The 72,089-nt window shown below is 34.1% G+C and overlaps 1 protein-coding gene and 3 long non-coding RNA genes across 4 annotated transcripts in view; 3 read left to right on the top strand and 1 right to left on the bottom strand.

The window, feature by feature from the left end:
* The window catches only part of LOC128279446 (uncharacterized), a 925-nt gene extending 732 nt beyond the window's left edge, over positions 1 to 193 (top strand). Inside the window, exon 2 of the long non-coding RNA XR_008269633.1 lies at positions 1 to 193. This exon is cut by the window's left edge and continues 197 nt beyond it. This is a non-coding gene — a long non-coding RNA (uncharacterized LOC128279446).
* A 40,043-nt stretch (positions 194 to 40,236) lies between these two features.
* On the top strand, positions 40,237 to 42,467 carry LOC128279474 (uncharacterized). Its single transcript, XR_008269661.1, has 3 exons — positions 40,237 to 40,467; positions 41,384 to 41,425; positions 42,304 to 42,467. It is a non-coding gene; the product is annotated as an uncharacterized LOC128279474 (long non-coding RNA).
* A 3,522-nt stretch (positions 42,468 to 45,989) lies between these two features.
* LOC128279473 (uncharacterized) lies at positions 45,990 to 48,219 on the top strand. Its single transcript, XR_008269660.1, has 3 exons — positions 45,990 to 46,190; positions 47,107 to 47,148; positions 48,037 to 48,219. It is a non-coding gene; the product is annotated as an uncharacterized LOC128279473 (long non-coding RNA).
* Positions 48,220 to 52,765: 4,546 nt separating this feature from the next.
* Positions 52,766 to 55,001, bottom strand: LOC108468805 (probable polygalacturonase). The gene is made up of 6 exons (XM_017769661.2): positions 54,853 to 55,001; positions 54,346 to 54,684; positions 54,042 to 54,162; positions 53,776 to 53,950; positions 53,623 to 53,693; positions 52,766 to 53,504 (listed from the first exon to the last, which is right to left on the bottom strand). Exons 1-6 carry the CDS (start codon positions 54,877 to 54,879, stop codon positions 52,837 to 52,839), a joined length of 1,401 nt encoding a protein of 466 aa, XP_017625150.1. The 5' UTR covers positions 54,880 to 55,001; the 3' UTR covers positions 52,766 to 52,836.
* Positions 55,002 to 72,089: the final 17,088 nt, after the last annotated feature.

Genomic DNA, 72,089 nt, shown 5'->3' with positions numbered 1-72,089 from the left:
CATTTTCAACATCCATAAAGCAAAACGGTTAAGACGATTTCCACAAAGAATGGACTTTATTATGAAGCGCAATATACACAATGCTTCTTCCCAGAAGCTTAACTACCAATGTATGAGCCATGTTGTTAATTAGGATCTAGTTTACCCATTCAAAGAAACTAATCGATGGAATACCATTAATTGAAGAACGCACGACGTATGTTTCAAATAACTCGAATTCCCCTTCATAAAAAAAAAAAAAACATTCGAAGTTGTTGTCTGCCCTTTGGCAAGGCCAGTCCCTATTAAACGATCCTTCCATGACAAAGGTTTCTTTGTAATCGGAGCTAAATCCATTGCCACATCCAGATCTCCCTCTGTCTCCCTGATACGAACCTTATTTGTCGAACGTGTTGCAGGTTCTCCTTCGTCGCTACTCTCGCGTTCCACAGAATTTATCATAAAATTATATATTTTAATTATTGAAAACATTATATTAAAAATAATATAAATTATGAGTAAAGTTAGGGAGGTAATAAAAAATTAATTTTAAATTAAATGTTATAACCATAATTAAGTTAAAATGTAAAAAATAAAAATATGATATAAATTAAATAAAAATTCAACTTCCTGTTTTTATAAATAAAAATTTCTACTTCCTAAAAAATTTAAAACAAATTATATTAAGACCAAATTCAAACATTCAACTTCTTCAAAACAATAAAAATAAATTTTAATTAAAAAATAAAACTAATAATATTGCAAAAACATGGTCAGGTTCTTAATCTTTGATATTATTCAATTTATTATTTTCATCATCATCTTCCATCAAGGGAGATTCTTTTATGTCAACTTGTTTAATTTTTAATTCAATTAACTGCATTTTAATTTCAGTTCTTTTATTCAACTTCATAAGAACAAAATATTGTTGGTATTAAATAATAAAATTATTATTAAATATCAAATAATAATAAAATAATGAAATTCAAACAATGAAAGTAGAACTTTTTATGATGAAATAAAACCTACCAAATAATACTAAAAGCTAATTTTTTACTGGTGATTCTCTAAATGATATTTGAATATAAATGTCTTACTAATGTATATATTTATAATGTTAAATCTTAGCTTTTTAAGGTAAAATTCATTAATAAAATGAATAACAAAACAAATATATTCAATAATTGTGAGACTTCTAAATTTTAAGTCGATAGGTTTGTCCCATACACCTAAACTTATATCTCATAAAATTACTAGAAGCAGAAGCATAACGATCCGAATCTAAAATAGGACGAAAAGAGTGGGGAGGAATATCCCATGTTTGATGATCAGCATAGAACAAGGCTACCTAAGCAAGCTCATGAACTGCCTTATTAGCAGTCCATTGTGTTCCACTGGAAGGACAAATGCTGAAAATGTCCACGCAACAAAATACAAACATGAAGAACTAGACCAAACTCAGAAAGGTTTAAACTAGATGAATTGAGTGCCATAATAACATCATTACAATCTGATTCAATAACCACATTACTAATACCCTTTTTCCTTAAGCCACTAGAGAGTGTTGCGGATAGCAAGAAGCTCAACCATGTGCAGTTCATAGGTAACTGGAAACAAACCGGAAACACCTTGTACAAAGTTCTTTGCATAATCTCGTAGAATGGAAGCAAACAAGGAAGCTCATTGCGGTGCAGGCACTGCTGCATCGACATTATATTTGAGCAAAGTTCGCCCTTGTCGAATCAAATTTACAATCGAAGGCTGAACTGCACCAACGGGCTGCTACACTCTACCAAACGCATCTCGAGTTGTTGCCTAATCTTGCAAAAATTGGTCTGCTACCAAGATAATTGTGTAATGCAAGGTCGTGACTCCTTTCCAGAGGAGATTGCGGTGAAACCATAGGCTCTAAGCTGCTGTCAACGCTCGCCGCAAAATCGAAGAATTAGACAGGTTCAGAATAGAAGAAAAGAAAGTATCAATAGTCCCAACATCTACAGCAAGTCCGAAAATAGCTCCAAACATCGAAAGCAATCAAACACTGCATTAATACATGTTCAAAGCTCTTGATCGCGCCACACCTAATGCACATTGATTCTATTGGTTAGCCTTTCTCGACCAGCCATTCCTTACATGGAAGAAAACGACGCAGACACTGCCACCAAAAATCTTTCACTTTAGGAGGGACATTCAATTTCAATAAAGCAAATCATGGGCAATCCACTCCCAAGTTCATGGTAGGCGACATACAATTTAAAGCCAGGACATATCTTGTAACACCCTATATCTGATCTAATTTACCGGACCCAAATATATGATGCCACCAAACATAAATACTTAACAAAATTTTTCATTAGGCGAAATCTAATTGAACATACTTTTTATTAGTTTATAATCTTTCTAAGTCAAAAGATCTTAAAAGCAACATGTACTAAATACAATATTTTTTTTAAAAAAAATAGTTTAATATATTACAACTTAAAACTTTGTTAAATTCACTTAATAATCATGGTGTAGAATATTGTTCGCTTAATATCCAAAATAACCCTTTGTATGCATAATATCACCCTGCCATCCTGGCGCATTGCTAGCTTGGTCCCTCCTGGCACACTGGTTCTATTCTAGAATCTTGCATAAAAAATAGACGTCTGTAAATTCAACAGAATTTAGTGATTCCCAACCATTATTACCTTTAGATGGTATTGTTGAATTCCTCAACTTAGGAATTTATGGACTTCCTTTCAGACTTTGGAGGATATGTCTCTCGTTCCTAGTGGATAACTAGACGCCAACCTCTAACTTGACCACCTTATACGCACTCCACTATATTGGCGGATCATAGGCTTCCCACATTATAGCGACTCCTATTTCTCAATCGCCTAGAGATAGAGGTTGGATACATTTCTCGGAATGATAGGCATATAAACTCTACTCTCGACGGGTTCTTATACCAGCTCTAGCGATTGTCATATTGCCAGTTACATCGTACCTTTAAGTCGATCTAGACGACGAACTTGGTTCGATGAAGGAAATATCTTAGATTACCCAATAGAACTCAGATGACTTTGATACAAAATTTGAAAACTTCTAGATTTGGCAGACACTTACGCCATCCATAGTTACATATATGCCAAGCTCCCTTTTTAAACTAGTGAATTACTATAACAGATTCATTGTTGAGTATACCACCTAGAACTCTTTTAAGAAATACCTCAAAGGCATACCCAAATCTCGCCACAAAGGCAAACTAACATCTCACCACTTAAGCGTACCGGAATTCGTCCGATAGGCTTTCCAAACATTTTGCCACATAGGCTTTTCAAGTACCCTGCCACAAAGGCTTTACAATAACTCGCCACAAAGGTTTCCCAAATAGATCGCCACAAAGGCTTTACAGGGGACTTGCCACAGAGGCTTCCCAAATAAATTACCACAAAGGCTTTATAGGAGACTCGCCATAAAAGCTTTCCAAATAAATCGCCACAAAGGCTTTACAGGTGACTCGCCACAGAAGCTTCACATAAACTTTTGTGTTTGACGATATGAATTTGCCTAAACTCAACATCACCTGAGGTTTGCCCTTGTAGACAATTGCGACTCATCTGCCATTTCCAGAATATGCCATTGCCATGTTCTTTTCACATAATTGTCACACTGGATTTTTCTCGTGTTTGTTGTCCCGATAGACCTCGTGTTTATAGTCCCAACAGACTACATTTCGCCATACTGGCCTTCGTGTTTACTTTCCCGGTAGATGTCATCAAAACACCACCATAGGGTCCATTATTGTATCACATAGTTTTCTGACACTCCACCCAAACCCTCTTATCACCAACCATACTTTGTTGTGCATCACTCGAATAACTTAATGGACACATCTACATAGATTTCATTTGTACTCTTAACATAATCTTACTTCCCAACACATTATTTTCCATACATGCTTACCACATATTGTCATTTTCATATAGCACATCATACACGTTAGTACATACATGCAAATGCTTTACAGATAACACCCAAACATGCATACATACTACGACTCCTCAAGAAGATATGCTTATCTATATGTACGGTAATCAGAAAAAGAATCATGATAACATAACACGTAGGAGACGAGTCTAGAGACTCACCTTTATCTCGATCTAAAGCTTCTATTTCGATCGTCCATCCTAAATTAGCAGCATCAAATGCTTAAAAGGTCATAAAATTTCCATTAGAATCTCCATTACAAATAGTTTACTATCGTTCAGCCACATGCGACCCCCAAGCAGGGCTTTCCGCTCATACTCTATTATTTTTACACCCTTTAACATCATTACTCTTCAATAGTCGTAACATACAAAGCTATAAGACTTATTAGAATGTTGAATCATCCACTAGATACATGAATCTTAGCTTTAACTTAATGAAGAAGAAGAGAACATTTTGGTTAGAAAAGACTCTAACGTAGAGTAGAAATAAAATCCATCCAAAATGTCTTCCCTCTTCACTAGATATAAACTCCCCATCCCCTTACTATGGATATTGACAAGTGACAATGCTTACCTAACCCAATCTCCTGGTTTTCCCAAAAAAATCTAGGGAAAGGTAAAGAAAATTCGGTGAAGATCTTCATTACTGTTCGACCAGTCATGGGAAGGTTCAAATCAAATCCAACCAACTCCTAACTAATCTCGTCACGAGAACCAACTTGGATAGTGCTCAAGTGTAACACCCCTAATCCGTTTTTGTTGTCGGGTTAAGGTTACAAAGTATTACGACACATATCAAAACAATTAACATCATTAAACCATAAATTTATTAATTTAAATAACAACATTCAAGTCAAAATTTCATTCATAGCATAATTACATTTATGAACCTTAAATCGAGCTTACGATGCCTTAGAAATAGTTTGGTAACAATTAGGGGCTAATCTGAAATAAAAAAGAAAATTTGAAAGTTTTAGACACAGGGGTCACACGGCCGTGTGATAGAGCCCAGGTCGTGTGGCTTACGAACATGACTGTGTGCCCAAACCGTGTAACGAACTGCCCCTGTGTAACTCAGGGTCACACGATTTTGTCATCAGGCCGTGTAACTCTCTATGATCATGTGAACTATCCTGTTCCTGAAAATCAAGATGACACATGGCTATGTGGACTGACCATGTGTGGCACACGATCGTGTGACAGCCCGTGTCCTAGGTCGTGTGCACCTAAAAAGACTTTTAAAACAAGCCAAATAATTAACCATTTCTTAGTAACCAAGCCAAACCTGTAACACCTTATAACTGACCCAGTCGTTGAGCTCGAATATTAGGATGCCACACCACTGCCTCATGTCATACACAACAAATAAAAGCTTATTCTAAAAGAAATTTCTTTCATATTATCATTCGTATAGGTTTTAAGTCACTCTTACTCTTTAGTTATCATCGTTACATGCTAATCATACATCAAATAGTCTTATACTAATAATTAAACATGCATAAGGTCCATTTAACAAAATTTCTAAACTGGCTACGTAGGTATTAATATTAGAACATGGGTATCGATATTTTCGTTACACGGTATCAACACCGTATGGAAAATTGATACCAAATCAACATTTTTTTCATCTGAATGTAAAATATAAGAAAATATCGGTACAATTGAAATAGTATTGGTAAAATTACCCTGAGTATCAATACTCGTGATAGGGTATCGATACCAATTTACAATTCTGACTTCCTGCACATTTCAAAATCACAGAGGTATCATTTTGTCAACAAATATTGATACCCCTGCTTCAGTCCAAAAAAATAGAACATAAATAAGCATAAGGATCACTCTGACTTGTATCAATTCATCATGCTACTATCACCTTATCAAATAAATGTCAAAATGACCATAATAATATTTTCAACATCAAAAATCAGTCCGAGTAGTAATCAACATAACACAATTTAAATATCAAAATCCTAAGAGAAAATAAGCTATGGAATGTCCAAAACATCATAGAAAAAACTAGCACAAGGTCTACTACTGCCTTATTCCCAAAACATAACTGAATAAATAATAAACACCTAAGAAAAGCGAAATGGACTTGCTTGGATCACCCTTTGGAACCACACCGCTCACACCGATACAAAATAATCTACAATGGTTTAAGAAGGGAATGGGTGAGCCTAACAAGCTCAGTGAACGCCTAGAACAACTACTGTGCAAACATGTCATCAAGCATTAGTGGAACACATACATAACATAATTAGAATAATCTCAACTTATTTTCATATTTCACTTACTCATGCACGATTAATAGTTTATACATTAAGTCATCGTATACATTTTCATGCATACATCATAATACATACAAACATATTTTATAGATAATTTAGCACTTGAGCTATGAAACGTAAAAGTGGGCACTATTACCACTCATCGGATACACAGGTCTCCAACACACTACATAGACTCATAGAGTCAAACATGTCCCAAAACTGAAGCATAAAGCTAACACTCTCCAACATACCAAACATGTCCTGTTGAATGGAGCTTAGCTCGCATTCCCTTATCTCTCCAAACATGTCCTAGGATTTCAACGCCCAAATCACATAGACATATAGGTGAGTACTCACAATCCTATGGTATGCCAATTATATCCAATGGTCTCAAGAATTACAAAGCCAAATATTTATGTTTAAACACATATATTACTTATCGATTTCCATTTGCTATTACAACACATTTGCATCAATATTATCACTGTCATTTATCATGTATGACATGCTTACATTTACTCTTTCACAACAATAATCATGAACATATAACACATATATAACATCTCATTTTAGTTCACATTTTCATAATAACACAAGCATGTATTCCACAAGATAAACATGAGCACAATGAAGCTTACACTTAAAATTTAGAGTAGGGGCTTAGGCTACAACTAAATTCCCAAATAACGCATTGAATCATTTTCAGAAGCAATTATTCCAAACACTCACCTAATTTCCTTTCACCAAAATATTGAAAGCTCAAACTAGCTTTTCCTAAGTCGTAGACTGTCCTAGCAAATCGAAACCTTCAACACAATAAACCACATAACAATAAATTCAAGAATTATTTAAGGACTCACCACAAACAATCAAATACATAAGCCTAAGCTATGTTCTCATGTAATTGAAACCTTCAACATAGAAAACTTAAAATTTGAATATCTCGGTCTATACTTAATCTTTTTGCCTGAAACGAATTTCTTTTATCTAATTATTTATCTATGATTGATTCTCAACCTTTAAACTTCGTAAAACTATTCAATTCATGGTATCAAAATTTTTCGATGTACAATACGCATTTTTCATGAAAACTCATTAAAACCTTAGAAATCCTTAATGAAACTTTAAAGTATGTTTAGAAAACTTATAATCATGTTAAAACAAGTCGAAAAACACTTTGAAACCATGTTTTTACCAAAAATCTCGAAATCCACCATTAATGATCCAATTTTCGACTTTAATTTCAAAGATACGATTTAATGGCTAAAAATTCTGTTTAAAAAACCAGATATCATTTAAAATTAATTAGGAATTGAATCATTATCTTAGTTGATGAAAAGTCAAGCGTTTGATCGAAAACCCAAAAAATCCACAAGATTGACAGTGGAGGAATCTCTGGTTTTTTTTTTTGGTGTTTTTCTTGAATTTTATGGAGGTTTAATGATTTGGAAACGATAGGAATCAAAGAAATTTAGGTTTAGAAAAAAATTGAATGGAAGAATTGGGAGAACAAAGGGACAGCAAGAACAAGTTATGGAGAAAAACTAATGTGAAAATAAAACTATAAATAGAGTTTTTAGTTTGGATTTTAAAATTTGGTCTTATTTTCTTTTAAAAACTCTAAGTTTTGACTATTTTACAAATCAGTCCTATTTTCAAAATTAAAGATATTTAAAACTCATTTTTAGAAATTGATTGGTTTTTGCAAATACCATAAACAAAAACATTTCTAAATACCATGCTAACAAAATTCCTGAACACATTAAAGCTATAATCCCTAAAATACTCATAAAACTCTTAAACCCTATTTTGGGCTATTACAAAACCAAAATCATTCTTTTACATGCCTTCAAAACACATTCAAACAAGCTTAAAACATGCCAAAAACATTCAACCTAAGTGCCTAACCAATATGCCCTCAATGGCACCACACTTTATACACCAACTAATAAACAATCAAAGATCACAAGTACTTACTTTAAACACATGCCAAACTTACAATCCATCCATACCATTCATATCTACTTCCACCATAACCTATTCTTTCTCAAATAGCATAAACCAAAACGACCAAAACTTATATATATATATGGACCTTTACAAACCAAAAGCTAAAGACATATACAATTGAGCCAAAAACCAAGTTAACACAACATTGTCCAAGTACAAAATGCACCATAATGGATAAGTATTCAAAACACATACAAGACACCTATTACATGCCATATAACCTAAAGATAAACTTGACAAAATCTACCGATAAATCTTTGGATAGTGTGATCTTCAAGTTGATCTGATCGTCCGATTCCACAAAATGTTATCTACAAGGAAATAGGAAAAATGACACAAGTAAGCTTTTATAAAGCTTAGTAAGTTTAACAGTTAAAATGATAAAACTTAACATATAAACATAGTAATTACATTATCAAGATTAACAAATAATAAATCTTGCCAACCACAGTCATTCAGTAAGTGAGTTTATACATGTATATATACGAGTTTGTCACATGCTATTATGCAATTTCAGTACAAATATTCAGTTCAGATATTAACATGCTTAGGACAAATATCATTTAGTCAATTTCACACATTTAGGGGTCTAAGTAGCGCTTACCAACCTTACAGTAGGTTCACAGTCGACTTGGGCGACCTGTGCAACCTTAGAAACATTTTGGTAAAAATGGGCTCACACATCCATGTGATCTGCCCGTGTGACCTACTCGACCCAAATTGGCCTTGGCCGTGTGATCCATTTTTAATATAACCCATGCTAGCTAAATATTCATATATGTTTTCACTATTTACTTATATGTTCATTCAAAGCTGTCTACTTGAGTCATTGTTACTAAATTATTTATATCTTGAGCTGCAGAATTCCAAATTAAGATCCACTTGATGTTTTTGAAACTAGACTCAAATAACTTTCTACCATAAAATTTTCAGAATTTATAGTTTATCAAATAAGTACAGTAAAATCTTCAAATTTATCCCTATTCTATTGTTTGACAGCGTCAACCTTTCCTTACTAAAAATTATTTATCTCTTAGTACGGAATTTGGATGATGTTTTTGTTTGTTTCTCTTGAAAATAGACTCATTAAGATTTTAAAAATATAAATTTAAGCCCATAATTAATTTTTTTTTACAATTTTTTATGATTTTCCAAAGTCAGAATAGGGGAACCCGAAATCATTCTAACCTTGTCTCACAAAATTTATTATATATCATAATTTACAATTCCATTGCTTACACTGTTTCTTCCATGAAAAACTAGACTCAATAAACTTTAATTTCATATTTTATTAAATCTCTAACTCAATTTCCACTATTTTTGATGATTTTTCAAATTTAGACTACTACTGCTGTCCAAAACTATTTTAGTGCAAAATGTTGATTTCCAAGTTTATAACACCCTTATTTCCTTTCTCTACAATTTTTTTTGCATCATTTTCTCTTATTTCTTGACAGCAATCAATTTTGGCTTTTTGCCAAATCCTGTTTTCTACATTTTGGGTACACACCTGGTATCGTTTCTGATGCGTAAGCACTCCTAAGCCTCCAGAACCTAAAAATCGATCAACATATCTCTAGATTAATCACTTAATTCATTTTTAATCAACCAATTTCCGAAGGAACTCGACTAAAAACCTAACAAAACCCTTACTTTGCTTGAGTAACCAAGACTTCACACAGTCACAGCGTCGATTCAAAACCACCAGCCTTTTGATTAACTCCTAAACACCAAAAAGGAATCCCCCTTTTAGATATTAACCAAGAACGATTAACAATAAACAAAACCGTTACTTATCGAACACGCGTAACCAACAATGAACAACCGAATCAATTGAAAAAAAATAAAGAAATGAAAGGGGAAAAATAATGGAAATTTCGGCAGCAACTAGGGGAAAGAATCGATAGAGGAGAGAAAAAAAGAAGAAAAAGAAGAAAATGTCAGAAAAAGTTTGGGGAATTGGATAGAAAAATCGAAACTCTATTGTTATTATTTTTGCAACAAAAAGATAATCAGACTATTTTTTGATAACCTCTCCCCAATTATCTCCTAAAATCACTCCCTATTAACCCACTAAAACACAATTACTCAAAATTTTGCCCCAACACAACTGTTAGCAGAAATTGGAGCAAAAATACTCTCTCCACGCCATCACAGAGAATTGAACATAGGACCTCCAACACTCCAACACTCCACTTAACCACCAAACTAGCAGGCCCATTCTAATATAAACTTACCGACAATTAAACTTAAGCCTTTTGCACAAGGTTAAGGCTTTATATATAAAAATACCAAAATTTTCCCAAGTAAGGCTTAAACTTGGGACCTCTCACACACACCCAGAACACTTAACCACTGAAGCAAATACTCAATTGTGTGTCGCACATACACAAAATCAAAAATTAAAATTTTTGGGTGTTACAGAGTTGCATAATATATTCAATCACATAAGATCGTTCAATATCAAGTCAAGATAATATCGAAAAATCATACAATCCATTATAAAATTCAGTATCAAGTCATTTATCACTGGAAATTTGCTCAATGAATGATATAACAGATATGAGTATGCAGTTATCCATTTGAAACAAACCAGAAAGCTCAAATGAGCCAATCCAATAGAAAACATGCCTTGGCACCAAGTGCCTAGCCCATAGGCTATCATCCCACTAAAAACATGCCTGGGCACTAACTACCAAACCCAAAAGGCTTTACAGCCGCCCTCGGTAACACGCTAGAACCACTGTAAATAGAACACGATAGTTCGCAACAAATGTTGGACTTTGATATATTCAGTGGATAGTAACAAGTCAATAGTCATTATCTTATCACAAGCCAATCCCATACTACGTGTAATATAACCTATTGGCATGCCAATTATACTCCACCCTATGTTTATCTGGCTCAAAACATCTCATTGTTCAGCAACGTTCAAAACAATTACTTACTCAATTCACAACAGTTTATAGCCAACCAATTATACCAAAGTATTCAACAACCAATTTCACAATCAATAATACATTTCAAACTATACCAAACCAAATCAAACAAACTTAACAGGGCTAAATTGCAGAGTTAGTGAAAGTTTAAGGACTAATCAACAATTTTCCCTTTTCCTTAAATATCTACTTATTCGTGATATATAAAATAGTTTATTTCAACTTATCAGCCCCAATTTCATATAATATTCAATTTAATGCATATGATTTCCTATTTACTAGTTTTTCACATTGGCCCTAACTTTTACATTTTATTCAGTTTGATCCTTAAGACCAAAATATGATTATTTTCATATTTAAACCTTATACCCATTAAATTTAGTTCATAACCTTCCCAAATCAATCCTCACAAGCTAAAATTTTCACAAGAAAACATGTCATATTTCATTATTTTCAATTAAATCCCTAAACTTAAAAATTATACAAAATTACTTTACAAAATAATTCTATTTAACAAACAAGCTTAATATTCTACCATTAAACTTCATAAACACATTAAACTCACCAATGACATCTTCCAAAACATTTAAAAATTTCATAATTTAACCCTAAGGTTAGCTAGATTAAGTTAAAACGATTACAAAAACATAAAAATTACTAAAAACGGGACCAAAAATCACTTACATGCACACCCACTAGCTTGGTTGAACCTTTTTCTTCAACTAAAATGTTTTCTCCATTCTTGTTTCACTGGTAACATGAAGATGATGATAAATTTTGTATTACTTTAAGTTTATGTTTTTTAATTATTAAATTACTATTTTACCCTTATAATATAACTTAATAACTAACCAAACTTAGTCCATATTTTTCCACTAACTTTCTATATGGTTTACTTACCATTCAAGTCCATCCACTCATATTTCAATAACCATTTAACACATTTAACTATTAGAACTAACTTTTAAAATTTACTTTTTAGTCCTTTTTACTTAATTAACTATCTAAACATTGAAATTTCTTAACCAAAATTTTAATATAACTCTAATGACCTTGTAAATTTTGAATAATTAATATTTACAGACTGATACGTTGAAATTGTGGTACCGAAACCACTATTTCTGATACCATTGATAAATAGGGTGTTGCAACTCTCCTGCCTTAGGAAATTTCGTTCCTGAGATTGTTACCTGAGAATAAATTTGGATATTATGGTTTCACTGATTCCTCGATTTCCTAGGTAGCTTCCTCAATGTCGTGCTGATGCCACAAAACTTTTAATAGCGGTACTCATTTATTCCAAAGTTCTTTTACTTTGTAAGAAAAAATTCTTAGCAACTCTTCAAAATCGACATATCCTGCTGTAATTAAATCTTGTTGGAAGATATCACATATGAAGGATCGACCTATCTGACCTCGGGATCGAAACATGAAAAACTTTGTGAATCTTTTCAAGTTCAAGATGGAGAGCCAATCTGAATCAAGTCATTATAATATCGAAAAATCATACAATCCATTATACAATTCAGTATCAAGTCATTTACCACTGGAAAAATACCTGATGAATGATATAACAGATACAAGTACGCAATTATCCACCTAAAACACGGCAGAAAGCTCAAACAAGCCAATCCAACCGAAAACACGCCTTGGCACCAAGTGCCTATCCCGTAGGCTATCATCCCTCTGAAAACACGCCTGGGAACCAACTACCAAGCCCAAAGGCTTTACATCCGCCCCCGGTAACACGCAATAATCACTGTAAATATAATACGATAGTTCACAATAAATGCTGGACTTCGAAATATTCAGTGGACAGTAACAAGTTAATAATCATTATCTCATCACAAGTCAATCCCATATTACATGCAATATAACCTATTAGCATGCCAATTGTACTCTACTCTACGTTCCTCTAGCTCAAAACATCACATCTTTTAGTAACGTTCAAAACAATTACTTACTCAATTCTCAACATTTTATTACCAACCAATTATACCAAAATATTCAATAACCAATTTCACAATCAATACAACATTTCAAACTATACCAAAATGAACCAAATGAAGTTACGAGGGCTAAATTACAGAATTAGTGAAAGTTTAGGGACTAATATGTAACTTTCCTTTTTCCGAATATCTACTTGTTCTTGATCTATAAAATAGTTTATTTTAACTTATTAACCCCAATTTCATATAATGTTCAATTTAATGCATATGATTTCCTATTTACTAATTTTTCACATTGGTCCCAACTTTTACATTTTATTCAATTTGATCTTTAAGACCAAAATATGATTATTTTCACAATTAAACCTTATATCCATTGAATTTAGTTCATAACCATCCTAAATGAATCCTCAGAAGCTAAAATTCTCACAAGAAAAACATGTCATATTCAATTATTTTCAATTAAATCCCTAAACTTAAAAATTCTGCAAAATTACTTTACAAAATAATTCTATTTAACAACCAAGCTTAATATTCTACCATTAAACTTCAAAAAACACATCAAACTCATCAATGGGATCTTCCAAAACATTAACATTTTTATAATTTAACCCCGGGTTAGCTAGATTAAGCTAAAACGATTACAAAAACATAAAAATTACTAAAAATGAGACCAAAAATCACTTACATGCATATCAACTAGCTTGGCCAAACCTTTTTCTTCAACTCAAATGTTTTCTCCCTTCTTGTTTTGCTGGTAATGTGAAGATGGTGATAAATTTTGTATTACTTTTAGTTTATGTTTTTCTTAATTATTAATTTACTATTTTGCCCTTATAATATAACTTAATAACTAACCAAACTTAGTTCATATTTGTCTACTAAATTTTATATGAGTTATTTACCATTCAAGTTCATCCACTCATATTTCAATAACCATTTATCACATTTAACTATTAGAACTAACTTTTAAAATTTTTACTATTTAGTCTTTTTACTTAATTAACTATCTAAATGTTGAAATTTCTTAACCAAAATTTTAATAGAACTATAATGACCTTGTAAATATTAAATAATTAATATTTATGAACTGACATGTTAGAATTGTGGTCCAGAAATCACTATTTCCTATACCAATGGAAAACGGGTTGTTATGTCACCCAAACTGAGTATACTATACTTTTCACGATGACTTGTGTATGACATAGCCTTAAAGACAATTAAGTCTCCTGTAGCATTCTCACACACTTGGTAGGCTCTTAGTGCCTAACCAAAACTCTAAGACGTAGTCTTCCTTAAGCGTACTCGTTATCATGTAAATTATTTCTTCACTTGAAGATACCCTATAATTAAATCCTTAGGTACCGCCAACGGGCGGATACTTTAACACCAATATGTGCCAATACTTTGACTCGCTATCAGGCCAACAGGGTGACGGATTATGCTACCACAATGCGCCAAATAGTTTATATACATACATTATTCATCTTTTTGGATTCGCTGATTTTGGGGTGTGACATATCTCAATTAACCTCGTACACCCATCTACAAGTGTAATATTAAACCACACATCCTCTGGCTTATCATATGCGATGGGAATAGCCATCACTTGCCTAGCACCATACGATACCAACAACCCTTTGACCAATTCGACATTCCAACGATCACTCTTAGCAATTAAAAGATCTTTAACCCACAACACTTTCACCCTTTGTACAGGTTCGGAATCGACAAAAAAATTCACCTTGTGAGTAGACTTGATCAAGGGTCATGCTTATGCAAAATTTTAGGCTCGTTTTCTGGGTTCGGGCTAGCTTGGCCTGCTCGTATTAATTTTTTTAGATTACTTTTTATATAAAAATAAATTTTAAAATATAATACATCAAATACACTAAAAACATTAAAATAAATGTTTCCCAAAAATTTAAAATACATTAAAAAAATTTTATACTTAAATAACACTAAGATAGTTGTAACTTAGCAAGTAAATGCCTCTAATATATATTATATTTATTATTTATTATTTTTAATAATATTTTTAATTATATGAAGTAAAATTATATTTTATACTAAATATGGTACATATACTTTAATTATAACTGGAAATTTTATTATATAACTTGAAATTTTAATTTCTTAAGTTTCTTGGAAATTAAAATTTTTAAAATAAATAAATAAATTCATATAAATCTTATTGTTTATTATGAAATTAAAATGATAAAAGTATATGACTGAAATAGAAGAAACAAATTAAAGAGAGTGTTTTTGGAGATGTTAGAACTTAATATATTTAAGCATTTTTTTCCATCAAATTAACTATTTTGCCTTGAATAATAAAATGCTCTTTCTTCATTATCTATTACAAATCAAACTCTTTTATGAAAAAAATAATTTAAATTAAAGAAACAAAGAAAATTCAATATCTTCTAAGTTATTCCGCTCTAAATATAATTTATTTATATTTGAATAATAAAATGCTCTTTCTTTTCTCCAATCCCTCAAACCACTGTCAAATTGCAACACTTTCCATTCCTTCTTACACTTCCATATATGTCTCTGTTTTAGTTTATTTATATTAAATAATAATATTTAATTAGTTTTTATATTTAATTAAAAATTATCACAAATAATTTGGATTAATTTATTTAAATATTATTTAATTAAAATAAATTTTAAAGAGAAATAATATTTATCTTAATGTTAAATATATATATCATATAATAAATATATATATCATATAATAATATTTATCTTAATGTTAAATATATATATCATATAATAAATATATATATCATATAATAACTTACATAAATATATATCATATCATAACTTACACAACTTATATACCTTACATAATACATAAATATATATTATATAATAACTTATGTAACTTACAAATCTTACAGAATACATAAGTATATATCATTTAATAACTTACATAACTCACATAATACATAAATATATATCATATAATAACTTAAATAACTTACGAATACATAAATATATATCATAGCATAACTTACATAACTTACATAATACATAAATATATATCATATCATAACTTACATACCTTACATAAATGTATATCATATCATAACTTACATAACTTACAAAACTTACTTAACTTACGTAATACATAAATATACACTTGAAAATCCCGCAACTTGCCTGAATTAGTTAACACCAATTAGATAATTTATACTTGATTTATATTATCTATTTAGTAAATGCAATTTATTGTCAACTTTAGACTTCAAGAACAACGAAATGGATAGGAGTTGGATGAATTTGTCAAGGGTAAGCAACGACTATCGAAATGGAGTTCAAACTTTTCTAAATTTAGCATTTCAAAATGCAAGCCAAGAGAATATGATTCTTTCCCCGTGTAAGAGGTGTGGCAACATCAATTGGCATTTTTGTGAAGTTGTCTACGAACATCTAATTGTTGATGGCTTTATTCGGGGGTATAAAAAATGGATTTTCCATAGAGAGTGTACATCTAATGGAACTTCTTCAATGATTAATCTGACTTATCCTGATACTGCTTACCATCAGTATGTTAGACAAGATGACATGGAAGGTATGTTGCAGGATGCATTTAATATGCACAGTCATGGTGAGCAACCGTTTCCACCTGACTTTATTACATTCGATGATTGTAATATTGGTGGAAATGTTTTTACTGAAACGGGGACAAGTGCACCTGATGAGGAGCCAAATGAAGAAGCGGCGAAGTTCTACAATTTACTTAATGAAATGAACGAAGAACTTTACGAGGGATCAAAATATTTGAAATTGTCCTTCTGCATTCGTTTATTTCACTTAAAATGTTTGGGAGGGTGGACCGAAAACTCTTTTACAATGCTGCTAGAGTTTTTGAGAGTTATGTTTTCGCTTGCAATGTAGCACCCCAAACCCGGCCCAGACGTTATGACCGGATCCGACATGCCACATCGAAGCGTTCAAAACATTTTATATTGTTGGTCCAGAAAAACTTACTTAGTGTTTTAAAAGATAATTTCATTATAGGTTAAAGTGAATGGAAGCTGTGCACCAGGTAGGAAACCGGAAAAGAGGTGGTGAGTCCATCGGACTGCTTAAGTACCAAGCTCCCTTCGGATCCAATCCTAGACATGCATACCGCCATTGCCACACCTTAACGTCATGGATATTTCTAGGAAACTGATTTGATTAAGTCATTTTTAGGAAAAGTGATTAATTTTGAAAAATACTTTCATTGCGGAAGTTTTGTTTGTTGTCGTGTTATTTTGAAATCAATTGTTGTTTTTGAAAACGCGCCCTAAAGCTATCCAATTTCAATAGTTAAAATAAATAATACCTATCTTAGTAATACATATTAAAACCATCAAAAATAATTAAGCGGCCTTATTACATTTAAAAACCCAAAACTTCAAACGTAAATCAAAGGATGTCCAGTTCACCAGAACAAAATCAAACTTTCGAGCGGTGGCCACTCGAATTCCCTCACGACTCCAAGCCCACTATGGTTGGGGATTTCTGCGTGGATGAAAATAAAAGGGTGAGTTTGGGGAAACTCGGTGTGTAAGGAAAACCCATTCAAAGCCCAAGTCAGCTCAAGCCTATTGCGCCTAAGCCCATTCGGTAATAGTGGTCTGGGCGAGCCCTTTCAGATTACAATAAAGCGGGCCTTAGCCCTTATTCAGATAATGTATGGTCCATAGGCCCATTTCAAAATACATGCAACATCAGTAAACATATGCAAGCCCATTTGGGAGACTACTCAACCCACCAACCACTACACTCCACCGTACCAGCCATACACTCCATGTGGGAATAGCTCAACCCACCCACCCAACACTCCACGATTCTTGAGCCTTGCTGCTCGATTAACGATAAATTGAGGCAAAGCCTCCGAGACGTGGACAAGCCACTTTTAGTACTTCCTCCATCAATATTCCAGTCCCATGCATCAGATAATAACAACATGGTATGCAGTGAATAACAACAGTCAAACATGCATTTAGGTCAATTTAACCTAGGGGTATTTGGTAATTTATCTCTTAGGGGTAAAACTGTAAATTTTCCACTTTTAAAGGTATTTCAGTAATTTATCTATTTTAGGGTTTTTCATGCATATTCCTACCTTTCACGTACTAACAGAATCACTACCGAGGGTTCTTACCGAATTGGGCCCGTTGGCCTATCATTCCAATTTTGGCCCATTAAGCCCAAAAATATCGAGGGCACAGAAATCATGCACTTGGCAGTCCAAACATTGCAGCTTACCTAAAACATTAATCGATTTACCTCACGAGCATTCGCACACTCGCAAATCTACAAAATACCGGTTTTCGACATTTTGGCTTTTCTACTTTTGCCGATCTAGACTAAGAAAGAGGGTGTTAGTTACACACCTGTTTGCGACGATATGCTGACGAGATCCACACACGAACCGCCTACAATTGGATTATTAACACGTTAATCTAACTATTCAAATACAAACTACGTATTAACCCCTTACAATATTCGGCCAACCACACCTACAGATCATAGTAAGCTTATAAGAAAACAATAAGCAACTCATTAACAAATTTTTGTCAATGTTTACCACATAATCATAATTTCACTGCAAGCTGTCTTCCTGAGCAACAGTCGCTAAATCATTTATAACTGGAGCTACGAAACTCCAAATCAAGTTCCGTTAATTTTCCTTGAAAATAGACTCATATATATTCTATCCATAAAATTTTCAGAATTTTTGGTTTAGCCAATCAATACCAAATTTTTCTCAAAGTTTCCCATGTTTCACTGTTTGACTAATCTGACCACTCTTCATTACGAATCAAATTTCTCATTGTGCAGAATTCAAAATATGTTCTAGTTTATTCCATTTGAAAATAGACTCATTAAGCTTTAATTAAATAATTTATGCAGCTTCTAACTCATCTCCCATAATTTATGGTGATTTTCCAAAGTCACGTTACTGCTGCTGTCCCAAGCAGATTTATTACCAAATTCACTCTTTCACACATAACTTGCATGCTTGTTATTTAAACATGTATATCACCAATCAATCATCATATATCTATGATTTTACTTAAGTATAATCTCCATTTCATCATTTTAAAGCACAACATGTTAGCCGATTTTTTCCCCTTAGCATCTAAGGCACATGCATGCTCATTTGTTTGGCTCAACTTCACCTATCTTCCATTTTTCATCAAAAGAACATGAAACAACTACCATTTCCTTCATTTTAATTCATGACTAAATGCTCACAACACAACTAAAAACCAAAATATGCTTCAAGAGTTAAGGTAGAATTAAGAAAAACTCATGAACCTCAAAATAGAAGCAAGGTACCATGAACTTACCTTCAATTTTCTTCCCCAAGTGACCGAACATTCAAGAGCTTTCTCCTCTCCTTTCTCTTCTCTAACTTTAGGCTATGATGAACAAAGATGGACAAAACTTTGTTCTTTTCACCCCTTTTTCTTTTAATAAAATTTCATATTTCATCCATTTAATTCTTTAATACAAAAGACATGAAATGCCCATCATGGAACATTTACCTAAACCATTATCATGGAACATTTACCTAACCCATTATCATGGAATATTTACCTAATCCATTATCATGGAACATTTACCTAACCCATTATCAATTTGTACCATGAATTATGGATATCAAGTGCTCATATTGTCTACAACAACATGATGGTTGGCCACTTCATGTAAAATGGGAGGTTTGTCATGCAAATCCTCCTATTTTGCACTCCTATTTATTTGGCCACTTCAATTTAGCCTATAGCATTTTCAAACATTTTCACATAGGTTCTATTTCATAATTTCACTCACAAATGACAAAATCAAAGCATGAAATTTTGCCAACATTCACAGAATTCCCGAAAATTGGGGCGTTACATGCAAAAATCCTTCAGTCTTGTCAAGATATGAAGAGACTAATAAAAGATTTAGGCCTTGGGTACGATAAAATTCATAGTTGCCCAAATGACTACATGTTGTACTGGGGTGATAAGAAAAACCAACAGTCTTGTCATGTTTACGGTAATTCTCGTTGGATGAATAGGAATACAGAAGATGTGAATGCGGATGAAGGTGGGGTACAATTAAGAAAGAAGCCAGCCAAGATTTTGCAATATTTTCCCTTAATACCAAAACTTCAAAGGCTTTTCAGGTCGTCAAAGACAACCGATTCTATGAGGTGGCATAATGATCAATGAACCAATGATGGATTATTAAGGCATCCTGCGGATTCTTTAGCTTGGAAATCATTTGATAATAAATTTCTAAGCTTTGCAAGCGATCCTTAGAATGTGAGGCTTGGGCTAGTAGCTGACAGCTTTAACCCTTTCAAAATCATGAGTACTTCGTACAATACTTGGCCTGTCGTGCTTGTTCCTTACAATTTGCCTCCATGGATTTGCATGAACTAATCTTCTTTTATATTATCTATGATTATCCCTGGAGAGAAAGGTCCCGGAAATGATATTGATATTTATTTGCAGCCACTTATTGAAGAGTTAAAATAGTTATGGTCGGGTGTTGAGACATATGATGTATTGAGAAATGAGAACTTTAATTTACGTGTTGCTTTGTTGTGGACAATTAATGATTTCTCGCCTTATGCCAATTTATCTGGTTGGAGTACTAAAGGACGTTATGTTTGTCATTGTTGTGCTGCGTAAACTTGTTCAAAGTGGTTGTATAATGGGAAAAAGTTCTCTTATATTGGGCATTGTCAGTGGTTAGATGGAAATCATAAATTTAGATTTCAGAAGACTCTATTTGACGGTACTGAAGAGTACAGAGGAGCTCCTGAGCAGAACATTAGATCTGAAATCTTGTTTATGTTAAAAGATATCAATTTTAGTTATGGGAAGATGAATCAACCACCTACCACGCAAACAAAAAGAAGATCGAGGGATGAATCTGATGATGAATCTGATGAAGAGGATGACCCTAATAAGGCGGACCTGTGGAAAAAAATGAGTATTTTTTTGAGTTGCCTTATTGGGAGCATAACATTTTACGCCATAATCTTGATGTCATGCATATTGATAAGAATGTTTACGAGAACATAATTGGGATAATTTTGAATGTCGATGGAAAATCAAAAGACAATCTTCAGAGTCGACTTGATTTAGTTGACATGGGAATTCAGCGTGATCTTCATCCCCAAGTACTTCTAAATGGGAAATATCGGTTGCCGCCTTCTATTTTTGCAATGTCAAAGGAAGAGAAAGAAGTGCTTTGCATGGTGTTGAAGGATATAAGGGTCCCAAATACGTATGCATCAAATATATCTCGATGTGTGAGTTTTAAAGATCGAAGACTATATTCATTAAAATCACATGATTATCACATCTTGATGCAAGATTTACTGCCAGTTGCTTTACGGTGTTGTATGTCAAAAAAGGTGACGTCCTGTATAATTGAACTATCCAATATAATGAAAGCTATTTGTGGTAAAGTTTTAGATGTTGAAGAACTTGAGAAAGTACAGGATCGAGCCACTTTGACTTTATGCAATTTGGAGAAGATCTTTCCACCTTCCTTCTTCACTATTATGGTGCACTTGCTAATCCATCTCCCTCGTTATGCAATACTTGGTGGACCGATTTTCTATCGATGGATGTATCCTATAGAAAGGTGCTAATTTATTTGTAAAGTATTCATTCATTCACCTTTATACATTTAGTTACAACTTTTGATAATGTTGTATATCGTGTTTAGGTTCCTAAGCAAATTAAAGTCTTATTGTCGTAATAAGTGTTATCCAGAAGGATCAATTATTGAAGGCTACTTGGCAGAGGAGTGTATGACCTTCTGTTCTAGATATTTAGAAGATGTTGAAACATAATTGAATAGACCAAGTAGAAATGCTGGGCTCAATGATCATAATTTGGCCGAATTTTATTTATTCCAAAGTTACGGAGAACCAATCGGCAAAGTTGAAATTGTAGAATTAGATGATATATCTTGGATACAAGCACATCGATATGTTCTTTTTCACCATGATTCAATTGAACCATTAGGCAAGTAATTTCTAAAATTTGATAAATATTCATCTTTTTTATTTGTTTATCTTCTAACAATTAAAACTTCTTTTTAACATAGTAAGTACAAACGAATCTTGAGATCTTGTTCACGCTCCCGAAGATTACAACATCGAGAGACTAATAAGTTATTCACAGAATCTTTTCATGAATGGTTAAGCCAAACGGTATGTAACTGAAGTTAATAAGTTATACATAATTGCGAAATTTAATTAATCAAATTATAATTTTTTTACATAATACATTTATAATTACTCAATTTACTTTCGATTCAATAGGTTTGGGGTGGGAAGGACGTCAATGACGAAGTTAAATGGCTTTCTCAAGGTCCGAATAGAGTAGTAAAAAGATATAATGCCTTCCTCATCAATGGATTCAGATTTCATACAAAATATCGTGAGAGAATGAGGAGAACTCAAAATTGTGGAATTGTTGTTAATTCTTCAATTACAAGTTATGATAGTGCTAGGGACAGTAATCCTATTGAGGGAAATGTAGAGTATTATGGACTTCTTACTGACATTATTGAGTTGGATTACTATGGAAAATGGAAAGTTTTCTTATTTCGATGTGATTGGGCTGATGTTAATACTGCTCGCAAAATTAAAAAAGATCAATTTGGTTTTACAATGGTTAATTTCTCTCATTTGATTCACACTGGACAACAATTGATGGACGAGCCGTATGTATTTTCTTCTCAAGTGAAACAAATTTTTTATTCGAAAGATCCAACTGATGAGGGTTGGTACGTTGTACTCCAGAACACCCCTAGAGACTTGTTTGACATGGGCAATGGAAGTAGAGATGACATCGTCGAAAGATCAGAAACTTTGTCTTTTCTAGAACAAAACTTAGATGAAAATATCCCAAGTACTAGTACACAACATCAATTGGTTCGCTATGATGTGGATAAAGATATTTACAAATAATAATGTAGTATGATTTTACAATTTTTTAATTATATGTAATATTATAATTTAAATCTTAGTCTTGTTAAATATTTCAACTATTTTATATGTACTATTATTATTGTAATTAGTTACTAAAATTTCAACTATTTTATGTGCATTGCAGGAAAAATGCCTAGAAAAAGATTACGAGATCTAAGTATTGCTCAGAATACTCCAAATTCGGAAGCAACAAATAGTGAACAACAGACTGCCATTGGATCTTCGAATGTTCCGGAAACACCTAACAAGTCTACAAAATTCAAAGTAATGTTACATTTATTTAACATGTGTGTTGACTTTTATTATTGATTTCTTTTTCAAATTCTTATATTATAATTGTCGTAACCATTTTTTTGAAAAAACGGGAATCGACTTGATATTGAAAACAAAAATTAAAACGGGAGTCGCCACCAATCTTTTTAGGTGTGATTAGATCACCTTGTAAAAGTGGTTGTTTTTAATAAATGGTTTGATTTATTTAAACAACGATTTTGGTTCACGCAAATCAAGAAAATAGGTTCGGGAGTCGGTTACGCACGAGGAAGGATTAGCACCCTCGTAACGCCCAAAAATTGGTACCTAGTTGATTAATTAGTGTCTTAGTGTCAAAAATTGAAAACTTGAAAGACTTTGAAATATGATCCCTCTTTAAAAAATGCTCAGATGTTAAAGACCTTCTCGTCTCAAAATATAAAATGTCACATCCAGTAAGTTAGGACACGACATCTTGAATTTTCGAGAGCGAGCTCGCCTCTTAAAGTTTGCGTATTTTAACTTATTAAAAGGGTATTCGTTTATTTAGAGTAAACGAGAGAAATCAAAACCCAGTGAGTTAGGGCACGTTTTCTCGAATTCTCAAACACCGAATATTGCCTTTATTTTCGAAGAATCTTATTTCGAGGTAACAAAATGTCATACCCGGTAAATTAGAGCATCACATCTCGTATCTCCAAGAATAAGCGTTTTTCAAAACTCGTATTGCGATTTAAGAGGATATTCCGTTATTTAGGTTAAATGAGAAAAATCAAAACCCAGTAAGTTAGGGCACAATTTTCTCGAATTGCCAAATACGAAATATTTACTTTTATGAAAGAATTATTTTGGGTCGGGTAAAGGATTATATAACATGAATTAGTGAAAACGAAAAGAAATAAATCTGATGTTAACAAGCATAATAATGAATGAGTAGTATAAATGATGAGAAAAATGAAAGAAATAAACGAGCTATGTAACTTCAAAGGAGAATAATAGATAAAAATAATAAAAATGATAAAATGAAAGTAAATAAGAATAGAAAATTAAGTAAAAAGGAAACCTAACGAGAACCGATAAATAAATAAGTAATATATAAAATAGTAAAAGAAAAATAATAATAATGTTGCCAAAAGGTAAAAATGTGTTAATAAGGATAATAATAAAAATAAAAGTAGGATAATATGCTAATAATATAATAGTAATGATAATAGTAATAATAGTAAAAATAAAAATAACATAATAAAAAATAAGATAATAATAATAGCAATAAAAAATAATAATAGTGATATTAGTAGTGATAGTAATAAAGTAATAGTAATAAAAATAGTACTAATGTCAATAGTAATAAAATAAGGAAAATAAAAATTGTAATGATAAAATGATGTAAATAATAATATTAAAATAAAATAACAAGCAACAATAGTGAAAATAATAAGTATAATAATAAATATGATGATATATAAAGATAATACTATATATAAAAAGTATATGTATATATGCGTATAAGGAAATAAACAAAATATTAATAATTAATATAATAGGGTAAAGTAATTATAACATGTACATGATATGATATTAAGAGATATAATATAGTATTAAGAATGTATACATAGTATATATGCCTAGAACAATAATAATAATAGTAAAAATAATCGTTAATAATGCTATATAGATAGATATAATAGTAGTATATACATAATGTAGTTATTATTATAAATATATACATAAGATAATATAAAAAAATAAAAAGTATACATAATATATTACTAAAGATATAACATATAGAAAAACACAATATTAAAAGGACATATATATACAATACACATATATTATAAATAATGATAATGTTAGAAAACAACTATTAGTGATATTACATAGGTATATACGTATATGTTTAAAAATGTATAATGACATAATATATATATATATACGCGTAACATGGAGTATAATTAAAAGAATATATATATGGCATACAAATACATTAATAATAATAATAATAAACTAATTAATTTGATGATAAAACAGTCAAGAACCACAAAGAAAAGACTAAATTGAAATTTAAATACAAAAATTGGGTGAATTTTAAAAAAGTAACAATGAGCTGATTTGAAAGGACCAGAAAGGATGAGGGACCATTTGTACAATTTGTCCCAAAAGCAAAAACATGAAGACTATGGGGTTAGTGGCACCGTTTCATTAATTATTAAAAACTAAAAGCAATTGAATGGCTATGTGCCATTTTATACCAGTAGCAAAACAGACCACCCCTCCCTTTTATTCCTTTCGTTTGGGTTTTGACCTCAACCTTGGAGCGCCACCGTACCACCATTGGACTTGGTAGCCGACCACGCGTAGAAGGGACACGATGAGAGGCCGGAGGTAAGTATTATTCTTCCTTTTTATTCTCTTTTGAAACTGATTTTCTTTTTTTCTTTTTCGTGTTTGATACATATTTTTTCTTCCCCCCTTTTCCCTTTGGAGTTCAAAATCGACGAGGGAGGGAGGAGTTCCGGCGACGTGATTCGGTAAGTCCCTTTCCCCTCCCTTTTTATTTTTCGTATTTATGTAAAAAAACAAAAATAAAAAAATAAACTTAAGATTAAATAAATAATACGAAAATCACCTTAAAACTTTAAATCTTTTGCTTTTCTATTCCAAATTTGCGGAAAAAAAACCAGAGAGCCCTCCTATTTACGAACGGTTCTCCCCTAAAATACAATCGATTCTTCCCTTTGAAATATCAAAAATCCTCCCCTTGTTACAATGAACATAGGGCTCTTATATAGCCCAAAATCCAAAAAAAAAAATACAAAGAATTTCATTTTCTATTGTTTTTCTTTGCTGCCCTTTTTTGTCTTCTTTTGCAGGTATGGAGTGGTGGAGAAGTGCTATTTGCACTATCAATGCAACTAAGGTAGTGGGATTAGGTGATTTAGGTTTTCTTTTTTCTTTTTTAGTTTTATTTTAGGTATTGGGCTTAGGTTTGGGTAGGTGTATTGGGTTTATATTGGGCCTGCAACTTGGGCTTGTACAACTGCCCCTCTTTGCTCATTCTCGTGTAATGAGAATAGAGCAAAGACTTTCAAGAAAGACCAATTTGCCCGGTCGCACTGTGTCTGGATTTGTTTAGCTCTCATTTTCTCCAAGTAGCTTTATTCCAATCTTGTCGCTTCGCTTCGCTTCACTGCTCTACTGTAACTTCAAGAAGGTAAGGTTTGTTTTGATCTGCTCCACTGCAACTCCATAGAGATAAGACACGTGACTTCAATCAATTCCACTGAAACTTCAAGGAGATCTGTTGTAGCTTCGATCAATTCCACTGAAACTTCAAGGAGATCTGCTGTGGCTTTTAGCTGCTCCAACGCCATTTCAGGGAGAAGATATTTGATTTTCAACCTGTTACCCTACTGCTAGGGGGTTAAGGCTTGTCATCATTGATCTATTTCCCTACTGCTTAGGGGTTTAGATCTGTAAACTCAACCTGTTACCCTACTGCTTAGGGGTTTAAGGTTTGAAAATTTGGCTTGTTGCCCTATTGCTTAGGGCAATAATATCTATAAACTTCAGCTTGTTACCCTACTGCTTAGGGGGGTAAAGCTTGGTGGTTTGAATCTGCTTCACTGCATTCGAAGAGGCAAAATTCGATGTATTTGATCTGCTCCACTGTAACTTCAAGGAGGCAAGATTTGTGATTTTCAGCCTATTACCCTACTGCTTAAGGGGTTAAGGCCCATCTTCTTTGATCTGTTTCCCTACTGCTTAGGGTGATAAGATCTACAAATTCAGCTTGTTACCCTACTGCTTAGGGGGTTAAAGCCCTTTGAATTCAATCTGTTACCCTACTACTTAGGGGTTTAAGGTCTGTACATTTAGCCTGCTCCACTGCGACTTCAAGGAGATGAGACTTGTAACTTCATTCTGCTCCACTGCACTTCAGGGAGATAAGGCTAGTGACTTCAATCTGCTTCACTGAGGCTTCAGGAAGACAGGATTCGCTGGATTTGATCTGTTCCATTGCAACTTCAGGGAGACGAGACTTGTAATTTTCAACCTATTACCCTACTGCTTAGGGGGTTAAGGTCTGGTGAGTTCACTGATTCTAGGAACATGACTTGTAGAATCAGTTCTATGTATTTATGCTTATGCCAACGAATTAGGATGCTATGATCAAAATGAATCAAATACTCCTAATTAGATGCGTTATGAATGATCTATGAATGTATAGGTGCAACATGTTGTGAGCGAGAATCCTTTTTAATGTTTAGGTTGCCATTGCTCTTTGCTCATCAAGGTTCTTTCATTGAAATGGTACCCTGTCTTCTTGTTCAGCTCAAATTTTGAACAGAAAACCTGAAGAGGTAGTCTCAATTTAAACTCTTTCTTCTCATATGCTTCCAATCTTTGAGTTTGGTTAGTTCTAAATAATAGTCCTATTTTAGGTTCCTGTACTATTTAGAAACTTTCAGAGCAATATGCAGAACTCTTTTTGTGAAAATGGCTTTTAGTCCATTAATCATCATTTCAATGCAAAATGCTTGAAAAAGATTATAGTAGTGATGGAATTGAAATTTATCAGAAACAAAATTTGAAGGGAATAGATTCATCACGGTCAACAAACATTGCTGGAATAAAAAATGAATAAGAAAGGAATAGGTGCCCCAGATATCGCAACGTGAGCTTCTCTGTACTGGCTTCTTGAGGACTCCTTTTTGCCCAATATGTGTTTAGGGGATTTAGAGTACTCTTGTAGATGCCCCAAAATGTAACATCTCTCCTCCTTGTTAATTTTAGGTATCATAAGACCATCGCATGCCCCACCTTTGATCAAAATTTGAATCGCCCTTTACGGGTTTTCAATTCAAAATCCCTTTGGTCTCAAGGTGCTCTTTGCGAGTTTTCAACCTGGCCTCTCCCTCCCCTTTTTTTTTGTTAGGCGAAGTATTTCTTAATCAAGTCCGAATTCATGGGATTGGGTAAGGTCTTGCCATCCATTTCATCCAATATCAATACTCCTCCAGAAAAGGCTTTTTTTACCACATAAGGTCCTTCCCAATTAGGCATCCATTTTCCTCTGAAATCTTTTTGTATGGGCAGGATCTTTTTCAATACTAGGTCTTCCTCGTGGAATTCTCTGGGACGAACCTTTTTGTTGTAAGCTCGCATCATTCGCTTTTGGTACATCTGACCATGACGGATAGCCCTTAGCCTCTTTTCTTCAATCAAATTCAACTGATCATATCGGGACTGGATCCATTCTGCTTCATCTAACTTTACTTCTAACAAAACTCTGAGGGAACGAATCTTGACCTCGATAGGTAAAACCACCTCCATTCCATAGACCAATGAGAAAGGCGTTACCCTGGTAGAAGTCCTGACAGACGTTCGATAAGCATAGAGGGCGAATGGCAACTTCTCATGCCAGTCTTTATAAGTTTCAGTCATTTTCCCCACGATCTTCTTAATGTTTTTATTAGCTACCTCAACTGCACCGTTCATTTTTGGGCGATACGGCGACGAGTTGTGGTGTCTGATCATGAACTGACTACAGACTTCCGCTATCATGCTATTGTTTAAATTCAATGCGTTGTCAGATATGATCCTTTCCAGCATTCCATATCGACAAATGATTTCCTTTTTTAGGAACTTGCTAACTGCCGATTTTGTAACATTGGCATATGAAGTGGCTTCCACCCACTTGGTGAAATAATCGATGGCCACAAAGATGAAACGATGCCCATTTGAAGCTTTTGGTGAAATTGGCCCAATCATATCCATGCCCCACATCGAGAAAGGCCATGGCAAAGTCATGACATGCAGAGGTGAGGGAGGTACATTAATCTTGTCTCCATAGATTTGGCACTTATGACATCTTTTGGCGTAGTTAATACAGTCTCCTTCCATGGTGGACCAATAATATCCAAACCTCATAATTTGCCTGGCCATTGTAAACCCATTAGCATGTGTCCCACAGACGCCCTCATGGACTTCCTCTAAGATTTTCTTAGCCCCTATAGCATCTACACATCTCAACAGTACTTGATCCTTCCTTCTTTTGTACAGGATCTCCCCATCTAAGACATAGTCATGGGTCAGTCTTCTCAACGTTCTTTTGTCATTCTCGGTAGCTTGATCGGGGTACTCACGATTCTTCACATATTGCAGGATATCGTGGTACTAAGGGTGATCATCAATTTCTTCTTCTTCTTCGAGGTTGTAACAATGAGCCGGAGCTTCATAAATGCTCATTTGGATTGGTTTCACATCCTCTGGTTGGTTCACCTTGATCATAGAAGCTAAAGTTGCTAGGGCGTCAGCCATCTGATTTTCTTCTCGTGGGAGGTAGTAGAAGACAATATCATCAAACTCTTTAATTAACTCAAGGATCAACCTCTGGTAATTGATCAATTTGGGTCTCTTGTCTCCCGTTCACCTTTGAGTTGATAAATTACTAGGACAGAATCTCCATATACCTCTGACACCTTGATTTTACGTTCTATGGCTGCACGTATTCCCATGATGCATGTTTCGTATTCTTCCATATTGTTTGTGCAGCCAAAATCCAATTTACTAGTGAAGGGATAATGATCTCCGTTCAAGGATACCAGGACTGCCCCGATTCCATTACCCACGGCATTTGACGCTCCGTCAAAGTTTAGCTTCCAAGGATGACCTTCTTGAGGGTCTTCTTCATTTGGAAAGTCAAAGTTTAGAGGCTCGTAGTCCTCTAGGGCTCTGCTGGCTAGGAAATCTGCTATCGCACTCCCTTTTACGGCCTTCTGGTTCACATAGACTATACCGAATTCAGAAAGTAGAATTTGCCATCAGGCCATCCTTCCGTTCAAAGCAGTCGACTCCATCAAGTACTTCAGAGGGTCCATTTTAGAGATTAGCCAAGTTATGTGATACAATATGTATTGTCTCAGTCTTCGGGTTGTCCAGATTAAGGCACAACACAACCTTTCAATGAACGAGTATCTCGTCTCGCACTCAGTGAACTTTTTACTGAGGTAATATATCGCCCTTTCTTTCCTTCCCGATTTATCGTGTTGGCCAAGCACGCATCCCATAGAATTTTCAAATACCATCAAATACAATATCAGTGGTTTATCTGGACTAGGTGGTGTCAACACTGGGGCATTAGACAAATATTGCTTAACCTTGTCAAAGGTCTTTTGGCATTCTTCGTCCCAAACACCAGGGTTGTGTTTCTTAAGGAGACGGAATATGGGGTCACATTTCTCGGTTAGTTGTGAAATAAACCGAGCGATGTAATTTAATCTTCCTAGGAATCCCCAAACTTCCTTTTAAGTACAGGGCGAAGGTAACTCTTGTATGGCTTTGACTTTATCTGGGTCAATCTCAATCCCTTTTTCACTGACTACGAATCCAAGTAGTTTTCCAGACCTGGCCCCGAAGGTACACTTCCCTGGATTGAGTTTCAGCTGGAATTTCCTCAACCTAAAAAATAATTTCCTCAAGACTTGCACATGCTCTTCTTCAGTTCGAGATTTGGCGATCATGTCGTCGACATAGACTTCAATTTCTTTATGCATCATATCATGGAATAGGGTTACCATAGCTCTCTGATATGTTGCTCCCGCATTTTTCAATCTGAATGGCATCACCTTATAGCAAAAGGTTCCCCACATAGTCACGAATGTGGTTTTATTCATGTCTTCAGGATGCATCTTGATCTGATTATACCCCGAGAAACCATCCATGAAGGAGAAGAGTGAGTAGCCAGCCGTGTTATCCACTAAAGTGTCAATATGAGGCAATGAGAAATTATCTTTTGGGCTGGCTTTGTTTAAGTCTCTGTAGTCTACACACATCCGTACCTTTCCATCTTTTTTAGAGACGGGGACGATGTTGGCTACCCATTCCGAGTACTTAACTACTTGTAAGAAGCCTGCTTAAATTGTTTCTCGACCTCCTCTTTTATTTTCAACAAAACATTGAGCCGCATCCTTCGAAGCTTTTGCTGAACTGGCTTGCATTTTTCTTTGATGGGGAGCCTGTGTACCACAATGTCAGTACTTAGCCCAGGCATATCTTGATATGACCATGCGAAAACATCCTTGAACTCTTGGAGTAACTCAATAAGGTCCCGCTTTGTCTCTGTGATAATGCAAGCTCCGATCTTTACTTCTTTCCTTTCTAGTTCATCTCCCAAGTTCACGATTTCTACTGTCTCTTTGTAGGGTAGAATCTATTTCTCCTTGTGTTCTACCATCCTTAACAAATCAGGGGATAAGTTACAGTCTCCGTCATCCTCAAAGTCCTGAGATCCTTCTAGACACATATCCCGCTCAAAAGGAGACTCTGAATGAGTAGCAACGTCACTCACATCATTGATATCTGGAGACCTGTTGTAGGTGCGAAGGAAGATACAAAGAACAAGAGAATCTAAGAACAAAGATATGTATGGTATGATCATGAATGAAAGAATAAAAGAATATTTGCATGGAATAAGTCAAAAGGATGCATTTTATTGAAATAACGATTTCGAACATAAACCTATTTCACAAAAGGACACTTGTTACTCCTAGGCTTAGAGCAATAAGTGTGTTTTGGACATTACTCTGAGTTAGTTCTAAAGACTATAGAAATCTCTTCCATAGTCCAATTATTCAGAACGCTTCCTGGCTCATAGGGGCGAATGCCCGACAAATTCTCTACCCCAGTTCCTTCTTCATATGTGGTGTTGATGTCCAAACTCTCCATCATTCCTTCCAAGATTTCCTTTCCCGATGTCTTCCGCTCGGAGTGAATGACCCTTCCAGACACAAAAGTCTTCGATATATGGGGGAAAATCATTGGTTCCCATTCGATTTCTCCCCTGTTCAATCGCGCTTTTCTTCTTTCTTGCTTCTTCTCAAGTTTCTTCTTTCTTTGTTTTATGTCTGGCTTAAACCCTACCCAAACCGGTCTTGTTTGTCCTTCATCATTGGTACATTAATCCTTCCCTAGAGGTATCTCCCGAGTCCTCTTCTGGGTAGAGCCCCTTTTCCAATAGTTAGCCGTAGTCCCATTCTTGTAGTCTCAGATAACCTGGGTATTGGAATCTTATTTCCTTCAGTGATGAACGTCGCATTCACAAACTCCAAAGATCAAAAAGAGCACTCGATTGCTTCATCATTTGCCTCGAGATATGGGGCGTCACTGGTTATTGTCGCGATGATGTCCTCTTCAGCGTTGATCATTACTAATCGACCTTCAGTCACTAATTTCAACTTTTGGTGCAGCGATGAAGGGACTGCCCCTACCAAGTGTATCCATGGTCTCCCCAATAGGCAATTATACGAAGGCTTAATGTCCATGACCAAGAAACCTACCTCATACGTGCTCAGCCCGATTAAGAGGGGTACTTCAATTCTCCCCATTACCTTCCTTTCTGTGCCATCAAATGCTCTCACTACACTTTGGCATGTCTTTATATGAGAACTATCCACTGGTAACCTACTCAGCGTAGATAGGGGTAGGACATTCAGCGCAGACCCATTGTCGATCAATACCCCCGGTAATGTGTACCCTTTACAGCGAGTCGTGATGTGCAAAGCTTTAGTTAATCCTCGGCCCCCTGGTGGTACCTCATCGTCATTGAAGAATATGAAGTTGTCGGCACTTATATTGTTGACTAAGCGGTCGAGTTTGTTTACAGAGATATCATTAGCAACATAAGTTTCATTCAGCACCTTTATCAATACGCTGCGATGGGTTTCGGAGCTTAAAAGTAAGGCCGATCTTGATATCTTGCTATTGGTTGTTTGTGAAACTGTTTCTCTGACACTATATATTTGTGCTTTAGAAATTTTAAGAATTCCTTGGCTTCTTTGTGATCAACGATTCATTAACAGTTGGTTCATTTCACCAGACTTCTCTTTCTTTTGCTCAATTGCTAATGATTTTCTTTAACTTTGTTCAACTTTTGTACTTGGAATATAACATCTTCCACTGCGCGTATAAAAACCCTCATCTTGAACTTCCTCTAATGCATTAATCGGGGTCTTCTCTCCCGGGAATGTCATATTGCAGCTATAGTTCCACGGTACCCTTTTGCTATCCTTGTAAGGGAAAGCAACGGGCTTATGGATCACGACCTTTGGCGCAACTTGTGCCCCAGCTTCATTCATTCTCGGACGTGATATGATAACCACTGGGTGGTTGGCTTTGTAAACACCCTTCATCGATCCTTCTTCGGAGGCACACACATCTGTTTCTTCCGGGCTCCCGACATATTTGAAGAATTCCAGCTCCTTATTATCCATCAATCCTCGTAACAAAGCCACGAATTATTTGTATTTACGAATCTCGTGATCCTCTTGGTCATGGAACTCATAATAATTCTCCGCTTCTCGAGGTCGACCCACAGATTACGTGCTATCAACCCTCTTTCCACCATTTTCTTCCAAACTTCCTCCAACGGGGTATTCACTTCTGCAATACTCATCTTAATTTCTTTCCCCGAACTCTCGATTATCGCATTTATTCCCTTATCCCCATGGTTAGGTAATGGGTTCTCTATATTGGATGCATCATCAAATTTCACAATCCCCATGTTGATGAGTCTTTCAACCAATTTCTTAAAAGTGGTGCAGTTTTCTATCGAGTGTCCTATGGCTCCCGCATGGTATTCGCATTGGGTATTTGCGTCATACCATTTGGGGTATGGAGGTTGTATTGGCTTCAGATAGAAGGGAGACATGACATATGCATCAAATAAACTCTGGTATAACTCCTTGTACGTCATTGGAATGAGCGTATATTGAAGTTTCTCCCTATTTTGTTTTGTGTTGGGCTCAGTGCAGGTGGGCCTCTTTGTCCGAGAGTTGTTGACCTTGGTTGGCTTACGGTGATCGCTTTGAATATGAGCTCATATTATTCACCTCGTGCTCTTTCTTTCTCGGCGCTGACCTCTTAGTGTTTTCCCCAACCTCTATTTTCCCACATCTTATGGCATTTTCTATCATTTCTCCGACATTACTATGTCAGAAAAACTCTTAGTTGCGCTACCCAAACATGTGGTTAATAAAAGGTGCCTTGAGGTATTGATGAAGAGCATAGTGGTTTCCTTTTCCAATAGAGGTGTTGGACACTGTGGCCACTTCTCTCCATCATCAGGCGTCTTGCCTAAAGCTCTCATTATGCTTTTTCTCCATATTCGTAAAGTGATTCTATCGGGGCTATGTCGCCACATGACCGTCTTGCTTCATGAAGGCTTGTGCTAAATCTTTCCATGAACTGATCTGGGCGCGACTCAATTGGTTGTACCATCTAGAAGCGGCCCCAACCAGACTTTCTTGGAAGCAGTGAATTAATAGTTGGTCATTGTTGACATGGCCTGCCATTCGTCTGCAGAACATAGTGATGTGAGCTTCATGACAGCTAGTTTCGTTGTATTTCTCAAATTCCGGAGTTTTGAACTTGGGAGGGAGTACCAGGTCCGGAACTAAACTTAATTCCTTAGCATCGATTCCACCACGATAGTCGGTGCTTTCCATTTCTTTAAAATTTTCTTCCCACCATCGACACCTTTCTTCAAGCTCTCTTGGGAGTTCTACCTTTGTCTTTTTTGCTTCTGTTACTTCATCAGGATTGAGGACCACAGGGTTGGTTGGGTTGTCCCCCGGATTAGAGCCCGAGCCGGCCTGATAATTCATCGGTGCCGAAACACCAGCCTGAAATGGTTGGGGCCTAATTGTGACCGATGGCCTTCTTGGGTACATGTCAGGTTGTGTCTGAACGTCCGCTGGGGCAAAACCCGTAGGGTAGGTAAGATCTTTATTATCTTCTCCCGTATTGATCAAAGGGCTTTTCCCTTTTTCTAATCCGCCAGCCAATAGACGAGTTAATTGGTCCATCATGCTTTTCTGGGACTCCAACATATGGTTCCTCATATCTTGCTAGATTTTGGCAAGCTGTTCTTGCATACGTGTTTGTAATTGATCCTGCATCTCTTTTTGTATTTGTTCCAATCTCTCTAACCTTTGATCCATTGCTCTTGTTTTTCCTCTTGTACTGTAACGATGTTCCAGCGTAACTGCCATGATTTTTAGGGTTTTTGTGAGTTTTAGTGCGTGTGATGCAATGCGGATGCATGAATGCAATGAATGCAAAAAAGCGTTGATTCCAATTCGATTTCATTAGAGTAACTTTTCTAGAAAATAAGTTTCTTTACATAAAATAGATTACATATAAGGCTTGGCCCTGATACTTAAGGCCTTGACCTACCTAAGAAGCCGAGCTAGCTTTCGGCCTCAGTCCGATTCTGACTCGTTTTTTAAACTCAGCACATCGGCTTGTACTGCTAATGTTTGCAAGTGGTCAGCCACTTCTCGCACTTGAGTCAAAGCTTCGCCCATGACATAGTCCTTGCTCCTGACTTGGTCTTGAGATTGATGAAGTTGCTCCTTCCATCGCTCGTTATTTACCTCGAAAAGTTCTATCTGAAGTTCACGATTTTGCAGCACTGTTTTGAGTTCTTCTATATTCTCTTTTAATTCTTCGATTTTGTTCTGACTAGCTTTCAACTCGATTGCAGAGTTACGTGAGCGATACTGATACAATGACCTCTCTAACTCTGATACCCGGGTCTTTAACCCTTCTTTCTCATTCTGGCTTTCTACCAAACTTTTTTTCAGAGCACCTTCTCGAGCTTGAGCATCGCAAAATTTTTCTTCCTTTGGTTGGCTTTGCTTTGTTCTTCTTTAACTTCATGTCGCCACTGTTCGGATGTTTTTCCTAACCCAGCAGTTCTCATTGATCTGCGTAGCTTCTTATAGTCCGTTTTCAAACTGTCCAAGTCCTCTTTAGCCTTGTTTTTCCCTTTTCTGAGTTTTTCAGCTTCTAGTTTCTAGACATCGACATCTAACCCTAACTTCATCTTTTCTTCTTCCAACTGCTCGATCCTTTTTTCTAGCTCCAGACTCTTTCTCTCAAAATCTTGCCTGATGATTTCTAGCTCAGAGGGGATTACTTTCAAGTGCTCTTCTATTGACTGAGGATTCCCTTGATCTGATGTAGGGATGTTGTCGTTAAGTCTCTGATTCCACCATCGATCGTACTCAGGAGTAGTCATGGGATTGGCAGCAAATTTTTTCATTTTACAAGTCTGGTTCTAGGTATTTGATATCTCGCGAACTTTCTTTTTGTAATTATTCCCTGTGAACACGAACTCGCACTGGGCTAACCCGTATGTTGGTGGTGTAAATTATGCGGATCATCTTTGTCATAATGCAAGCAGAGGAGCATACCCAACAGCTCCCCATACTCCTAACAAGGGAACCCAATCGAAGTCTCCGCATCGGTATAATATTTCATCAAGAACCATCCACGGGGTTCTCCATTCAACATCTTCTTCTTGCAAATTTTGGAGAACCGTCATTCAATTTTCTTCTGTAACATCATCTCACCTTGGTGTAGCCACTAACTCTTTCAGTGGAGAGTAATTTTCAGAGAAGATACGATACGAGACCTTTTCCACTTTCCAAAAATGGCTGTGGAACCAAGATAGCAAGAGCTGTGTGCATCCAATAAATCTCCCTTCACCCGCTCTTCTACAAGCATTCAATGATTTGAAAGTTTCAGCCAAGATTGCGGGTATAGGTGTGGTTCCTTTACCAAGCCTATCAAAAGGTCAACAATGACCTCGTCTACATGCCCCAAAGCTTTGGGAAGATGACCGATCCATAAATGCTCAAAGCGAAGACATCTACCCTTTTCTTCACATCGGGTGCGCTAAGATTAGATCCTCGGGTTCCTCCAAGGAATGCATTTACCATCTCCTTTTTGTTTGATCCGAGTTGTCACCCACTGTTCGCTCATCCCTGTAATGTTCATCAGCTTTTTTGAAAATGCTGGGACGTTAGCAAGTTTGGCATAAATTCTGTCAACCTGAATCTTTGGGCAATGGAGCAAGGTCGTGTATTCTTCTATAGTAGGTACCAAATCTACTTTCCCAAAAGTGAAGCAATTGTAAGCAGAATTCCAATATTGGGCAAGGGCTCGAAACAGGTGTTCATCTACCTTGACATCGAGCAGATAAGGTAAATCACCGTAATAACAATAGAATAGCTGTTTGACCTCGTCATCCCACAGTCCCCAAATTTCTTTCATCTCTTGGAGATTATTCTGAGTTACGCTGATCCGAGTAAAGTTCCATAACTCTGACACGTACCCCCCGGTAAGACTATCACCTTTCTCTTGTTGTGCTGTCTCAGCCCATATCCAGACAGCCGCGTTGTCTTCTACTTTATCAAAAAACCCCTTTTCCATGATAAGCTATCTATTTAGGAACCGAATGCGAATCAACACCTTTTATGATGAAAATGCCATGCAAATACAATCAAAGTAAAACAAAGCAAGTCAGTAATTTATACACAGTTTAAAGCAAACAAAGAATAATAAATATAGCACTTGCTCAGGTAACCACTAGGGTTTCGGAGTGGTTCTACCTAGGGTGGGTTCTTAAGGCTCGCTACATGGTGCTTGGTTCTAGAGTAAGGGTACCTGAACTAGCAGATTCTTTGGTCTTCACCCATTATAGGCTCATACAGACCGAGTTTAGTTCAGGGGAATACATTTCCCTATGGCTGCACGGAGATGAAAATCTCACGAAGACATAGGTACGGATGTATCCCGAAAGCGATCCACTATCCTGCACGAAGGTGAAAACTTCACGAATGAGTAGTTTCTCACTCCCACTTAAAGGGGTGTGACCACAGCGGTCATGCAATACAATGTGCGAGGATATATGCATAAAAACTCGAAGCGATAGGAATAAAATGATGAAAACCGCAAGAAAAAACGGGTGAAATGCAATGAAAGGATCGTATATCAAAATCAAATTTTCAATTTTCGACAAAAAGACAAAAGTTAATCAACTTGTGGCTTGACTCTCTTATTTTGTCCCCAGTGGAGTCGCCAAGCTGTCGTAACCATTTTTTTGAAAAAATGGGAATCGACTTGATATTGAAAACGAAAATTAAAACGGGAGTCGCCACCAATATTTTTAGGTGTGATTAGATCACCTTGTAAAAGTGGTTATTTTAATAAATGGTTTGATTTATTTAAACAACGATTTTGGTCCACGCAAATCAGGAAAACATGTTCGGGAGTCGGTTACGCACGAGGAAGGATTAGCACCCTCGTAACGCCCAAAAATTGGTACCTAGTTGATTAATTAGTGTCTTAGTGTCGAAAATTGAAAACTTGAAAGACTTTGAAATATGATCCCTCTTTAAAAAATGCTCAGATGTTAAAGACCTTCTCATCTCAAAATATAAAATGTCACATACAGTAAGTTAGGACACGACATCTTGAATTTTCGAGAGCGAGCTCGCCTCTTAAAGTTTGCGTATTTTAACTTATTAAAAGGGTATTCATTTATTTAGAGAAAACGAGAGAAATCGAAACCCAGTGCGTTAGGGCACGTTTTCTCGAATTCTCAAACACCGAATATTGTCTTTATTTTCGAAGAATCTTATTTTGAGGTAACAAAATGTCATACCCGGTAAATTAGAGCATCACATCTCGTATCTCCAAGAATAAGCGTTTTTCAAAACTCGTATTGCGATTTAAGAGGATATTCCGTTATTTAGGTTAAATGAGAAAAGTCGAAACCCAGTAAGTTAGGGCACAATTTTCTCGAATTGTCAAATACGGAATATTTACTTTTATGAAAGAATTATTTTGGGTCGGGTAAAGGATTATATAACATGAATTAGTGAAAACGAAAATAAATAAATCCTGATGTTAACAAGCATAATAATGAATGAGTAGTATAAATGATGAGAAAAATGAAAAAATAAACGAGCTATGTAACTTCAAAGGAGAATAATAGATAAAAATAATAAAAATGATAAAAATGAAAGTAAATAAGAATAGAGAATTAAGTAAAAAAGGAAACCTAACGAGAACTGATAAATAAATAAGTAATATATAAAATAGTAAAAGAAAAATAATAATAATGTTGCCAAAAGGTAAAAATGTGTTAATAAGGATAATAATAAAAATAAAAGTAGGATAATATGCTAATAATATAATAGTAATGATAATAGTAATAATAGTAAAAATAAAAATAACATAATAAAAAAATAAGATAATAATAATAGCAATAAAAATAATAATAGTGATATTAGTAGTGATAGTAATAAAGTAATAGCAATAAAAATAGTACCAATGTCAATAGTAATAAAATAAGGAAAATAAAAATTGTAATGATAAAAATGATGTAAATAATAATATTAAAATAAAATAACAAGCAACAATAGTGAAAATAATAAGTATAATAATAAATATGATGATATATAAAGATAATACTATATATAAAAAGTATATGTATATATGCGTATAAGGAAATAAACAAAAATATTAATAATAAATATAATAGGGGTAAAGTAATTATAACATGTACATGATATGATATTAAGAGATATAATATAGTATTAAGAATGTATACATAGTATATATGCCTAGAACAATAATAATAATTGTAACGCCCCAATTTTCGGGAATTCTGTGAATGTTAACAAAATTTCATGCTTTGATTTTGTCATTTGTGAGTGAAATTATGAAATAGGACCTATGTGAAAATGTTTGAAAATGCTATAGGCTAAATTGAAGCGGCCAAATAAATAGGAGTGCAAAATAGGAGGATTTGCATGACAAACCTCCCATTTTACATGAAGTGGCCAGCCATCATGTTGTTGTAGACAAAATGTGCACTTGATATCCATAATTTATAATACAAATTGATACAAATTAATAAAAGGTTAGGTAAATGTTCCATGATAATAGGTTAGGTAAATGTTCCATGACAATGGGTTAGGTAAATGTTTCATGATAATGGGTTAGGTAAATGTTTCATGATAATGGGTTAGGTAAATGTTTCATGATAAGAATTTCATGTCTTTTGTATTAAAGAATTAAATGGATGAAATATGAAGTTTTATTAAAAGAAAAAGGGGTGAAAAGAACAAAGTTTTGTCCATCTTTGTTCATCATAGCTGAAAGTTAGAGAAGAGAAAGGAGAGGAGAAAGCTCTTGAGTATTCGGTCATTAGGAGGAGGAAAATTGAAGGTAAGTTCTTGGTACCTTGCTTCTATTTTGAGGTTCATGAGTTCTTCTTGATTCTACCTTAACTCTTGAAGTATATTTTGATTTTTAGTTGTGTTGTGAGCATTTAGTCATGAATTAAAATGAAGGAAATGGTTGTTGTTTCATGTTCTTTTGATGAAAAATGGAAGATAGGTGAAGTTGAGCCAAACAAATGAGCATGCATGTGCCTTAGATGCTAAAGGGAAAAATCGACTAACATGTTGTGCTTTAAAATGATGAAATGGAGATTATACTTAAGTAAAATCATAGATATGTGATGATTGATTGATGATATACATGTTTAAATAACATGCATGCAAGGTATGTGTGAAAGAGTGATTTGGTAATAAATCTGCTTGGGACAGCAGCAGTAACGTGACTTTGGAAAATCACTATAAATTGTGGGAGATGAATTAGAAGCTGAATAAATTATGTAATTAAAGCTTGTTGAGTCTAGTTTCAAATGGAATAAACGAGAACATATTTTGAATTCTGTACAATGAGAAATTTGATTCGTAATGAAGAGTGGTCAGATTAGTCAAACAGTGAAACATGGGAAACTTTAAGAAAAATCTGGTATCGATTGGCCATACCAAAAATTCTGAAAATTTTATGGATAGAAGATATATGAGTCTATTTTCAGGGAAAATTAATGAAACTTGATTTGGAGTTTCGTAGCTCCAGTTATAAATAATTTAGTGACTGTTGCTCAGGAAGACAGCTTGCAGTGAAATTATGATTATGTGGTAAACATTGACAAAAATTTGTTAATGAGTTGCTTATTGTTTTCTTATAAGCTTACTATGATCTGTAGGTGTGGTTGGCCGAATATTGTAAGGGGTTACTACGTAGTTCGTATTTGAATAGTTAGATTAACGTGTTAGTAATCCAATTGTAGGCGGTTCATGTGTGGATCTCGTCAGCATATCGTCGCAAACAGGTGTGTAACTAAAACCCTCTTTCTTAGTCTAGATCGGCAAAAGTTGAAAATCCGAAATGCCAAAAACCGGTACTTTGTAGATTTGCGAGTGTGCGAATGCTCGTGAGGTAAATCGATTAATGTTTTTGGTAAGCTACAAAATTTAGACTGCAAAGTGCATGATTTCTGTGCCCTCGATATTTTTGGACTTAATGGGCCAAAATTGGAATGATGGGCCAACGGGCCCAATTCGGTAAGAACCCTCGGTACGTGATTCTATTAGTACGTGAAAAGTAAGAATTTGCATGAAAAACCCTAAAATAGATAAATTACTGAAATACCTTTAAAAGTGGAAAATTTACAGTTTTACCCCTAGGAGATAAATTACCGAAATACCCCTAGGGTTAAATTGACTTAAATGCATGTTTTGTTGTTGTTATTTCTTGCATGCCATGTTGTTATTATCGATGCATGGGATTGGGATATTGACGGAGGAAATCTTGAAAGTGGCTTGTCCACGTCTTGGAGGCTTTGCCTCAATTCTTTGATAATGACGACAATCAAGAATCTGTGGAGTGTTAAATTTGGTTGGGTTGAGCTATCCTACATGGAGTGTATGGTGGTACGGATGGAGTGTAGTGGTTGGTGGGTTGAGTAGTCTCCCAAATGGGCTTGCATATGTTTCTTGATGTTGCATGTATTTTGAAATGGGCCTATGGGCCATCATTATCTGAATAAGGGCTAAGGCCCGGTTTATTATAATCTGAAAAGGGCTCGGCCTAGTACCACTATTACACGAATGGGCTTAGGCCCAATAGGCTTGAGTGACTTGGGCTTTGAATGGGTTTTCCTTACACACCGAGTTTCCCAAACTCACCCTTTTATTTTCATCCACGCAGGAAATCCTCAACCATATGGGCTTGGAGTTGTGAGGGAATTCGGAGTGGCCACCCGTTCTGAAAGTTTGATTTTCTTCTGGTGAACTGGACATCCTTTTATTTATGTTTGAAGTTTTGGGTTTTTAAATGTAATAAGGCCGCTTAATTATTTTTTATGGTTTTAATATGTATTACTAAGATAGGTAATACTTATTTTAACTGTTGAAATTGGATAGCTTTAGGGCGCATTTTCAAAAACAACAGTTGGTTTCAAAATAACACGACAACAAGCAAAGCTTCCGCAATGAAAGTATTTTCCAAAATTAATCATTTTTCCTAAAATTGACTTAATCAAATCGGTTTCCTAGAAATATCCATGACGTTAAGGTGTGGCAATGGCGGTATGCATGTCTAGGATTGGATCCGAAGGGAGCTTGGTACTTAAGTAGTTCGATGGACTCACCACCTCTTTTCCGGTTTCCTACCTGGTGCACAGCTTCCATTCACTTTAACCCTTAATGAATTAATCTTTTGAACATCAAGTACGATTTTCTGGACTTAGAATGGAAATTTTTTTTTAATGTTTTTGATGTGGCATGCCGGATCCGGCCATAACTTCTGGGCTGGGTTTTGGGGTGTTACATTTAGTGGTATCAGAGCCTAGGTTACAACAACTTAGCTGTGGAATGGGTTTACAAAATTTAGATCTTCGAAAACAAAAATTTTATAAAGATTGCAAAAAATGCGGTTTTCAAAATTTAGATCTTTAGAAGGTGGCATTCCGAATCTCCAATGAAGTCGTAAGTATTCGAATTTTTGAATATTTTCTGAATTATCATGCATCTTGAAACCCTACTAGGACACTCTAGATAGGATGATCTGAAACCATAGGAAAATCGATAAGAGATTGAAAGCGTAGCTAGACTTTGATTTTGCGAAAATAAACTTTGAATTACTTGTCGATTCATAAAACATACGTAATAATCTTTGGAATACTAAGTTAATGCATAAAATTCGTGAACCGATAATACGATATGAGTACAAGAGCTACTCGTGGAAGAGGCCGTGGGCGTGGCGAGGAAGGGCTCGGCGGTATCTTCGCCGGGACATATCTTGCGGCGAGATGCACCGGTACCACCAGCAACAGAGGTAGAGTCTCATGACCGCGGTACCGAGGATGATGCCCTGTCACAGGAAATGCTTCGTGTTCTGGAAAGGGTTACTGGGGCAAGTACAGGCAATGGAGTTCGGGGATCCATTTCTGAATGACTTCGGGCAAACGGAGAGAAGATCTTTAAGGGCGTGTCTGGTATAGCCCCGAATGTGGCGGAGTATTGGTTGGAGGCCACAGAACGGATTATGGACAACTTGGACTGCTCTGAGGAGATTGTGAGTGGGGTATCTGTACTAAGTCCCTTGGGTCACTCGATTAGGGTAGACAAACTGTATAGGAATGTACCCTTAGAAACTCAAGGTAAGATTTTCCCTGGAGATCTGATGGAGTTACCATTCGGAGAGTTTGATTTTATTTTGGGAATGGGTGGCTTGTTAAGCATAAGCGACTCTGGATTGTCTTTGTTAAGCGAATGGAGTTAAGGACTACAAAGGATGAGGAGGTTATGGTGATAGGTGGCGAAAGGATTATTTGTCCAATGTGGTGTCGGCATTAAGAGCGAAAAGTGGATTCGGAAGGTTGTGAGGTCTATTTGGCATTTGTAAGTCGATCGGAAGAGGAGGGATGACGGTGGATAAGGTTAGGACCGTAAAGGAGTTCCAAGATGTTTTTAGGAGGAGCTTCAAGATTGCCTCCGAATCGAGAAGTTGAGTTTGGAATAGACTTGTTGCCTAGGCTGGCGCTGTGTCTATCACACCGTATAGGATGGTACAGAAGGAGTTAGTAGAGTTAAATGCTCAAATTCAAGAGTTGTTGGATAGGGGCTTTATTAGGCCAAGCGTGTCTCCATGGGGAGCACCGGTGCTATTCGTGAAAAAGAAGGATGGTGCGATGCGGATGTGCATTGATTATCGCCATTGAACAAAGCGGCGATTAAGAATAAGTATCCACCGCCAAGGATTGACAATCTATTCGACCGACTTAGAGGAGCTTCGTATTTTCCAAGATCGACCTTCGATCTGGATATCATCGATTAAGGGTCAAGGAGGCAAATATCCGAAGGCGACATTCGGGACTCGGTATGGTCATTACGAGTTTACGGTTATGCCATTTGGACTAACGAGCGCTCTGCGGCGTTTATGGATCGATGAATCGTGTGTTCCAATCATTTTTGGATCGGTTTGTAGTCGTCTTTATTGACGATATCTTGGTATATTCTCAAACCGAAGCGAAACATGATGAGCATTTCGTATAGTCTTGTAAGTATTAAGGAGAAGGAACTCTTTGCGAAGTTGACAAGTGTGAATTTTGGTTGAGGAGGTAACCTTCTTAGGACATGTGGTCTCTGCTGAGGGGATTAAGGTAGACCCTCGGAAAATTGAAGCGATTTTGGAGTGGGCGCCGCCTAGGTCGGTGTCGAAATATGGAGTTTCCTAGATGGCAGGATACTCTGAAGGTTTGTGGAAGGTTTTTCTGTGATGGCAGCACCTCTGACAAAACACATAAGGAAAGGAGTACCGTTTGTATGGACTAAGAAACAGCAGGAAGCTTTTGAGAAGTTGAAGAAAGTTCTAACTGAAGCATTTGATTCAGCCGGAGTCTGGGAAGGATTTTACTGTGTACAGTGACGCATCACACGTGGGTTTGGGCTGTGTGTTAATACAAGAGGGTAAGGTGGTTGCAAATGCATCACGACAGCTTAAGCCTTATGAGAGGAACTATTCGACTCATGATTTAGAGTTGGTAGCAGTGATATTTACACTTAAGATATGGAGACATTACTTGTACGGAGAAATGTGTATTATATACACTGACCATAAGAGTCTTAAGTATTTGTTGACTCAGAAGGAGCTGAACCTTAGGCAAAGGAGATGGATTGAGTTACTTAAGGATTATGACTGTTCGATCGAGTATCACCTAGGCAAGGCTAATGTGGTAGCCGATGCTCTAAGTCGTAGAGCTGTATTTGATCTGAGAGCAATGTTTGCTCGTCTGAGTCTATATGATGATGGAAGTCTGTTGGCTGAGTTGCAAGTGAGGCCAACCTGGGTGGATTAGATTAAGGAAAAAAAAAACAGTTGAACGGTGAGTCTTTGGTCGCTCGTTTTCAACAAGTTAAGGAAGGGGAAACTTCTGAGTTTGGGAGCTAGAAGAGATGATGCAACAGCAATACCCTCATCTATTTGGATTAGGTAAATTTCGAGGATGAAATTTCTTTAAGGAGGGTAGAGTTGTAACGCCCCAATTTTCGGGAATTCTGTGAATGTTGACAAAATTTCATGCTTTGATTTTGTCATTTGTGAGTGAAATTATGAAATAGGACCTATGTGAAAATGTTTGAAAATGCTATAGGCTAAATTGAAGTGGCCAAATAAATAGGAGTGCAAAATAGGAGGATTTGCATGACAAACCTCCCATTTTACATGAAGTGGCCAGCCATCATGTTGTTGTAGACAAAATATGCACTTGATATCCATAATTTATGGTACAAATTGATACAAATTGATAAAAGGTTAGGTAAATGTTCCATGATAATAGGTTAGGTAAATGTTCCATGATAATGGATTAGGTAAATGTTTCATGATAATGGGTTAGGTAAATGTTTCATGATAAGAATTTCATGTCTTTTGTATTAAAGAATTAAATGGATGAAATATGAAGTTTTATTAAAAGAAAAAGGGGTGAAAAGAACAAAGTTTTGTCCATCTTTGTTCATCATAGCTGAAAGTTAGAGAAGAGAAAGGAGAGGAGAAAGCTCTTGAGTATTCGGTCATTAGGAGGAGGAAAATTGAAGGTAAGTTCTTGGTACCTTGCTTATATTTTGAGGTTCATGAGTTCTTCTTGATTCTACCTTAACTCTTGAAGTATATTTTAATTTTTAGTTGTGTTGTGAGTATTTAGTCATGAATTAAAATGAAGGAAATGGTTGTTGTTTCATGTTCTTTTGATGAAAAATGGAAGATAGGTGAAGTTGAGCCAAACAAATGAGCATGCATGTGCCTTAGATGCTAAAGGGAAAAATCGACTAACATGTTGTGATTTAAAATGATGAAATGGAGATTATACTTAAGTAAAATCATAGATATGTGATGATTGATTGATGATATACATGTTTAAATAACATGCATGCAAGGTATGTGTGAAAGAGTGATTTGGTAATAAATCTGATTGGGACAGCAGCAGTAACGTGACTTTGGAAAATCACTATAAATTGTGGGAGATGAATTAGAAGCTGAATAAATTATGTAATTAAAGCTTGTTGAGTCTAGTTTCAAATGGAATAAACGAGAACATATTTTGAATTCTGTACAATGAGAAATTTGATTCGTAATGAAGAGTGGTCAGATTAGTCAAACAGTGAAACATGGGAAACTTTAAGAAAAATCTGGTATCGATTGGCCATACCAAAAATTCTGAAAATTTTATGGATAGAAGATATATGAGTCTATTTTCAGGGAAAATTAACGAAACTTGATTTGGAGTTTTGTAGCTCCAGTTATAAATAATTTAGTGACTGTTTCTCAGGAAGACAGCTTGCAGTAAAATTATGATTATGTGGTAAACATTGACAAAAATTTGTTAATGAGTTGCTTATTGTTTTTTTATAAGCTTACTACGATCTGTAGGTGTGGTTGGTCGAATATTGTAAGGGGTTAATACGTAGTTCGTATTTGAATTGTTAGATTAACGTGTTAGTAATCCAATTGTAGGCGGTTCGTGTGTGGATCTCGTCAGCATATCGTCGCAAACAGGTGTGTAACTAACACCCTTTTTCTTAGTCTAGATCGGCAAAAGTCGAAAATCCGAAATGCCAAAAACCAGTACTTTGTAGATTTGCGAGTGTGCGAATGCTCGTGAGGTAAATCGATTAATGTTTTTGGTAAGCTGCAAAATTTGGACTGCAAAGTGCATGATTTACGTGCCCTCGATATTTTTGGACTTAATGGGCCAAAATTGGAATGATGGGCCAAGCAGGCCCAATTCAGTAAGAACTCTCGATGCGTGATTACGTTAGTATGTGAAAAGTAGGAATTTGCATGAAAAACCCTAAAATAGATAAATTACTAAAATACCTTTAAAAGTGGAAAATTTACGGTTTACCCTAGGAGATAAATTACCGAAATACCCCTAGGTTAAATTGACTTAAATGCATGTTTGATTGTTGTTATTTCTTGCATGCCATGTTGTTATTATCGATGCATGGGATTGGGATATTGACGAGGATCTCTTGAATGTGGCTTGTCCATGTACTAGAGGCTTTGCCTCAATTCTTGATAAGCGAGTAGCAATCTTTGCAAGAATGTGGAGTGTTAAATTTGGTTGGGTTGAGCTATCCCACATGGAGTGTATGGCTGGTACGGGTGGAGTGTAGTGGTTGGTGGGTTGAGTAGTCTCCCAAATGGGCTTGCATATGTTTCTTGATGTTGCTTGTATTTTGAAATGGGCCTATGGGCCATCTTCATTATCTGAATAAGGGGCTAAGGCCCAGTTTATTGTAATCTGAAAAGGGCTCTGGCCTAGTACCACTGTTACCTGAATGGGCTTAGGCCCAATAGGCTTGAGCTGACTTGGGCTTTGAATGGGTTTTCCTTACACACTGAGTTTCCCCAAACTCACCCCTTTTATTTTCATCCACGCAGGAAATCACCAACCATAGTGGGCTTGGAGCTGTGAGGGAATTCAGAGTGGCCACTCGTTCTGAAAGTTTGATTTTCTTCTGGTGAACTGGACATCCTTTTATTTATGTTTGAAGTTTTGGGTTTTTAAATGTAATAAGGCCTTTTTATGGTTTTAATATGTATTACTAAGATAGGTAATACTTATTTTAAGCTGTTGAAATTGGATAGCTTTAGGGCGTTTTCAAAAACAACAGTTGATTTCAAAATAACACGACAACAAGCAAAGCTTCCGAATGAAAGTATTTTCCAAAATTAATCATTTTTCCTAAAATGACTTAATCAAATCGGTTTCTAGAAATATCCATGACGTTAAGGTGTGGCAATGGCGGTATGCATGTCTAGGATTGGATCCGAAGGAGCTTGGTATAGCGATCCGATGGACTCACCACCTCTTTTCCGGTTTCCTACGGTGCATGACTTCCATTCACTTTAACCCTTAATGAATTAATCTTTTGAACATCAAGTCGATTTTACGGACTTAGAATGGAAATTTTTTTAACGTTTTTGATGTGGCATCGGATCAAGCCATAACTTCGAAATTTGGGTTTTGGGTGTTACAATAATAGTAAAAATAATCGTTAAAAATGCTATAAAGATAGATATAGTAGTAGTATATACATAATGTAGTTATTATTATAAATATATACATAAGATAATATAAAAAAATAAAAAGTATCGTAATATATTACTAAAGATATAACATATAGAAAAACACATTATTAAAAGGACATATATATACAATACACATATATTATAAATAATGATAATGTTAGAAAACAACTATTAGTGATATTACATAGGTATATACGTATATGTTTAAAAATGTATAATGACATAATATATGTATATATACGCGTAACATGGAGTATAATTAAAATAATATATATATGGCATACAAATACATTAATAATAATAATAATAATAATAATAATAATAATAATAATAATAATAATAATAAACTAATTAATTTGATGATAAAACAGTCAAGAACCACAAAGAAAAGGCTAAATTGAAATTTAAATACAAAAATTGGGGTGAATTTTAAAAAAGTAACAATGAGCTGATTTGAAAGGACCAGAAAGGATGAGGGACCATTTGTACAATTTGTCCCAAAAGCAAAAACATGAAGACCATGGGGTTAGTGGCACCGTTTCATTAATTATTAAAAACTAAAAGCAATTGAATGGCCATGTGCCATTTTATACTAGCAGCAAAACAGACCACCCCTCCCTTTTATCCCTTTCGTTTGGGTTTTGATCTCAACCTTGGAGCGCCACCGTACCACCATCGGACTTGGTGGCCGACCACGCGTAGAAGGGACACGATGAGAGGCCGGAGGTAAGTATTATTCTTCCTTTTTATTCTCTTTTGAAACTGATTTTCTTTTTTTCTTTTTTGTGTTTGATACATATTTTTTCTTCCCCCCTTTTCCCTTTGGAGTTCAAAATCGAAGAGGGAGGGAGGAGTTCCGGCGACGTGATTCGGTAAGTCCCTTTCCCCTCCCTTTTTATTTTTCGTATTTATGTAAAAAAACAAAAATAAAAAAAATAAACTTAAGATTAAATAAATAATACGAAAATCACCTTAAAACTTTAAATCTTTTGCTTTTCTATTCCAAATTTTAGGAAGAAAAACCAGAGAGCCCTCCTATTTACGAACGGTTCTCCCCTAAAATACAATCGATTCTTCCCTTTGAAATATCAAAAATCCTCCCCTTGTTACAATGAACATAGGGCTCTTATATAGCCCAAAATCCAAAGAAAAAAATACAAAGAATTTCATTTTCTATTGTTTTTCTTTGCTGCCCTTTTTTATCTTCTTTTGCAGGTATGGAGTGGTGGAGAAGTGCTATTTGCACTATCAATGCAACTAAGGTAGTGGGATTAGGTGATTTAGGGTTTCTTTTTTCTTTTTTCTTTTTTAGTTTTATTTTAGGTATTGGGCTTAGGTTTGGGTAGGTGTATTGGGTTTATATTAGGCCCGCAAATTGGGCTTGTACAATAATATACCATTTTTTAGCTGAAAGTGGTGGGACGCGTAGAGGTCGAGGACGTACTCTGCTTAAATATTTATATGAGTTAACTCCTGTCGAGCGTGTCAAAGTATCTGGAAACAATCTTGGTCAGCCTGTTGGATCAGAAGCTCGACTTTTAGCAGGATATTTGGGCATTATAGCACAAAATGCCAATATGTTGCCTATCAACTACGAATCATGGCATCAAATGCCTGATAGTAACAAAAATCAAGCTCTCGATAATATTAAGGTAACAAAACATGAATGTAATTTATAATACTTTGGTTTAAGTTTCATTTATATTTACTTTCTAAACTTGTGTTTTTTTAGAAGAGATTTGCTTTAGAGGTCTTAGACACTTATATCAAGAAGGCATTGGGAAAAAAATGGAGAGTCCATAAAAGCACTTTAAAGAAAGAATATTTTAAGAAAGATATAAGCCTTGAAGAGAAATTGCGCGCCGGGGATGCTGAGGTACCAATGGGAAGATGCAGTCAGATTCTGGAATTCAAAAAAAGGAGAGGTATTACATACTTCCAAACTCTTATAATTATTTCAGTTTATAGTATTTACTATATACATAATAATAATTTCATAATGTAGGACTGTGAGCGAGTTGGAACAAGCAGCAGGCAAAAACAAAAATTCATGCATATAGCAGGGTCGAAAAGTTTTGCTTGTGTATCTGAGACCGAGGTAGTTTGAATTTATTACTTGTGTCAAATATTAATTACTTTTTATTAAATAATATTTTGACTACTATATTGTAGGAACTCTCGTCCGGTCAAAAAGTTGGACGCCTTCAGCTTTTTGACATTACACATAGGAAAAAAGATGGATCTCCAATGACTTCAGAACCTGGAGAAATTAATGTATATTTACTTAATAAAATTTGATTTATTTTAAATATTTATAATGTTTAATTATAATGGTTTAATTCGTCGTTAGTAGTTTTAAATAAGTTTAAGTTATGCTGTATTTTTTTATTATATATTTCATTTCTAACTCTTTGATTGATTTATTGGGAGAAACTAAAGGATAAAAAGGTGGAGTATGAAGCGATTGCTTCGAGTGATAGTTCTGTTAATTTTGAGGACTTTGATAACAGAATTATTACTGGAGTTTTGGGTCCTGAAAGGTATGGTCGGGTTTGAATTCAAGGATCTGGTGTTAACCTAACCCAATATTTTGGATCCAGCTCGCAGCAATACATGCCTTCGGGGAGTCAAGCTCAAGCTGAAGTTCAGAGGTTAAAAGATCAGATGGCTCAGATACAAGCGAGCACAGGTGAGCAAATTGCTCAACTTAAAGCGGAGGCAGCATCACTTAAAGAGGAGGCAGCAGCGAGGGAAGCAGAACAAAACAGAAAATACAACGAACTCCAGCTACAGCTTCAGAATATGATGCAGACGTTTCAGCAGTCCCAGAAGCCACCATCTTAGACGTTTATTTCCTTATTGTAAGAATGTTTTAACAATATAACTTTTAACATTACTGTAAAAATAGTTTGTTATTTCATTTATAAATATATCTTTCGTTGAATTTTTGAAGTATCATTTAGATTTGTTGTTATTGGTTGGATTTGATGTTGCTTGAAGTATCATTTAGGTTTGCTATTATTGGTTGGATTTGATGTTGCAGGAAGGATTGTATATGAATGGAATTGGGATATTATATGAATGGAATTGGGATATTAGAAATCTACTAAAATTAGTGGCGTTTTTTACTAAAAACGCCGCAAAAGAACATTAATTTTTAGCGGTGTTTGAGATAAAAGCGCCGCTAAAGATCACGTTCTTTAGCGGCTTTTTTGAAAGTGCCACTAAAAGTCAAGTTCTTTAGCGGCGTTTTTCTGAAAGCGTTGCTAAAAGTCATGTTCTTTAGCGACATTTTTTTTTTTACATGTGTAAAATGTTAGCGGCATTTTTTGCGGCGCTTGTAAAAGCGCCACAAACAGTTTTAGTGGCGCTTATAAACGCCGCTAAAGGCCAAAAAGAGGCCGCTAAAAACCTGTTTTACTGTAGTGCAAAAATGTTTAAATCTAATCCAAAAATGCGACGCAAGTTAGTTGATATTCCAAACTTGAAAAACAACCTCCTTAGTGAATTTAATTTAAATATTTTCTCACTATCCGCTCATGTACAACTCTTTAACTCAAATGAGTTTATCCTTCTTCGGTTTTAACAATTTAACCTATTAGTCTTTGTACTGTACGTAAGTTGTGTATTTAGTTCATGTACTTTAATTTGATCAATTTTAATACATGTATTTTTTGAATTGATCAATTTTAGTTTCTTTACTTTTCAATTTTTAAAATTTAGTCTTCACGTAAAGAGTAATAGTTAAATTCATTTGGTTAAATTCACTATTAGACTTGTACTATGTATAAAATTGTAGATTTAGTTCATGTTCTCTAATTAATTCATTCTTAGTTTTTATACTTTTTAAATTTTAAAATTTGTCTCGTAAACAATAACCATTAAAGCTCTTTTTTTAGTAATATGGAGAAATAACAAGATCAAAAGCATTACTCATATAATAATATGCTTGACTTAATTCGATTTTAAAAATAATACAACTTAATTAAAATTTTCAAATTTCAAATGTAAACTATATTACAGCTTAAGCATAGTATAATTTAACCTATATATTTATATTATATATAGATTATAGATATTATTTCATACAGAGAAGAAACGATATCTTTACTTCATTTTGTCAAATTCTATAAAAGAGCACATTTACATTTAAAATTTTACAATTGGGAAGTCGTCCTCGGGGAAATTACAGGTATTTTGGGATCCTAGATCCTTAAGCAGATTGCAGGGCTTAGGAGTAACATCGCTTGAAACCCCAGCAATTTCAGTGCAATTCCATTGAATCTTCTTTGGCTTTTTTGTTAGTTCAATGGTGGCATTGGATATACAGATTCCAGTAAATGGATGGCCTGGAATTCCTTCCAATCTAGCTGCCATTGTCACATTCTCTGCAACAACATCTCGGAAATTGATATTCTGGATAACTGGAATTGCATTAGGATCATAGTCATTATCTGGATGAGATCCATAATTCCCTGCCATCCAAAACACCATTTTCATTGTTTTCATTGTCATCCTTCTCACATATATGTCTTTGACATAGTTTCCTCTTCCCACAGCAGTCTTGATCCGAACCGCTGACTCCGAATTGATGCCTGTGATGTATTCCGCCCTAACATCCTCGATCCCACCAGACATCTCGCTACCGAGTGCAATCACTGCACTGAATGGAGAAATGCAGGTGAGCCGTCTGATCAATAGCTGCTTCGTTGGCATACCGAACTTGATACCGTACTCATCCCAACCACTCTTAACGGCTATACAATCATCTCCGGAGACAATGTAGCAGTCTTCAATCCGGGTATTCGTGCAAGAATCTGAAGGAAAAACAAGCAGCAAAACAAACCCTTTTAGCATCGATGATGTTGTAAACATGCTGGCAGGTAAAAGTTCGTGAGGAATTTGTTTAGCGAGATTCATCATCCCCTTTCCCACCTGGATTGATCCCATCAGTGTTTGGAGAAGTTACCGGTGCGAGGATTGTTATTCCTTGAACTACAACATTGCTGCATTTTCATCACAAGCAATCTTAGAACATGATACATGTTGAGGAGAACATTAAACTACCAAAATGAGAGGGGAAAAAACCTGCTGTAAACAGGATGAACATTCCAGGATGGGGAGTTCATCAATGTGAGATTGGAGATTTGAACTCCTTGGGAGTACCTTATCTCAATAAGGTAAGGCCTGGTATATTTCAGCTCTCCCTTGTGGAATTTGTCCCACCAGGTAACACCCTGACCGTCAACTGTACCATTGTCCCCTGAAATATGTTGGGAAGCCATGTTGTTATTACTTCATGAACCTATGATATTGTTTCGAGGAATCTCATTGTTGATTACATTTCCTGGTACCTGTTATCACGACATCCGTAAGGTTGGTTCCAAAAATAAGGCTGATATACCTTCCACCATCTGCATCCCTTCCTCGACCGTAAGACGGTAGAGGGTCAATAACCGCCCATTCACTCTCATCCTAACAATTTTTAGACACTAGAAACTGTAAGCATGCTTGGCAGTGGAATCTCCTTCACTTTCTCATAAAGCCATAACAATTTTCCTTTCATGTTAGTTCATAAGACAAGAACAAGAACGGTAACGCTTAAAAAAATCACAAAAATAATCAAATATCTAATGTTTGCCATTAAGAGTTTCTAACCTGTGAGGCAAGAATAGTAGCATCCTTATGGAGATACAGAGTGAAATGGCTGGTAAGATTAAAACTACCAGTCAGCCATTTTCCTGGAGGAACAAAGAGTAAAGATCCACCATATGATGCATACAGGCTCAGGTTATCAATGGCAGCCTGAAAAGCCTTTGTATTTGATGTTACCCCATCACCAACGCCTCCAAAGTCTGCCAACGAGGCACTGTACTTTCTGCTGCAACCAGCAGCCGAGTCGTCGAATGAGTCTAAAACTCTCACCTTACGACTTGCAACATCATTTGTGTTAATCAAAACCATAAGTATCCCAAGTAATACTATGTTACCAAAAGCCTGCAAATTAAGCAAATGATAAGAAAAAGGGCAAAGACAACAAGAAACAAACAAGACATAGTTATCAAACAAACACATTAAAAGTTGTTAAAATTGGACAGAACTTTATGCAGATGATGATGGTATTTTCAATAACGCAAAACTGAAGTGGAAGAGTTGTTCGGTTACCTGCTTTCTTCCTGGAGTTCTCCACATCTCAATTAACCCAAAAGACAAATGTTGGTTTTCTTTTTCTTTTTTATTTGGCGTTGAGGCTGGCGTGCAAGTGAGTTTAAATAGAGATTGAGCTTCATAACATTCAGGAATCTTCAAAAAGGGATTTGTTTCTGAGAGAGGTTAACTAAAGAAACGTCAAATTACAATTCAACCCCCTAAGTAGTTCGGTAAGTTGCCCTCTGCTCCTTTAACGAATTTGACTTTTTTTGCTTGAAGGTACATGGAGTAATTCACACAGTTCTCATTGTAAAATTCAAGGAAGTTTTTAACGTAATGATTTCGTTTCCTTTATCCATGAATGTCTTCTTCTTTTTTTTTTTTTTTTTTGGTAGGTAAGCTTGAGCAACCAGGCTCTTTTGAGCAATTAATTTTCCTTGCATAAAACATAATATGTCTATGTATTTGCTTGTAATGTATTTCTGACTAAGGAGTCATTGAAAATTGACATTTGTTATTTATTTATTTTTTTGGTAAAAGAAAATTACGCTTGGATTTAGAATAAAATATACTCATTTAATATGATTTTAATAATACCCACTTAGATACTTTTAGAAAAATACCACTTAGATCTCCACATGTTTGAAAAAAATCTTATAAACTTTTTCAGATTTATTTATTAAGAAAATTGTTAATAAAAATAATTATATCTCTACCATTATTTATTTGTGTAATATTGTATTTAGTTTATTCCTTTATCTATTTTAATTATTTACCTATGTATTTTTGTATTTAGTTTACTCATTTATCTATTTTAATTACAAAATAATGAAAGTTTAATTAAATATTAAAGTGTTATAATATTAAACATATTCAAATACTTCCATAAAAAATTATAATTACTTTAATTAAAATTAAATCTTTTAAATTTATGTTTAATTAAGTTACATTTTATGAATTCATTAATTTATTTTTATGTAAAATTAATTAATTATCATTATTTAAAATTATGATAAAATTTTTATTAAAATATAAAATTTATCTCCAAATTAATACTATAATTAAATCAAATTTTAAATATGTAACATGATTTGGCATAAAAATTATTAAAAAGAAATAAAAAATTAAAAGAGAAGAGAAAAACAAAATATAATCATTAATAATGATTGGTTAAAAATATACTTAGAACGAAGTTTTAGTTTAATAGCAATGTTAAATGTTTTAGGAAACTTTAAGATCTTAGATTCAAGTGTCACCTTTGTATAAATTAAATCACGTATGAGTTTTTAGTCTATATTTATTCTACTTTATATCCCACCATATATGGTCTTTGTATAAATTTATTTTTAGTATAAATCTAGATCTATTCTGTTATCAACTTGATCGTGCTTTATAATAAGTAATTTTAGTTATCATTATTTGGATGTATTCTTTGTAATTTTATTGTGCTTAGAGGTGTTCATGGGTCGAGTCCAACTAAAATCTTAGGCATGTTTGCTAGGCTCAGGTCCGAATCGACCCGAAAAATGGGCCTAATTTTTTTTTCAAGCCCGATTTGGATAAAAATACTAAAACGTGGGCCCAGCCCACCCGTATTAAATTTTTATATTATTTTTAAATATACATATAATACATCAAAAACACTAAAGACATTAAAATGAATATTTCCTAACAAATTGAAAATAAATTTTAAAAATATGTATACTTAAATAACACTAAGATAGATACAACCTAACAAGCAAATGACTCTAAAATAATAACAAAATTAACAATAAAACAAGTGTTATACAATACCCAGACAATAACAACAAAATAGTAGTAACATAATAGTAAAATTGTAGAAAAATAGGTAGAAAATAACAAGAAAATAACGTTAAAACAACAAAAAAATAACATTTTTTGTCCTTTTGTAAATTCGGGTCGGGCCTCGGGCAAAAAATGTCTTATCCAATGCCCGACCCATTTAAACAGACCTTATTTTTTGCCCAAACCCTCCCACTTTTTATATGAACTGGGTCACCTAATTCTAATTGTGACTATACATATAACTTCAAATATATATACATTTATTAATTGAAAATTACATTATGTTTAAACATATGATTAGATTAGAATACAAATTTAATTTAATAAGAATTAAGATATTTTTATAATTAATTATAAAATTGAAAGGAAAAATTAATGAAATAATATTTAACTAATAAAGAGTAAAATTGTCCTTTTATTTAAAATTCATTAAATAAATAAATAAACTTTAGGAGGGTTAGTGAATTTTTCATCAAACCCAATGGGGTTAAATGGGTAATTTTAAAACCATAGAGGAATAATTAAAATTCGAATCCATTTATTATTTGCATTAAATACAAGTACAATTATTTGAATTCAAATTAAATAATTATCCAACGGATACCGAAATTTTCTATATCCATATTTAGTAAGTTTAAACATATTTTTAACTAAAAATTCAAAATAGTAAAACTAATAATGGATTAAAATATCTAAATCAATTATCCACAAAACTAAAGTGGATTTGGATAACAATTATCTAAGTCTGCATCAATTATTTGCGAAAGTAAATGAGATTCAAATAATGGATATCAATATTCGGATCCGCTTTGAATTTCTTGTGGATGGTTTAAAAAACCTCTATTTGCACTTTAGTCCAATTATGATAATCTGATTATTGGTGGAACTGAAAAACTTGGTTAACAATCGTTTGAAAAACAATTTCGTTATAATTACTGTTAGAATAAAATTTGGGCAGAATTAGAGAGTTTGCACAATCAATATTCCCAGGGGCGAAGCCAGAAAAAAATTTTGGGGGGGCCGAAGGAAATTTTAATTTTTTATAGTCTATATATTTATAATTTTTAAAGGATTAAATTAAATTTTTATAATTTTAGAGGGGGGCCAAAGTGGAATTTTACCTTTACTAATTCAAAATTTTAAAAAAATCTAAAGGGCCTAAATGAAAATTTCCCATTTTAGGGGGGGCCGGGCCCATACCTGCCCCCCTGGTTTCGCCCCTGAATATTCCAAAGTGCAAGTGAGTCAAAGAAATAAGAAAAAAGAGAATTGACACATGATATTTGTTAACACAATTCGAATTCCCTAATCCTACATCTGCAGAGTCTCACTCAGAGAATGATTTATTCACCAATTGTCTAGATCACCTATTAGCTTAAGCTCAATCTACCTTTTACACAAAGAAGTAATTGCAACCCCAATACCGACCCTAATTGTACAAATCACTGTCCCCCAAATACCTCACTTTACATAATTTCTCTCCATAACAAATCCCTACACAAGGGCGTGTCAGATACACCCTTTACATAGCTAAAAAATAATGTCGGTATTTGATTGAGAATACACCCTATTTATAGGCTCTCCAACGTGATAAGCAATTAGTGTTTTGATAGGCTTGAAACACTCATTTAAAGGGTGATTTTATCCATTAATTATCTTCAATATTTATTTCACAACAGCCTTCATATAAAGAAGTTTCCCAACAGCTTGAAATACTCTCTTCAATAAATCTGATATATATATATATATATATATATATATATATATATATATCTAAAAAATTGTAGTTCAATCACCAAAAGATAAAAGATTTTCAGCTTATCAAACCACCTCAAGGTATTTGATTGAGAAACTCAGTATCCAAATCAAACCATGCTTTTGTTTTTTCAAATATGCCATATTCAAATGGACCAAACTTAGCTTGACTGAAACCTATACAAGAAGCCTGTAATGATAACCCAAGTAGAGAAATAGGTTCGTTATAACGAGACATGTTACAAGCAACAACAATCAAATTGTTAACATACAATCCAAACAAGTCACATAGCAAGAGAATTAGAATATATCTTCCCATAAGAGGTAAAACCATGCTTGATCACACATGTTCCCTTATCAATTTGCTTGTTCATCACATAATCAATTAAACACGTACTAAGGTCATCAATAATATATCAATATAATCTTTTTAAAAAAAATTGGTATCATCCCTCCTTTTGACAAAGCGAAATGTAGAAACCATAACCACCAAGAAGAAAACATTTCATTGTCGCTACCATTTTCTCCCCCTTTTTGGCAAAGATTCCAAAAGAGAAACGATAAGAAATAAATCATAAGTGAAAAAAAAGTAGACTAGATCACCAAATCTGTTGGGTCTCGAGCTCTAATTGTAGTATATTCGTTTTGTATGCTTGTATTTTTTGAACAAACTGGTTTAATAATAACACCATTTAATTACATTAATACACTTTGCATATTATTGTCAATGTTTTTGCATGCAAAGAAAAATGAAAGTAAATATTAGCTCATTGATTATATAATGTTTAAATAATACTAAGCAATATTATATGGCCGGATCGAAATACGAAAAGACAAGTTGTATTAGTAGATGAACCTAAACATGTCCTTAGTCTAATTAAAAATGAGAAAACTGATTAAAAGACTAATATATCATCTATCAAGTCTAATTGGGAAGATGCTTTGTCTTGAGAATATAGAGACATAAATGTAACTGATTGGACTGATAATACATTACACAAGACCCAAGAAGAATAGATCCTAGATCCGTTTATGGATTTATTCACTTGTGACATTTATAAGTGTGGCATACTTAATCCTGAGTGAATGACGAGCTTTGTATGCGTGACTCATATACTTTGATGTAAGTAAAAGCTTGAGTTCAAATAGATAATAACCCAAAAGCTGGTACATTGAGTATATGACTTCTGCAGTATATAATATCAATGGATAAATGATATCCTTTTATCAGCATTACATGAGAGATTAAAAGTAAATGTGGCAACGGTTGTTTGTCCTTATGATAAATGACTTAATTACAATTTAATAATAATTGACTTTTCATGAAAGAGGATGTAATAGTTACCATAAAATAAACTAGGATCATATTGGGAGAATAAATTTATCCCAAATAGATTAAGGATATCCTATGAAGGTAACACATTGATGACAAGGTCATTGGATGAGCACTAATTAAGTAGCTTTCATAATGGTATATAATCAGGGAGAGTTTAGTTACGATACTATAGTTGAATGAATTCATGACTAAATAAGTTAATAATTAATAGATGAAAAGTTATAACTTAGTTATAAATTATTTGAGTCATAATTACATATGTCCAATCGATTCTTCAGCTAGCTCGTTGAAACCAGAAATGAATTACATGTAGAACCAAATTAACAGGAATGAATAGAAATGATGAAGTTAGAGAAATGGATTGCATTCACAAATGAATGTGTTTTCTCACTGAGTATAAAAATGACTTGAGAATTAATTTAAAATTTTCAAATTATTATTTATTAATTGTAATTAAATATTAAGTTTGAAAATGAAATTAAATTAATTAGTCATTATGAATCCATTGAATATGAAAATTAAATATACTTCCTTGTAGATTCTTTTAATGTAAAGTTGTAACACCCCATACTTAACCCGATCGTTGGGTCCGAGCTATAAGGTGCCACACTTGTTGTCGAAGCAACTACAATCAAACTACATTAATTTTATACCATTAAATGATTAATTGGAAGCAATACATGCATACAATACGATATACATTCATTTTCGAGTTTTGTAAGAGCTTACGAAAGCTCTATTGCTAACCCGAGGTTAAGCTGGGCTCAAATTGTAAAAAATTCAAAATATCGGGTTAATATCGTGACATTAAGGACTCCTCATCGCAACGCAACATATTGACTTGGTCTTGTTGTGACCTTGAATACACGTTGTCGCAACATAATTCTTTACTTCATCTCATCACAATGTTGATAGGATGTCATCTCGATGTGACTTACTATTTCTAAAAGGTTCAAATGGTTAAGCTCCACTTACAAAAAACAATTCATTTCAAATGCATACCATTTTAGCCAATTACATTATCCTTAATTATACATTTCTAACATAACTTATCATATATACATCAAAATTCATAAAGATAAATTTCAAATCGTTCACTTGTGGCAATTTTAACTCCTATCACATTGTCAAGTTCTTTCACATAAAAATCACTAATATGATAACATTTTAAGAAATTCTACTAAATGTCAATCTCTAGTACAAAAAGCAACCCAATTGACATTTTCAAGTTACCATTTCTAACATTATATATTCATAAGTTCACACATTATACCAAAACCAACTTCACTTAAGCGCATGTCATATAATGAACAAAAAGAGATTTAAAAAACATTAATGAATTTGGGGATCTTTGGCTGGATGCTGGAGTCACTGTTCGGGACCTCGATATGTACCTAAACCTAAGCACAGAAAACAAACGTAAGCTGAGAAATAAAGCTCAGTGCTATTTCTATGATTCAAGTAAATATGGTACAAGTTAAATCATTTGCACTTCAATTCAAATATCATATCCATCCAATCAATATGCCATTCATACCAAGTTTTCAATCCATATACCAATTAACATATGCAACTGAAGTACCAACAATACTATATGAATCAATATATATGTTTCAGTTAACCAATCTAATTAATGTACCATATTCACATATTAGCATGATTGATATTCACATTTCTATTCAATTCATAACATATGACCATATTAACATACCATTTAGAATCAGATCAATAGATTTGTCATGCTTTCACATCAGCCCTTCGAGCTTGTATATCTAATTTACATGATCTTTTACATGCTATTGATATTCATATATTGTAACCTATCTTTGTATCACCAATCACATAACCAATCCAATTCATATACCATTTCTCAAAATTTATATATTATACCCCTATTAACCTGACTCAGACTTGAATGAATAAATGGATCCCACCAAACACACCAAATTGGCAACCAGTGCCTCATCAGAATGTTTGAAGTAAATAGATTGCGCCTAGTGCTCATTGATTTAACTGAAGTAAAGGTTGTGCTCAACACTCATCGGAACACATGAATAAAAATGCATCTAGTGCTTAGACATATAGTTGAAGTAACCCATACTCAATCTATCCTATAACATGCCAACTATATTTAACTCTGCCTGAATAGTTAATAGGGTAACTAAATATCAAAATCATCATATATCTCAATTTACATTTTATCATTTTCAATTAATCAACCAATTCATCATTTCATTACATAACATGTCATATTTCAACCCAATTCAATGTCAATATCATGTATTCATCAAGTTAAGCTAGTTTTTATTTAATTCAATTTAGTTTTCTATTTCGATATTCAATCTCATTAATAGCAATTTTATTCAAATAATCATTGTCAACTCACCTTAATTTCATATTATGCAAAATATCACAAATATGCAATATTAAATTGATCTTGAATCATAGAAATACAAACTGAAAGCTCATGTCACTCGTCGTCAGTTCTTGCCTTTCCTTTCCCTCGCAACGGTCTTGTGTCTTCTTTAGCTATGAATAATAATTCAACAATACACAATATCAAGTTCCATACCAAATCACATTCAAATACAAAGACAAACATATTTTTTAATTTATTCAATTTATTCCTTAAACCTGGGATAAGCATAACTTTCGATCTAGACATTTGGATTAAAACCTAGTTTTACATATATTCATTAGGGACCTCTTACTTTCTATTCTTACTAAAATTTCATAAAAAATTCATTTTATTCAATTTGGTCCTTAATGAAAAAAATCAATAATTAAGCTTTACAATTTAGTCATTTTATTAAACTAAGCTTAATTTCTATCAAATTCACATCAATTTCATCTATTTATCAAGAATGAAAACTTTTAAAAACTTTAACAGTTTCACAAATTGGTACATGCTCTAGCTAAATTAAGCTCTCATGACCTCAAAAATATACAAATTAAAGAGAAATTGCTAGAGACTTACTTGAATTAGATGGTCGAATAGGTTAAACACAAAAATGGTGTTCTCCTTTCTTGTTTCAATTCTTTGGTAGGTTGGAGAAGATGATATTTTGTAACAGCCCGTTTTTAGTCAAATTGGAACAGTGATTTCGGGATCACAAATATGAGGTCAAAAAAATTATTTTATTATTGTTTTAATGTATACAGCATGATAGTATGATTGTGTAAAAATTTCGTTAAGAAATTTTATCGTTTGAATGCTCAATTCGATAAAAAAGATTAAATCGCGTAAAGTGTAAAAGTGGAGTTCTATTAGCTAAAAGTGTCTAATAGCTATAGAACTTAGAAGAGGAGGTCCTTAAGTAGTAATTAGCCCATTTATAAAGTTAGTGGACATTCTAGGACATGATTAAATGAATTTTAATGATTTATAACAAAGGTTAAATAAGTAAATGAATAAATAAGTTTAGTAAATTAAAGAATAACAAAGTATCATCTTCCAAACAAGCTTCCACCACCAAAAATACAAATCAGAAACACCATTAAAAGAGCTTCAAGGTTCGGCCAACTATGCTTTATGCATGTAAGTGATTTTTGACTCGGTTTTTAATGATTTTTATGTTTTCGGAGTCGTTGAAACTTAATCTAGCTAGCCCGGAGACTAATTTGCAAAACTGTTAATGGTTTAGGGTTTTACCATTGATGAATATGTGTGTGTTTTGATGTTTGATGATAGAAAATGAATGGTTGTTGTTAGACAAACAACATTTGTTAAGTGATTTTGGGTGAAATTGCAAATTAGGGATTTATTTTTGAAAAATGAAAATTACGTGGTAAATGTGTGAAATAATGAAAAATATGGGCTACTACGATAATAAGGGAAATTCGGCTAGCATGGGTAAGGACTTAGGGTCCGTTTGTTTACATTTAAAAGGTTTTACGAAAAATGTTTTCTGCATTTTCCTGTGTTTGTTTCACAGAAAACAGCTTGGTCAACGGAAAATGACTTACAGGTCAACGTAAAAGAAGTCCTTTTTCCTGTAAAATGACTTACCATTTTGAAAAGCGTAAATCATTTTCGGAAAAAACTCATCTATAAATAATTTTATTTTTATATAAAATTAACTTAAATCAAGCTTAATATTATTATATTGATAATAAATTTTATTTTTATATTTAAAATATTTAAAATTATTAAAATATTATATTTTTCAATATTATTAAACATACATATTTAATTATTTATTTTTAGTCACATAATAAATTATTAATATAATAAATATAATTTATTATTTTATTAAATTATTTAATATTTCAATTTTATTTTAATAATAAATTTAAATAATATTATTCACATATTATTGAAAATATTCAATATTAATATTTTAATAATAAATATTCTTTGCAATTATACATATATTAATAATAAATGTTTTGTATTATTAAAGTTAAAATATGTCATAAATCTATGTACACTTCTGATTTCCAATTTAGTTTTTGTACTTTTATTTTCAAGAATTTAGTCCCTTTACTTTTAAATTTGAAAATCAAGTCTAATTGTTGACATTGTTAAATTTTTTTGTCAATTTTGTTGATGTCACATTTTAAATAAAAATATTCATTTGGTGGTCATGTAATTAAAATTGACATTGTAATGAACCTGAATTTAACATAATATTTTTAATATATGCAAAAACAATGTAAAATATGAAATTATAGATACAAATAAATTCAATTAAAAATAAAAGAATAAGAAAAATCTCAAATGTATGTTTGTTTCATTAAAACAACTTTATGAAATATTTTAAGAAATCTACCAACCAACAGAAAATATTTTACATAGATTCATCCAAACACCAGAAAATATTAGTTTTTCCAGAAAAGTAAATCATTTTCGAAAAATCATTTTTCGAAAGTCATTTTTAGTGAAACAAACGGAGCCTTAATTGCTTGAATTTGTATTTTTATGAGCTAGGGACTAAATTGTAAATATGTTAAACTATTAGGGGCAAAAGTGTAATTTTTCCATAATATGATTTTTAGGCTAAATTTAATAGAATGTTAATTAAATAAGTTAAATTTGATTACATATAGATCAAGAAAAGCGAAGTTTGGATCTTGATCGGGAAAGAATAAATTATTGGACTAGTCGATCCATTTTGTTGTTTTTCCGATCGAGGTAAGTTCGTATGTTAATAAGCATTAAAATAATTGCATTTTAAATGCTTTATATTTGAATTATTGATGAATACAACCTTACGGAAATGTTCGACGAGAATTGGCTACGTGTGAAATCCCTGTTGAACCTTAGGAATAGATTAGGATACGAATGACATGTCATTAGGGTTTATGTGTTTTGGGTGTTGGTCCGTACGTTCTACCGATGGCAGAGTTATCCGGCATGTGTTGCGGATTCTCGTTAGCTTGTATGAGCAGCACCGTGTAACTACGTAATAATCGTTAGCTTGTGTGAGTAGACCTATTGATAGCTCGAGAGTGAACATTATATGAGATATAAGAGTGAGATAGCTTCGGCTATGTATTGGCACTTAGGGTGTGAGATTCTCGAGTATCCAATATTATTCCAAATGGTTCAACGGGTATATCAAGGATATGGATGAGTATGAGATTGATATGAGTTATTACAGGTATGTACATGAACCATACAAGCATTGAATCGAAAAAACTTGTGAATTTCATATCTAACCTTGTGAATGATTATGTGATAGGTTTGTGGATCAATATGAGTTATGTTATGATATATTAATTGCTTGTGCATATATAGTAAGTTTTAGTTTAAGCATACGAGCTTACTAAGCTTTATAGCTTACTCTGTTTACTTTTCTATGTTTTATAGTGAATATCAAAGCTTGCTCGGATTTGGGAGTCATCAGAGATCTCATCACACTATCAAACTATCATTTTTGGTAGTTTTGAACTTATGCATTTGGTTATATGACATGTATAGGAGTTGTGGTTAATTTGGTCTATAGCTTGGTAATGGATTTAGCCATTCGATTTGGCTTGTAAATGATGAATGCTTGGTTATGTGTATAGCCACGTAATTTGGCTTATTTTTGTATTCTTGGTGATATATATATATGTGCAAATGGCCTTTTGTTATGTGGTTGATAATTGCTATGTGATTCTTACTGTGAATTGGCATTTTGAATACCAAATGGTTAAAATTTGGGGATATGGCATGCATATGATTTTAGGTAAGATAATGTATATATAAAGTTAACCTTTTAGGTGATTTATGAATGTGAAATTGGTATGTTTTGAATAGGTAAAATTGGGATGTTATGAAAATTATAGTTCCTGGTATGAAATTAGCATAAATTAGACTTGGTTGAGATTAGTTTAAATGCCTATTTATGCCATGTTATATGCCAATTGAATTGTGTAGGTGAATGCAAATTTGGGTGAGCAAGATGGCATGGAAAATAGCCTATTTTTGTCCACATGCGTGTGTGTCTCAACCGTGTGTGACACACGGTCAAGTGACACGACCGTGTGTCCCCTGGTGTTTAATTAGAAACCAAGTCAATATGTTCCACACGGCCCAACACATGGGCGCGTGACTTGGCCGTATGACATAAGTCAGTATACATTACAGTTTTGGCATGGCCTAACACACGGCCTAGCACACGGGCATGTGAGGCCATTTCGAAGGGCACACGGGCTGGTCCCACATACGTATGGTTGGCCGTGTGACCCAAGTCAGAGAGTTACATGAGGTTGGACATGCGTTGGGACACGGCCATGTGATCCCATTTTGAATGTCCACACGGCTTATGACACGTGCATCTCTTTGGCCATGTGAGACACATGACTAGGCAGCACGGGCGTGTGTCCCCTGTATTTTGAAAAATTTTCTAAGTTTTCCAAAAATTTCCTGAGTTATCGGTTTAGTCCCGAACCGCTTTTAATCTAAGATTTGGGCCTCGTAGGCTCATATTAGGGACAATGTGATTGGTTATGAATGATTTTTATTTAGAAATAGAAAATGTATGTGAAATGTATGATTATTTATGGAATAAGTTCGGTAATGCTCTGTAACCCTATTCTAGTGACAGATACGAGTTAGGGGTGTTACATATATTATCTCTCATTCCACTAATTTCATATACATATACCTAGATTGAGTTTTAATTAGTTTAATTAACTATGTTTTAATCTTAATTAACCTTAGTTTACTTAATTAACAAGCATCATTATCGTCCACTATCTCCTAATTATAAATGGTTTAATTGCTATTTTATACCTTTGGCTAATTGTAATTTAAGTTTCCAAGCCATTCCCAATTAAAAATCTATAGTGATTGAACTTGACAATTTAGTCTCTGAGCCTTAATTAATCACAACTTCCACTAAATTGACTAACCAAATTTCAATTCACCTATATAATAACTCAATTTATGGAAACAAGGTCTCAAAATCACATTTTTTTGACTCCATCTGTAACACCCCGAACCCGAGATCGTCGCCGGAGTCGAACACGAGGTGTTAACAGACTTCAAACCACTTATTGAGAATTTCCTAGACAAGCTGCCAATCTGTGTACTAGTCGCTTCAAAAATCATATCTTGAGTTTTACAACTCGAAAATCAGTTTCATAATTTTTCCCTGAAACTAGAGTCATATGTCCATCTACATATTTTTTTCTAGAATTTTTTGTCAAGCCAATTAGTACAGTTTATTAGTTAAAGTCTCCCCTGTTGCAGGGATCGACTACACTGACCTTTGTGCGTTACGAATTGGATATCTCCATGTACAGGGCTTAAATACTGATGCCGTTTGTTTCTATAGAAACTAGACACAGAGAGGAATCTACACATATATGGCATGACTCCTAATTATCTCTGGTTAATTTACAATGATTTTCCAAAGTCGTAACAGGGGATCCAGAAACCGTTCTGGCCCTGTTTCACGAGAACTTTAATATCTCTTAAAATACAGCTCATATGGTCGTTTTGTTTCATCCATATGAAAATAGACCCATCAAGCTTCGAGTACGTAATTTTTTTAGCTATTAATTCCGCTTCTACTATTTTTAGTGATTTTTCGATCTCATATCACTGCTGCTGTCCGCAACAGTTACTGCAGTAGACTATGCCAATTTCATGAATCCTTCCTTAGTCTTACTACTCATCCATCATACGTGACACAAATTATGGCCACCTTATCAAAATTAAGGTTTCTAAGACTCGTGGCTATAGATTCTAGCATCCCACTCAAACGACCACATAGGCCATTTTCACATGGCTTAAAGTTTACAACCCAAAATTTAACAAAACAAAATAGCTCATACATGCCAAATGTTCTCCTAAGTCGACTAAGAAGATAATACCAAAGATTGCTCGCCGGTGTGATGACTTCGTTGTGATTCTGAACACCAAAAGGAGACGAGCCCAAGGAACCTAAAATGGGTGACAAGAAAACACCGAGTGAGTTTATAACTCGGCAAGTCATAAGCATTCCACAACCATCCATTAATACAATTATCATAAAATGAAATAATGAAACAAGGCCAAATGTTCCACCATCTTGAACTATACCATAGTTCCTTAGATCTTCGGATCAATCTCATACCAAGTCATACATTTACATTTCATATACTGTTCAATAGGATATTTGAAGCAATTTCCATACATCATTTCATTTCCGCAACAATCATGCAATCAAATGAACTTTCATCTATTCCACGATACCTTATTTACGGAATGCAATTGAAATCATCACATAGATTTAAATCTTACCAACTCCACCCCGAGCATAAACATAGCATCTATTAGCCATGAACTCAAGGTACTTACTCTTTCCGCTGTCCATACTCATCTCGATAAAGTCACGCCTCCATATAAATGTTCAATCGAGATATGTGTAGAGTTCGCACACATAGTGCTTAATACTCAATCACGCACACTTAGTGCCATATGATTCAAGCCCGCACACATAGTGCCATATAGTCCAAACTCGCGCACTTAGTGCCGTACATTACAAGCTCGCACACTCAAGTGCCAATCTAAATCACCGTACACATCTATTTCTCGCACACTTAGTGCCGAAGCAAACTTCCTACACATTTCACTATCTCTTTTACGTTCAACATTATCATCTTTTCATACACATACATTTGTATATATTTCATCTCATTAAACACAATTGCATAGATATTACAATCATTTAAGCAATATCAAATATATGCTTAATGACTTACCTTGTGTTGGGTAAAATAGTCCAAGTCGGCTACTCGATGACCTTCGCCTTTCCCTTGCTTGATTCTCCTTCTTTAACTCCTTGAGCTTAATCAATAAATCAACTAGTTTAACCATCTTGCTAAACATTCATAATTCAATTACACATGCATATGTATGTTTGTATATTCGGCAACCATCCTCACTTATTACCCATTTAGTCAACAATCTAAGCCAAGATAAGGCTTCAATATGGTTGCCTCTAACCGAATACATGCTCACCAATTTCCCTTCATGTGGCCGAATATACATGTCCATGTTGAGACCATTTATGCACTTATTACCACACAAAAACAGCATACATTACTAACTAATACCTTTCCATATTGTAACTCAATACACATCTATCATTTCCTTCATAACCAAAATATCATCATAAATAAGTATATACCTTAAGATAGTATATATGTCATACCAATACATCATGCTCAAACATATATACATATATGTATGCTAGAGCCGAATCTCAAGTTGATTGTAACTAAACATGAACATGATTTCGAAACACAAATCTTACTCTCCATGCAAAGAGTAAATCACACTTGGGGATGTACCATGGCCGAATACATCAGAACACCATAATTTTGGTCACGATTACACAAAGAACTTAGTATATCATTAAAAAATGCTCAAAGAAAATCTAAGAGTCTTCAATCCACCATCACATGTATCATCATCAAGCTTCATATTTAACATGCAATGGCATTAACTCAAAATCCACCTTGGCCAAATACCATCCCCATGATATAATAAAGATTTGAACCATGGGCTAATAAGAACATCAAGTTAGCAACCAAAAACATGCATGAATCTCATGGCACAACATCAAACATACCTTAATCTTGATGCAAATATACCCAAACCTCTTCCTAATCCTCTTCCAACCCAAGCATGAAGCAAAATTCCTCCTTCCCTCTAGTATTTTCGGTCAAGAGAGAATGAAATGGATGAGCAAAATTTTTTCTTTTCTTTTCTTCCATGTACGGCAATGGGGGGTTTCACTCACACACGTTTTTTTCTTTCTTTACTACCCATGCTTATTTGTTTATTGTTTCCCTAATGCACCAACAAAACATGTTTCATGACATGTTTAGCCCATACTCCTTGTCATGGCCGGCCATCACTTGTAAAAGGGGTATTTAACATGCAAGGCCATTGTTTTGCATGCATGCTTTAATTAGTCATCATACATTTCCCCATCATACTTTTAAAGTTTTCTACTAGGTCCTTTCTAGTGAAATTCACATTTATAACTCTAAATTAAAGCATCAAAATGTCACACATGAGTTAACACATATTATAGGCATCAAAATAAATATCAAATTATTTTTATGCCTCGGTTTTATGGTCCCGAAACCACATTCCGACTAGGGTCGTTTTAAGGCTGTCACACCATCAATAACCGAGTCATTACAAAAGTCGTCATGAGTTTAATAGAATTAGAATTGGATTGATAAAATTATTTAATTAAGAAATTAGTTTGGTTAATTTAATTAATATTTATTTTGAGAATAGAAAACAATAGTGGGTTGGATTAAATTATAAAGTGTTAGATTAAAAGTCCAAGAAGTACATATAATTGGACCTCATACATAAGAGACCCAATTTCCCTTATTTTACATGTGAGGGGCGGAAAACCTAGTGTTTTTATCTAGGGTGTGCCTCCCTCTTTTAGTTAGACTACGAGAGTATTTTTCTATTAAATAAATATTATTTATAATATACTTATTCAACCATGGTTCTCTTATCTACTCATAAGTTTCATATATTGTTATTCTACTAGAAAGTAGTGGAAATTTATTTTCTTAGAATAAATTCTATTTTTTTGGAATAATAATTTCTATCAGTGTCTATTGAGAGAATTACTTTCATACTGAAAGTACTAAATCATTTTTGGTACTATGTTTGGTTCTTGTTGTTTAAGCCCACACTCGAAGCAATTCATGTAACACCCCCATACCGACCCAATCGTCGAGTTAAGATATTAGAATCCTGCATTTATTGCTAAAGCAACGAAAATTCAATTCAATTCATTTCATCAACTCATTCAAGTTATTAGGTCATTAGACATTTCTAATATAATTCAAAAACATGTCTAAATTTTATAGAGCTTTGACAGCTATTTTTATAGTCTAAGGTTGATCAATGACTAAATTTTAAAATTTCTAAAATTTGAAGCTAACGTCATAGCATCGAGGGTTCCATGTTGCGATGTCACATACTACATTATGTTGTCATGATGTGCACTCTATTTTTATGAATTTTCCATTAGTTCAATTTTCATCACCTAAAACCCTAATCAAATATCAAATTCCAACCAATTTAACCAACGTATCATTCATACCAGTTCAATTCCAATCTCAATAAACACATAATTCATCAAAATTCATTCAATTATAACTAAGTTTATAAGATTAGCAAGAGTTTCAAGTTCTACAAAAAAATCCATCAAAAGACTTGTATTCACAACTAGACTTTACTTATGCACATGTCATAACTAGTACCAAAATATCAAACCATACTTTCTTCCAAGCTTGGGATGTGATGAGATGAGCTGATGCCAATCCTCCACTCTAGCACTTTAAGTTTAATCTTTATCTATGTGTTGGAAAGTAACGCGATAAGCTTGTGACAACTTAGTAAGTACTACAAGAATTAAACTTTCTATTTAAGATTTAGCTAACATTAGGATATTTGTAATTTCATAAAACCACAATTAAAAAAAAAAATGGATCATTTCACAAGACGTAAATTACTTACTGGATCCATTGACGATTTTCTCTTACCATATTTCATTGATATAGCCCATTGTAGACTAAACATAACATATAGGATATACAAAACAGTCACAGTATTGCACAGAAGTGCCACATTTTGATTGCACTGAAGTGCCACTTTTCAAGTGCACCGAAGTGCCATATTCATTTGTGCGCATAGAATTCCTAATGACATGTCATTCATATCCTATTAGTTCTTATCTTTTTTGGAAAATTGGGTTCGAAAAACGTAGTGGAAAACGAGTTTAAGGGAAAACCAGAGTTTTAAATTTTTTTCCAAAATCAAGAACTTGGTAGTGTTATTTAAATTAATAAACACTTAATAAAAATCGTACCTTTATAATTCGTCTAGGATGAACACTTC

Source organism: Gossypium arboreum, chromosome 8 (genome assembly GCF_025698485.1).
Source record: "Gossypium arboreum isolate Shixiya-1 chromosome 8, ASM2569848v2, whole genome shotgun sequence".
Taxonomy (NCBI): domain Eukaryota; kingdom Viridiplantae; phylum Streptophyta; class Magnoliopsida; order Malvales; family Malvaceae; genus Gossypium; species Gossypium arboreum.
Note: the sequence above shows the minus strand (reverse complement) of the source record. Positions and strands in the feature narration are given on the sequence as shown.

Bases quoted from the DNA above. Each gene is read 5' to 3' on its own strand.
- LOC108468805 (XM_017769661.2), bottom strand. From the start codon at position 54,879: ATGTGGAGAACTCCAGGAAGAAAGCAG. The intron at 54,685-54,852 runs GTAACCGAACAA...CTTAATTTGCAG, and splicing joins GAACTCCAGGAAGAAAGCAG to GCTTTTGGTAACATAGTATT. The intron at 53,951-54,041 runs GTACCAGGAAAT...AACATATTTCAG, and splicing joins TACGGATGTCGTGATAACAG to GGGACAATGGTACAGTTGAC.